The sequence below is a fragment of the Papaver somniferum genome, chromosome 7, assembly GCF_003573695.1.
Source record: "Papaver somniferum cultivar HN1 chromosome 7, ASM357369v1, whole genome shotgun sequence".
Lineage (NCBI taxonomy): Eukaryota > Viridiplantae > Streptophyta > Magnoliopsida > Ranunculales > Papaveraceae > Papaver > Papaver somniferum.
The window spans coordinates 191,991,220-192,063,308 of NC_039364.1; the positions used below are offsets into that span (position 1 = coordinate 191,991,220).

General features: G+C 37.3%; 6 protein-coding genes and 1 pseudogene across 9 annotated transcripts; 5 read left to right on the forward strand and 2 right to left on the reverse strand.

Annotated features, from left to right (window-relative positions):
• Positions 1-1,504: 1,504 nt before the first annotated feature.
• Positions 1,505-2,572, forward strand: LOC113295736. Its single transcript, XM_026544059.1, has one exon. It carries the CDS (start codon positions 1,505-1,507, stop codon positions 2,570-2,572), a length of 1,068 nt encoding a protein of 355 aa, XP_026399844.1.
• Positions 2,573-5,394: 2,822 nt separating this feature from the next.
• Positions 5,395-6,027, forward strand: LOC113295737. The gene has a single exon (XM_026544060.1). The coding sequence runs from the start codon at positions 5,395-5,397 to the stop codon at positions 6,025-6,027; it is 633 nt and encodes a 210-aa protein (XP_026399845.1).
• Positions 6,028-14,375: 8,348 nt separating this feature from the next.
• Positions 14,376-16,123, forward strand: LOC113293241 (annotated as a pseudogene).
• Positions 16,124-17,913: 1,790 nt separating this feature from the next.
• Positions 17,914-23,466, forward strand: LOC113299261 (rust resistance kinase Lr10-like). 3 transcript variants are annotated; one of them, XM_026548249.1, is made up of 4 exons: positions 17,914-18,373; positions 18,620-18,829; positions 21,123-21,973; positions 22,088-23,466. In XM_026548249.1, the coding sequence occupies exons 3-4, from the start codon at positions 21,895-21,897 to the stop codon at positions 23,323-23,325; spliced, it is 1,317 nt and encodes a 438-aa protein (XP_026404034.1). In that variant the 5' UTR covers positions 17,914-18,373; positions 18,620-18,829; positions 21,123-21,894; the 3' UTR covers positions 23,326-23,466. The 3 variants fall into 3 exon arrangements, with proteins under 3 accessions (XP_026404034.1, XP_026404037.1, XP_026404036.1); XM_026548252.1 differs by having other exon boundaries at positions 21,123-21,402; XM_026548251.1 differs by lacking the exons at positions 17,914-18,373; positions 18,620-18,829 and adding an exon at positions 20,154-20,393.
• A 1,835-nt stretch (positions 23,467-25,301) lies between these two features.
• On the forward strand, positions 25,302-26,920 carry LOC113293242. Its single transcript, XM_026541941.1, has 3 exons — positions 25,302-25,475; positions 25,583-26,080; positions 26,198-26,920. The coding sequence occupies exons 1-3, from the start codon at positions 25,379-25,381 to the stop codon at positions 26,725-26,727; spliced, it is 1,125 nt and encodes a 374-aa protein (XP_026397726.1). The 5' UTR covers positions 25,302-25,378; the 3' UTR covers positions 26,728-26,920.
• A 302-nt stretch (positions 26,921-27,222) lies between these two features.
• On the reverse strand, positions 27,223-30,585 carry LOC113299262. Its single transcript, XM_026548253.1, has 3 exons — positions 29,950-30,585; positions 29,732-29,829; positions 27,223-27,673 (listed from the first exon to the last, which is right to left on the reverse strand). The coding sequence occupies exons 1-3, from the start codon at positions 30,338-30,340 to the stop codon at positions 27,620-27,622; spliced, it is 543 nt and encodes a 180-aa protein (XP_026404038.1). The 5' UTR covers positions 30,341-30,585; the 3' UTR covers positions 27,223-27,619.
• A 3,711-nt stretch (positions 30,586-34,296) lies between these two features.
• Positions 34,297-38,603, reverse strand: LOC113299263 (adagio protein 1-like). Of its 2 annotated transcripts, XR_003334754.1 has the most exons (4): positions 38,031-38,603; positions 35,967-37,593; positions 35,718-35,825; positions 34,297-35,231 (listed from the first exon to the last, which is right to left on the reverse strand). XR_003334754.1 is itself a non-coding variant. In XM_026548254.1 (3 exons), the coding sequence occupies exons 1-2, from the start codon at positions 38,255-38,257 to the stop codon at positions 35,982-35,984; spliced, it is 1,839 nt and encodes a 612-aa protein (XP_026404039.1). In that variant the 5' UTR covers positions 38,258-38,603; the 3' UTR covers positions 35,444-35,825; positions 35,967-35,981. The 2 variants fall into 2 exon arrangements, 1 of the variants encoding a protein (XP_026404039.1); XM_026548254.1 differs by lacking the exon at positions 34,297-35,231 and having other exon boundaries at positions 35,444-35,825.
• Between the last annotated feature and the right edge of the window lie 33,486 nt (positions 38,604-72,089).

Sequence of the window (72,089 nt, forward strand, 5' to 3'; positions counted from 1 at the left end):
TGATTTCAGACCTATCAGTTTGTCTAATTGCATTTATAAAGCTATTTCAAAAAATTTAACTAATAGGCTTAAGCCACTCGTGGACTCTATTATTTCTCCTTATCAGTCGGCTTTCATAGTAGGTCGACAAATTTATGATAACATTATAATCAGTCAGGAGATTCTTCATTCTTTTAAAAAAAGAAAGAAAAAAGTTAAGAATGGATATATGGCTATTAAACTGGATCTTTCTAAGGCTTTCGATAGATTGGAATGGACTTTTATTGTTTCATTTTTTAAGTGTCTGGGTTTTTTCTGAAGATTGGTGTCAAATGATTTATCAGTGCATAAGTACTGTCTCTTACTCAGTACTGGTGAATGGCTCTCCAGGTAAGTGGTTTTTCCCTTCTCGTGGTATTAGACAGGGTGATTGCCTTTCTCCGTATATATTTATTATATGAATGGAGGTTTTATCGCAACTTCTCATAAAAGCTGAGCATGATAATCTTATTCAGGGTTTTAAATTTTTGAATGCTATGCCTACTATTTCGCATCTTTTCTTTGCCGATGATTGCATGCTTTTTTCTAAGGCTTCCTTAACTTATGCTAGGAATCTTATGAAAGTTATAGATGTCTTTGCAAAAGCTTCAGGGAAAGCCATAAACTATGATAAGTCGGGTTTCGTTACTAGTTCCAAAACTCATCAGAAACATATTAAACTTCTGGCTAAAACCTTAAAGATCAAATTTTTGAGTAATTCAGAGCAATATCTTGGTACACCCCTATTTATTAACAGAAATAAAAGTAAATCTTTTCAATTTGTTATTGAAAATTTCAACTCTAGGTTAAGCTCTTGTAAAAGAACCAATCTGAATATTGCTGGTAGAACTGTAGTTAAAAACATGTTCTATCGAGTCTTGTTGTGTATCAGATGTCTTGTTTTCCCTTACCTAAGAAGATTACTTCGAAGATTGATTCTATCCAAAGAAGATTTTGGTGGTCTAAAAAAGACCCTAGACATGCTGCTTACTTTCGTTCTTGGGGGGATATTGGTAAGTCTAAAAATTGTGGTGGTCTGGGTATAAGGAATACTTATGCCACTAACAGGGTTTTCATAAGTAAGTTAGGTTGGAGATTATTTCAAAATCCGGAACATCTTGTTTCGATATTCTTGAAAGATAAATATTTTCCTAATCAGAATCTTCTTGAAATTGATAAAGCTGCAGACTCTTCTTCTTGGATTTGGAAAGGTATAGTAAAGAGCTTAGTTTTTATTAAAGTAAACATAGTTAGGAAAATTAATGATGGTGCTTCTACTAATATCTAGCTTGATAATTGGATACCTTATGCTACTTATCCACCTGTTTCTAATAATATAAATTATAAAGATTATGGTTATGTGAAAGATCTTATTGATGTGAACAACAACTGTTGGAATCTTAATTTGTTAAATAGTTTATTTTCTCCAGAGGATGTTATTAGAATTAGAGCTATTAAGATTAATTTGCATTAGAGTGATAAAGTTATGTGGGCTCATACACATAATGGTATGTTTACTATCAAATCGGCGTATAAGGCTTATATGAATGAAAGTTGTACTAGGGAAGAAGTTTCTTTCTGGCGCAAGGTTTGGTCTTTGGAGTGTCTTACCAAAATTAAGTTCTTTATGTGGAAAATATTTTCTCATATGCTTCCTGTTAATTCCCTACTTAGTGTTTATAATCCTTCTATTGATGATATATGCCCTCTTTGCAAGAATGAAGTTGAAATTGAGTTACATTTACTAGTCCAGTGTCCGATTGCTTCATATGTTTGGTTTGGTATGTCCTTTCAGCATTTAATTTCGCCTGATCTGCAAGGGATAGATGATTATTTTCTTATGTGGTTTGAAAACGGTTTGGGTGACTCTCCTTATAATGTTAACTGGCCAAGTATTGCTTCTATTATAATGTGGTGTATCTGGAAGTTGCGTTGTGATGTGGTTTTCAGAAAGATTGCTATTGATCTAAATAAAGTTATACTAGATGTGAAAAGAATGATAAACTCATATATTAAACCTTTCATTCCTGTGAGAGATAGTAACATACATAAAAAGATCTGCAGAACTGAGGTGGAACATTTTATGTTTATTGATGGCTCTTACAAGGATTTTAATATGGGTGTTGGTATTTTCTGGTGTGATTTGGCAGGAACAATAAAAGGTTCTCGTGTTGACTTTGGGCTGATTCCAGATGCGGTTGGAGCTGAATCAAATGCACTTTTTTTGGGTATCTCTTGGGCTTTAGAGATGAATCTGTCTAGAGTCATTTTTCTTAGCGACTGTCTTCAAATGGTGGATTTTGTGAATGGAGACTGTTCAAAAGTGGGCTGGTGGAGCAGTGATGTTCTAAAGGATTGTAGGAGTTTGTTGTCTAGTAATAGTAGTTTTAAACTTATGTATATTAATCGTGTCAAAAACAATCTAGCTGATAAGCTTGCTCGTCGAGCCAGAAAGTACTGTATTAAGAATAATTGGGTTTCTTTTCCTCCTTTTTTGGATGGTCTTGTAAGGAAGGAGCCCCTAGTTGATGTCTGTACTTCACTTTTAAGTTAATCCCAGGTGGTTTTTCTCAGCAAAAAAAAAGTATAGGTTTGAAATTAGCTTATTTTTATTTGGAGTAAAGCACTGCAGCTCAGTCATTTCCCATTTGACAGATGTTGCTCTTTCTAAGTGACAGTTTATTTTTGCCTTATTCATCTTTGGTTGATAAAGATGGGTTAATCCTCATCTCTCCTAAGTGAAGATTATTGATTACTTGATCATATTAGGATATTGTGCAGAATTATGTTTTCTTTTACCTTTTTTTTTTTGGGCGGGGGAGCTAAATCCGCGGTTGATCCGCATCCGGCTCGTATCACCGTTTATCCGTGGATGTCAAATCCGCGGATGATTGGGCCGGACACGGTTGGATTTTCCAAATCCGCAACTTTGATGGATCGGACGCGGGTGACCCCTAATCCGCATCCGTCCGTTGCACACCCTAGTCCTACCCAACGAATCACAACTAAACTGGGTCTATAGATACGTTATGGGCTTATACACGTTTACATTCTTATAGGTCGAGTATAACTAAAAAAAGTCCATTAATGAAACCCTAGATCGTATATAAGTAGACTAGGGAATGACCCGTACCAAAATGGCACGGGCTGTTTCACAGAATAATCGGCTGAGGTTGGTATAATTTGGTAGGTGGGGTGCCTACTTTGGTTTTAATATCATGTTTTTTTTACTGAATTATTATGACGTCGCCTATTGTTTTGTCCTTTTTATGCATATAAGTTGCATATTCTAATTTTTCTAAGTTATGTATCCAGTGAAATTTATAAATCTACAATATGAGGATCTATCTTCTTTTTACAAAAAAAAAAAAAAAGAAAAAGAATTGCTCCTAAAACACTATAAAATGTTACCACGATAAGAAGAAACATGGCTCTTTGAGCCCATGACTTAGACTCTTTGGTGCTACCCTTAATCTACTATTGTGACCCAAAATTCACTGTCTAACAAAAAAAAGGAAAAAAAATAGAACATCGGACACCAAACATCGATCTTTACCGCTTGTATAGGATATATCTTTTCTTAAGCTCTTGTTCCTCATTCCTCCAATATTGGAAGTAAGGGTTTATGGAAATTAAAAAGGATAGCTAGCCGAAACTCCTAAAAATTCAAAGCATGCTGGACCACGACGGCAGGTTAGATAGACGATGTAGTTCACAACCATATTGAACTCTGAAACTTAAATTTTGGTAGTGATAAAAGCGGTACGGGAAAATTAAGTTGTTCCCACATGGACATATCCTACCAATCAAAACAGACATTCATAAACGACTAAAAATTTAGAGGCATATATAATGCCAACAGTAAATTATATATTTTAAAAACCCAACATACCACATTTTGTAGCCTTTTCAGGCATCATACTGGTTGTAATTGAGAATCAAATGAAACCACAAATCGAACTCAAGTTACATAAGATTTGATTGAGAAAACTTGTATGGATGTTTAACACTTACTTCCTTACATGTTCAGGTACGAATATGTTGAGTAATTTCTTTGACACCATAGTTGTGGTCGCTGAAGAAACTCACCATTTGGTTGGAAAGATAGGCTTCATCTTAATTGAAATATGATCTTACATCTTTCCTAGAAAACATCTGATGGTATACTTTACACATCAAGTACAGACTTCATTTACCTTAAACAACACCACCTTGCCTCAAAAATGAGTAGGATTTGGTAAGTTTTTTTAAATACAAAGATTGATTCTAGTAGATTCTCTCCGTAAAGTCGAATAGAAATCCTTCCCTAGAGTACTTGGGATAAAAACACAAACATGATAACAAAATGGTTTCTAACAACAAAGTACCATAGAATGGTACAAATTGGAATGTGCACGGTCCACCCTTTTTTAACACTAATCTTATGGTCCATTTTTGTTGACCTCATCCCAATTAAACTGAGCATATCTACTACATCCATAAGGCAAGTTCCTGGAAACTACAACACTTAGACAGGTATAATGAAGTAAGTTTGGTCGACATTCTGTCATCTAGAAGGAATGCCATCAAATGGATTTATAACCATTTTGATTTTTGATCTTCTTCATGGGAGAGTAAGAGTTTTTTGTTTAACATTAATGGAGAGCTTCTCCAATGGAATGTGTGTGGGGAAAAAAGTCTTCATCCACGTAGGATATAAATCCATATTTCCTAAAATCTTTCTCCAACCCTAACCTCTTCAACAAACATGGAGATGACATGGCATATTTTTTTGTAGACATCCTCTAGCTCGACCTGTTGTTTCAGAGGTTCACCAAGAGGATTTGTATCAATCCTAATCAGCATTTTTATTATTAAAAATAATTATTAATCAAAAAATAGGTTAACGATATATATCGTTTCTCCTTCCAGAACGAAGTTGTTCTTCCCCTTTTCATTATTTCTCCCTTGTTTTTTCAAGCAAAGCCAGAATACCATCTCGTACGTATTGGGTATTAATCGGGTATCTATGCTTTCCTCTTTTTATCAATAACTCTTCTTTTACAGATTAATTGAATCTCCATGATGATATCCAGATCAATATTATAGCTTGTTACAGTATTTTATTTCTTTGAAAAATTAGAGTTAATGTAATGGTATAAGACCATTCAACTGTCTACCAATCTACGTTGTTACCGATTTTGCCTCAAAGTTTAGAGAGAAAGTTATGCCGATTTGATTTGTATTTTTGATGTTTCTTTCTAACAGTAGAATAATAAGTCCATGATATCACTTACTTTAACGTTGATATGTAATATGATTACATTTGATTTCAAGTTGTATAATATTTATTGATCTTTGAGCATATACAACATTTTTTTAGGTTGAATATCCGTGATGGCATCAGCAAAACATCCATATGACAGTGATAGTTCGTCTTCTGGTAATGAATCAGATGGGGATGATTCATTATCTGTTTTTCGGAGCTTTAGAAAGAAACAACGGTTTGGCGACAACTTAGACAGTACTACTGAAATGAAGAAATCAACTGGAATTATCACCTCCATTGTTCCAGCCATGGTTGCAACTACGATGATAAACGTGAAGGGGCCTCATGGTGGATCAGTTTTGGTTAGAAGATACATCGAACGTGATAGAAATGTTCATCATAATTTAATTATCAAAGATTATTTCAGTCGTGGGGAGTCGAAATATCCACCAAGTTATTTTCGTCGTCGCTATCGGATGGACATTGATCTATTCAAGCGTATTTTACGTGGAATTCATTACCATGACGACTACTTTACACAAAGGGTTGATGCCGCTAAGAAGTATGGTTTGAGTCCTCTGCAAAAGATGATGGCCTCAGTGAAAATGCTTGCATATGGTTGCCCAGCTGATTCTGTTGATGAATATATTCAGATTGGTGAAAGTACTGCAATTGAATGCCTGAAACGCTTTTGTGATGCTATAATTGGTGTTTTTGAGGAACAATACTTAAGAAAACCAAATGAAGCTGACATCAAATAGTTGCTTAAAGAAGGAGAAGAACGTGGTTTTCCCGGAATGCTCGACAGTCTTGATTGTATGCACTGGCCTTGGAGGAATTTCCCTGTGGCATGGCATGGTACACACACAAATGGTTTTAAAAAGGTTCCAACTTTAATTTTAGAGGCAGTGGAATCTCAAAGTCTTTGGATATGGCATGCATTCTTTGGCATGGCTGGTTCAAATAATGATCTTTCTATTTTGGACAGATCACCTTTATTTGATGACATAGTTAATGGTGTTGCCCCACCATGTAACTTTGTTGTTCAAGATCATCAATACGATATGGGATATTATCTTTCTGATGGAATTTATCCTCAGTATGCAACTCTAATCCAAACTCTTTCCAGTCCGACTAGGCCTAAAGAGAGGTTTTTTCAAGAACGTCAAGAAGTTGTACAAAAAGATGTGGAACGAGCATTTGGAGTACTGCAAGCAAGGTGGCATATGTCAAGGGGCCGACACGTATGTGGAATGTAAAAGATATTGGGAAGATCATGAAGACTTGTATCATTTTGCATAATATGATCATTGAGCATGAGCGTCAACAAGGAGTAGACCCTGAAAGTTGGAGGCCTCTTCCAGACGAAAATGTTGAACCTGTTGTTCCACATCATGACTATACATTTTTAGTCGATAACATGATTAATCGAATAAGGCGGGTTCGAGACAAGGAAGTGCACAACGAGCTGAAGATCGATCTCATTAACCACTTATGGGATCAATTTGGAGATTCAGGAAATTAACTGTGGGGTTCCTTTATTTGCAGCATAGGAGTTGCTGGTGTTTTATTTGTTTTTGGAATAAAGATGTTGGTTACATCCTAGACTAGAGTTATTATTGAGAGTCCCTTATTAAGTATTGTTATTGCAGTTTTCCCTTTATTTCATTTATGGATAATCAGTTTTTTTCAGATGATTGTAATTTTTTTTTACAATTTTATGCAGAAGTCGTGATTTCTTATATGATTCGTTTTTTTACTGTCAGCATTTGCCGCAGGGTTGGTAGTTTTATTTGCAGGACTGAAAGATTGTTTGAAGGACTGAAATTATAAGTAACCCCGTTAATTGTTTGCAAGTGTCTAGATTTGTTGCAGGCAAAGAATTTACGGTTGCTCTGACACCTCATAATATGCAGGAGGATGTGAAATTCGCTTTTGTCTTATGGGATTTTTTCCCATGGGAAAATGTCTTTGGCATAGATATGGCATAGGAAAGAAAGGTAATTCTCGGTTTTCTTGTGCAGTGTTAAGCACCTAACTACAACTTGCTACTTTTGAACTTATAATCCTTCTTAGCCTTGAAATGCGTGAGAATAGTCAGTACACCACCACACTACAGCTTGCTAGAGTTCAGGTAACAGCCTTGAATGGAAACAACATTTGTGGTTTATTTTCCTTGAAGTGTCATGTAGCTAGATAGAAGGTCAATTAGACAAGTTGCAGATAACATAAACTATCATTTATACAATCTCACCAAGTGTGCATATATAGAAAATAAAAAACAACATTGAAAGCATTGATTAATGAAACTCAATTTTATTAAAGATCAGCTAGAAAACATTATGTTTCGACACCAGATGGACTGTTCAGGATCACCACAATAGTGACCTTACTGCAGGTACTAAACCATAGAATGCTAGGCTAAGACTCAATCAATCAAAGAAAACAACTTACTAAAGGAAATCTAACCTAAGACTTACTCAATTTAAGGAAACAACTAACTAAACAAGAAATAAACTAACACCTGCATACTAAAATTTAAATCATCAACCAGTCATCCCCAAGAGACCTTCCTCTTCCCATACCTTTATAATTTTCGCCTGCATTTGTTCATAAACCTTCCGTATGGCGGGTTGAAGAGGAGCAAGATCAGTTGTCATAATGTGCTCGCATTCCTTTCGCTTCCCTAGTTATTTGTTTCTGCCTTTGAGGTTCTTCTTTTAATTGTTGATCCTTTTCTTTCAGTTCCAATTCCTTTTTCATCAATAGCTCCATCAGTTCATGGTATTTTTTATCCTTTTCTTTCTTTAATTCCAGTTCTTGTTGAGTAAGCAAGTATTGATTTTCAATTGTAGACTGGAAACTACTCAGTGTGCCTGCAATATTCTTCTGCTCGTGTGCTTTTTGAAGTTTAGTTTTGCTAGTGATTTTACCCGGTGGACGAGCAACTCCTTGTTCGGCATCAATGTTCTCAGTATCCACATCTGTGACACCATCGGGAAGTGAAGAAGTAAGTGATGTCTGCGCTAAACTATCAGCAAGACCTTCACCTGCAGTCTTCTTTTCTTTCTTTGAAGTTCCAGTATTAGTGAGTTGAAGTGAACACCACTTGGGATTTTCTTTCAGAATTTCCCAACAGTGTTCAAATTTGAATGTTGATCCATCCCTAGTCTCCTTGTAAAGTTTCAGTGCATCTCGTTTCTGCAAATGCAGATGCAACAACAATCGATTAAAATATATTATCATCGAATCCATAGACTGTGTAAGTTACAGTGCATCATATTAAATGGAAAATTATCTTCATACCAAGTTTTCAACGGAGAAACTTAAAGAGTTATGCCTAGCAAACACGTTGATAACATACGTTCCTCTTACATAATTTTAAACTGCAAATTATAAAAGAAAAATATAAAATAAGAAGAATGAATATCTTACCACATTCTCAATCGAGACTCCACTTTTTGGAGCTCTCTCTATAGATTCATATGCAGCATCAAACTTAGTTACAGCAGCTTGGATCAGACCCCAACGGCATGATAAGCCATTGCCTTTTCGAGACTCATCATAAGTTCCCATATTCTCCCTCTAAGCAACCAAAATACGATTCCACATTCTTTGACTTGTCTGATCCTTCCCTACAATCGAATCGACTGAGACGTAGAGATATGCCTTTGTCAGTGCGATGTCTTCAGCTGGCGTCCAAAGTCGACGAGGAAGATTGGAAGATTGGATTGGTTAAGGATTCTTTCCCTTTCCTTTCTTTTTTGTTACTGAAGTTCTTAACTATTGAGTTTGGAAAGGGGGAAATGGGGCATTCATATGACTTTGAAAGGAATACCCAACCCCATGTGGTTGTTCAACAGTCGATGAAAACGGACCACTGAATTGATTCATACCAAAAGGAGGGTATTGTATAGGAAATTGTGGTTGTTGGCTGGAATGATGATAGTGGGTTTGTGGGGTTACAAACACATTATCCGGATCAGGAGAAGTTGCAGGAACATGAACATTTTCATTTTCCTTGTTTGTTTGTTGACACTCGATTGACATAGGGTCTGACATACTTCACCAACAACTGCGCAAAACTTGAAATATTAGATTCATGCATAGTACAGACAAACCCCAGCATACAAACAACTAAAAATACAACCAAATATTAGATCATGATATAATCCCTGATATTAGATTTTAATGAGTTTCTCCTTAAGAGAACACAAAAATCAACCAGGAAAACAAACTAAAAACTAAAAAAATATTATGAAAAATTCAGATGTACAACTTTGTTACTTTGAATATGCAACAAAACTTTAATCAATATATAGGTTGATTACATCTCATCCAAGGAAAAAACTGGATGATAATTAAATCTACCGGATCTAAACAAAAACATATGATAATCAAAAACTGAAAGAACAGCAGAAAAACAAAAAATTGAATCTCACCAAACTTTTCTCTCTATCTTAATTTCTATGAAGCGATTGAATAAAGAAGAGAACAGATGAAATAGGGTTTGCATATTTTCATCTATTTATAGGCAAATCAAGATAACTCATGACCTAGTTTGTGGAGGGAATTCTGTTTACCAGATTTGTTATGCCGCCAAAATAATGGAGGGAGTTTTCCCGCGGCTGCGTAATGGATAATCTCTATGATTATCAAATAAAAAATTTCATTAAAAAAATCAATATTTACAGCTCGGCAAAGAAAGGTTCAGAATACAATAGGGTTGGAGAAAGATTTTTTTTCATTCCTTATATTTAGGGAAAATTGTTAAAATATAGGATAAAGGATGTCTACCCACGATGCCACATATGAAGATGACCACACTAATCAGAATGTTATCCATGCCTACATCACTCCAACTCAACCTCATCTCACACCTCCTTGGATGTTTACTGGAATATATGGACCTCCACAACCTGCACCAAGACATGTTTTTTGGCAAAGCTTTGATGACTTGATCTCTCCACCAACCATTCCTTGGCTCCTTATGGGAGACTTCAACGAAATTATTGACCAACAAGAAAAGAAAGGAGGCAGGCCTGTCACCAATGGTCGGGTTAGATTGTTCAATAATTTCATAAACTCTCATGGCCTTATTGATTTGGGATTTCAGGGAGACTCTTTAACCTGTACCAACAATCAAATGGATGGTAACTTCATCATGGAAAGGCTCGACAGAGGCCTTGCAACACAACTTTGGCTAAATAATCACCCTCAATCACTTCTCAGACATCTCCCAAGAATTGGATCAGACCATGCCCCACTTCTGCTCAATGAAAAAGAAATTGCAAGAAATTACACAAAACATTTCTGAGTTGAACACTTGTGGTTTCTTCATCCACAAATGAAGGACGTAGTGCTTACAACCTGGCAACAACAATTTTCTCAAGAGGAGGCCGCCTCTGTAGGACAGAAGCTTCTTACAAGAATGCAAGAAACTGCATTGGCTTTGCAAAAATGGCACAAACAAACTTTTGGGCATCTACCAGATCTCCTAAAAGAAGAGGAATTTCAAATACAACTGGCTCAGTCCAAATGTGTAAAAACAACAGGCACGGAACTATTTTTTTAGCTGCAACAGGAAAGAGAGACTAGGAATTCGCACCTCATGCTACTGCACTGCCATGACCAATATTGGAAATAAAGAACTAGAATTGATTGGTTGAACAATGGCGACATCAACACCAGATTTTTCCATACAAAAGCTACAATCAACAACAGAATCAATCATATTCACCAGCTACAGGATGCAAACCAAAGATGGGTGTACAACCAAAGACAAATAGTTATACTAATGATACATCACTACAAACAGCAATACGTGGCTGCACCATCTACGATAGACTTGGAACTGTTTGCCAAAGTTACACCTAGAATCTCACAATTTCACTGCAACCGGTTAATGAAGCCGCCAACCTTTGAGGAAATTCACAAAGCATTGCAAAGTATTGGTTCTGAGAAAGCTCCAGGGCCGGATGGTTTTACAAGTAAGTTTTTCAAGACATTTTGGGATACAACTCAACCTCAAATTTGTGACCTTGCAACCAATTTTTTTGAAAATGTGGAACTTGAAAACCCATTCAACCACACAAATATTACCCTCATACCAAAATCAGATAACCCAATTTCGGTTAATGATTATAGACCCATTGGCTTGTGCAATGTGGTCTATAAGATCATTTCCAAACTGCTGGTAGATAGGTTGAGACCAATTCTTCAATTTCTTGTCAGTCTGTACCAGAGTGCTTTTGTGCCTAATCGAGCAATTCATGATAACATAGCTATAGCCACTAAGATTTTTCATCACATCTGATCCTCACCTCCTACAAAAAACCCAAAAATTGCCATGAAACTGGACATCAAGAAAGCCTATGACAGCCTAGATTGGGGTTTTATCAAGCAGACGCTAAACTCACTAGGTTTTCCAGCCAAGTTTGTGGAATACATCATGCTGTGTATAACTTCAGTGACGTATGCTATCAACATCAATGGTAATCTACAGGGACACATCAAGCCAACAAGGGGACTCAGGCAGGGTGACCCACTGTCACCATACATATTCATCTTGTGCGCTGAGATCCTATCCACCAATTTGGCCACTCTGGAAAATGCGGGAAAACTGAAAGGGTTATATATTTCGTCAAACAGCCCGCCAATTCTTCATTTTATGTATGCAGATGACTTACTTATTTCTTGTTCAGCGAATCAGGAAACATGCGACAACTTGAACAAAGTGTTACACAGCTACTCTGCCTCAGCAGGACAGGCAATAAACTTACAGAAATCGGTCATTATACATCACCCAAACACCCCTCCAAGTGTTCAACATTGGCTGACTCAGATGTTCAACATTCCAACAACGGCAAATCCTCCTAAATACTTGGGAGTGGATTTTAAGATTGGACGAAACTCGTCACCAATTTTTTCTCAACTGCTTCAAAGATTGGAAAGGAAAGCGAAAGGGCGGATGGCAAAATGTCTCAACCAGGCGGGAAGATGGTTACTCATAAACTCAAGCCTAATTCCTACAGCCAATCACATTATCCAAACGCAGTTGCTGCCGGTCCATGTTCACCAAAAAATAGACAAGATTGCGAGGAATTTTTTTAGGGTCATGATAAGGCGACAAAGAAGTTGCATATGGTAGGCAAAGAGAAGCTTCACCTACCAATAAAACAGGGAGGTTTGGGAATCGGAAATGCCAGGAAACACAACTTTGCACTTTTGGGAAAGCGAGTCTGGCAAATTCATAAAAAACCAAACACAATTTGCAACACTCTCTATCGAAGCAAATACTTGGGCATGGAATCGATCTTGAGAAGACTGCAACCTCCACGGGCAAATGCCAGCCCGACATGGAAAAATATTACAAAAATATCCCATTTTGTGCAGGAAAATTTTGTTGTCCAGATTGGGGATGGAAATTTTACTACTATTAAAGAAAAGTGGATACCACTGCATGAAAGTATACCAAACTTGGGACATATGGGCGACAATCTAGTAAGTTCTCTGATGGTACCACACTCTTTCAATTGGAATACTGAATTGTTGGATAATATTTTCCCCACTAGCATCAGTAGTGCAATACGAGCCATTCATATTCCAAATCCACCTTCTCCGGATAAACCAATTTGGCCTCATGCCAAAAAGGGGCAGTACACGGTTAAAAGCGGTTATGCGATGCTTCTCAAAAATACAACCGCAACAACCAACCAACCTCCACAGATGAGTGCAACCAACATGGAGAAAAAGTACAACACTCTTTGGAAAGCAGACTGCCCCCAAAAAATCAGACTTTTCCTCTGGAAAGTCAGCCACAATGGTCTACCAACGTTTGATGCTCTGCATTATAGACACATAACCACCTCCAACATGTGTCCTATCTGCAACCAACATCCAGAACGGTGCAACACTGCCTTTTTGACTGCCCACGAGCGAGGGAGACTTGGCAAATGATGTGTAGGCATGTAAACAGCTTGGCCAGCCAATACAATGTTTACAACAGCATTGCACTACCACCTCACTCGTGGCCAACAATCATTGCTCAGCAATAACATTGCGCTAGAAGCCAATCTGGGAACCAAGGGTTAGGTGGAAGAACAACAATACCAGCTCTGATACAACAACCTGTCAACTTTGAGTCTTTTCTGGAAATGCACACAAGGAAGGAGGATTTCACGTTGGCTTGTTATACAATGTGGAATATTTGGTTAGCAAGAAATGCTAAGGTCTACAACAACATAGTGCAAACACCGAAACAAATATTTCATATAGCCTTACTCCTCAGCCATGAATACAAATGAGCAGTCCAACACAATATTTGCAACCAACACGCTACACAATAACAACAACGGAAAAGGTCGGCAACGATTTGGGTTCAATAGAAGGCCCCCCAGAACCAATGGCTCAAAATCAACACTGATGTAGCGTCCAAAATGAACAATCAAGGAGAACCAGAGATGGCTGGAGCGGATTGGATCTGCAGAAATGAACATGGTACAGTGATTATGGCTATGGCAACACCACTTGGAAAAACGACAACAATCGTGGAAGAGACATGGGAATTACTACTAGTTGTGAGGATGGCGGCCCTCAAAGAATGGAACACCATCCAATTCGAAACGGACTCAACGGCGCTGTTAACACTTGTCTCGAAGGACCCCTATGAGGCACCTTGGATCATACGAACTTTGTTATAAGAAATACAACAACATCTCCGTTTACTACAGGCTTATGTGATAACACACACATATAGGGAAGCGAATCAAGCGGCGGATGGACTTGCAGACTTTGCAGGAAAAATATAATTACAACACGGGATTGGAATCAGTAACAGAACACCAACCCACATATAGGAACACACTCTCCCTGATTTCCTTAATGTAATTGTTATGAATGACTCGGTGGGGACTCGTTACCCAAGATAAATTCCTGTTTATTAATAATGAAACTTCTTCTTTTCAAGAAGAAAAAGAAAGAAAAGACTTGGCTAGGATAACCGACCACCGTTGGATTTAAGGTGTAAGATGAAACCTGGGAGGGTGAGGGAAAATCCTAGCCGCCACTTAGAAAAACGGATATATCTCAGCCGTTCCATGACACACCAAACCCTCCTGTCATATGAGCATTGATTGAAATAGGGTTTCGATTCTTCTCCTCCAACACGAAGGTATAACCTATTATCTTCCGGCCATTACAGCAGAGCCGAAAATCATCAGAATCATCAGCGAAATTGAAGACCATCTTGTCTAGTGAAACCATGGATATACCAGATGGAGTGAAAATCAATGTGAAAGCAAAGATGATCGAGGTTGAAGGACCAAGAGGAAAGTTGATCAGAAACTTTAAGCATCTGAACTTAGATTTTCAGCTTATCAAGAATGATGAAACTGGGAAGAAACAGCTTAAAGTTGATGCTTGGTTTGGATCCAGAAAGACTTCTGCTTCAATTAGAACTGCACTTTCTCATGTTAACAATCTTATTACTGGTGTTACTAAAGGGTACCGTTACAAGATGAGATTCGTGTATGCCCATTTTCCCATCAACGCTTCAATCACCAACTGAAACAAGGGTATTGAGATCCGTAACTTTCTTGGAGAGAAAAAGGTATAATCTCTTCTTCTTCTTTTTTTCTTTTCTTTTTTTTTTGTTATATTTTCTATCAATATGTTTAGTTCGAACTTGATCGTTATGGATGAAATGATCTGTGCTGTGATTTTGATTTTTAGGGTTTTTGATTTTTTGGCTGTGTTTCTGATTTAGGGTTTTGCTAGAATCTTATGTTGGTATTAGATTCGCAATATCCTTATATGGTTGGTAGGTGTATGTGATTTGTTGGAGTGTTTTTGTATTTTGTTATTCATATGGTTGAATTGTTTTTGATATCATGATATTGGTTGTAGAAGTCGGATGAAATTTATAGGTGTTTCATGAAAGCGTATCTTAGGTAATATGTAGTTCACAGGTAGCTTCTGTTTTCATGGGACCAGCTAAACTAACATATATCTACCAATCTTATGTCATTATTGTTAGGTCATAGGCTTATAAGCAATTGTTTAGTTGATTTTGTTTCTTGAAATTTTGTCGAATATGTATGAATGGAGCATGAATGCTGCACTGAGTTCTTGCTGGGTCTTCCCCTTTGTGAATTAGATTGATTTCTGAGATATCCAAGTGTCATTGTACTTGAGAAAAAACTGTTTGTATCTGGTTTGCTTGTTTTTAAGAAATGCAAGTATAACTTCTGATGGTTTTCACTGTTTGTTGGCACTTTTAATTATGAACCACTGGAATTTTAATAGTCAAGTATTTCAGTTTTGCTAATTAGATTATTGTTTGTTTTTCGTCTTTCAGGTGCGGAAGGTTGATATGCTTGATGGAGTTAGTATTGTCAGGTCAGAGAAGGTCAAGGATGAGCTTGTGTTGGATGGTAATGATGTTGAGCTCGTCTCCAGGTCTTGTGCCTTGATCAACCAGGTATATTCTTAGACTTTTTCTCTTTGAATGTAATTTGTGAATCATGTTGATGCTGAATGTCATGGTTATTGGTTTTTGTTGACAGAAATGCCATGTGAAGAACAAGGATATCAGGAAGTTTTTGGATGGTATCTATGTCAGCGAGAAAGGGACTGTTGAGGTTGAAGAATAGATTTGTGTTACAGCGCTATTGGTTTTGTCTTCAGAAGGTTTTCCTCCCTCCAATACGTCATACTTAGTTTGTTACTTAAACTAGTATAAGTTGACATCCATTTTAAAGATTGTTATTTCTTTTTGAGGTTAAAATTTTTGCGGTACTGATAGTAGTAGCTTAATGTATGGCTGGGCAATTATCAGAGAATTCCTCCAACTTAATTATGTTTTGGATGAGTAAATCAAAACTTTTTCTGGTTGTGCTAAGTCTGATATTTCTGATGTATGTTTGTTTCATGATTTGTCAAAATTCTGGCATTTGGTAGGTAACCCAGTTGCATCATTTTTTTTCTCGGTGGATAAAAATCTTGTCTGCAGTGTGTACCATGAGGCTTTATAATCTAATGAATCTTATCGCTAGTTGTGAAACCCTCTAGTGTCTTGTTAGCTCTCAGTGGATAAAAAATCTTGTCTGCAGTGTGTACCATGAGGCTTGATAATCTAATGAATCTTGTCACTAGTTGTGAAACCCATTAGTGTCTTGTTAGCTGTTTTCCCGAATATCATTTCTTTGTAGGATCATAGTTTGGCATTCTATCAGTATCACCCTTCTGTTCTAAACTTAGCTGTTAATTTTATTGGGTGTAGTAAAATCAAGAGACCATCTGTCTTTTTTTTTTTTTGAACAAAAGAACATATATATTACTTTTTATTGACATGGGTATGTGTCATTTAGAAGATGTAAATGGGGCATGACACATGTACTTTCCATCTGCAATTAGCCTGTTTGTTTATTGACATGGGTATCAGAAAAGCTTTCTAATGTTATGCAAAATAAACTCTTGGTGGAGCATTATTTTTTGCACCATCCTGAAATGATTTGGTGGAGCATTATTTTTTGCACCATCCTGAAATGAGATGTCTCTCTTGTAAGTTGTAACTGTCTATATATTTCTCTATGTTAGTGTTTAGTGTTAAGTATGTGTCTGGTACCAATTTCGTTCTTGTTCACATCACATTTCATTAGCTTTATCCAAGTTCTATGTGTTGGTGTTAAATATGTGTCCGGTACTTCTTGTTCACATTTCGTTAGCTTTATCCAAGTTCTGTTTCCTCTGGGTTTATTATTTCATGAAATAATCTACTCAAAACAAGAAGAAGTAAGAAAATGATGGGTGCGTAGGAATGAAATACCTGCATCTCAAATTCATTGTATACTCCCATCTCTACCAATTAAATGTGTTGTTTTTGTTAAAGATGGAGGAGTGTCTGGGTCTGGGACCTGGGTGTCTCTATTCCTGCTTTTGTTCAGGTATGATATACCTATTTGGAAGATAAGATGATTTTGTAATATCTCCAATGCCAAGAGGTTCATGTGCTTCTTGGACCAGGCATTGATTCTTCATGTTTAAGCCGACACATTTTATCTCACTGGTAACCCTAGGGCTAGGGAATTTGGTGAAACATTGGGTGAATGATTGGATCGCTACTGCATTAACTGCAAAGTAACCTTCATCATTTCAATGCATTCCCCTGCACGCAAAAATCGAATTTGACAGCTTGTACTCGTCCATTGTATTTTTTTGTTCGGGAGATATAGAAGAATGAAGATTAATGCTCCAAATCTAACATGGGGTCTCTAAAATGACTAACTAAAGCGTTTTAATCCAAATTTCTAAATCCCTCGTTCTGTCATCGTTTGAAGACAAATTTTGTAAAAAGAACAATGGACATTGCTGTGCCATGGGTCTTTCCTAGACCAGGATTTAGTAAGCTAAATTGTGAGTGATGGAGCCTCAAACTTTCAAGCGTGCTTTGCGAAACATATCTATCTACAAGAATGATAACAACGTCACTGCCAAGGAGATTGGCATCAACAGAATCGAGACTCTTGCTGTTCAACTATGCAAGAATGAGACAGAGATACCATGGGTGATGAGAGGACTGATCTAGGATATTGAAGAACTAAAGCAAAGTTTTGATGATGTTGTAATAGCTCAGAGATATAGAGAGTCTAATTCTGTTGCAGACTACCTAGCAAAATCTAGTGCAGCAAAAGAGATGGAAGGAGTGTGGATAACACATCCACCTAATGACATCTCTCGTCTGTTGGGGGAAGATTATTTGGGTAGAGCTGCTGTGAGAAAGCTTAGGTTGAGTAGTTGGTTTTTCTTTTATCCGTGCAGTAAAAAAAAAAAAAAAGACAAATCCGAAAAATGAAGAAATTGTTTCAACGCAAACTTATCCTTCAATCAATAACCGTGTTCATTCTACTATGTTTTCATTTGTTTTGTAGCTTTCCGGTCTTGGGTGACACCCGAATATTATTTTGATATTAGATTCCCCCGAGCTCTCAGATGCTCTCTATCCACAAGTTTCCCTACCTTTGGTGATTTGATTTGGAAGTAGTTGTAAACGCAACTCAAACTTTTTGCCATTTTCTCCGAAATTGGAAACCGCTCGTTATCAATCAGGTATGAAACACTAATTTCTTGAATTATCTTTTGTTTTCTGCAATAAAATTAGTTTTACAGTTTCATCAGTTCGTATTTTTATCATTCTCCTTGCTATTATCATTTTTAATGTGCCGCTGTACTCACAACATGGGGGTTGTAGTTCGATTCTACCGACGAAGTCAATGTGGTCGGTTTGACAATGAATTTGGTTCCATATTGTTTGTTGATACACCTTAAGTCAATTGAATTTTGATGCTTTGGTAGGTACCCGAAGGAGCTGGACCTTCTTAAGATCTTCCTGAAGAAAGGCACAAGTCCTTCAAGTAGTGATTCTCGGACGGCGATCATCTTCTTCAGAAATCAGGAGAGGAAGAAGACTTATAGCCAACAAAAATATGGAGCAGTTACCAATGTTCCATGGGCTTCCACAGATTCTGTGGTTAAGTTTTAAGACTTGAGCTTCTCTGTTTAAAGGTTGGTAACTCATGCCTTTTATAATCTTAATTTAAATTTTAAAGCATTAGTTAGTACTGATGAATTCGATTTACATGCACATTTTGGTTAACTGCGCGCATATGTTCCTGTCAGTAAGCTGTAGTTCATCTAATAGAAATGAGGAAGGATCAAATCAGTTGATTAAACCAAAGCCAAATGCTGGCATATTCAGTTACCACTATTTGTAGGGAAAGCGTATTAGAATTAAGTGAGCATGCTGAGTGAATTCAAAAATAAATTTACCTCCAGAGTCAGATTTTCGAGTGAATAAATGAGTCATATTGAAATGCTTAAAACCTAACCTTTTGTCATGTGTTGACTCCTGTGTACCCCTTGAGAGTCTGAATGTGTTGATAGTCGACGAGTGGGTAAGATTTATGTATGTAACCTACCCACAAGTACACATCATGTCATTAGCTATTTAGATGTATAAAGAAATTTTGGGTTGTTGATTGATAGACCAATCAAGTTTGTGTAACATGGACACACTTGAACAGAAAAAATAAATGAAAGAGAAAAGGAAGTAAGGAACAGGGATGTGTGTGTGTGTGTGTGTCATTAGTTAGTTAAGCTGTATTTCAAACCTGGACTGTCTATTTCGTAAATTCAAGATTACCCTTGAACCTAACTACGGCCTACGGGATTGATATATGCTACTGTTGAAGTAATGTACAAAAGTTACCGTGGAAACCATATAATGAGTACACAGAAAAGTTAGCTTTTTGTTGTTCTAGTACGGATAAGAGGTAAAATGAGAAACAAAAAGGAAAACAATGTGTTTATATGGAAGGATTGATTTTGAGATATTCTGCTGAGCCATTTTGCTAAACATGGAATCGTCGAAATGAAGGTTGGACAAATACTTGTGCAGTACCAGTTCCCGTATACCTTGGTGGTCTGTGCAGACTGCAGACATCCATCCAAAAGCTTTGAGATCAAGTCTTGGTGCCTGAATCTTCACAAATACTTGTGCAATCGATTGTGAAAGAAATGATGGATACGAATGTTATATGAAATTTGGGGTTGCACCTATGTAGGTAGAGTCTCTGATCGAGCAGCTGCTTCCACAGCTAAGTGCTATAGCCTATAGCTATGCTTTGGTCGGTTTAGCTTACCGAATAGGCTTCACATAGAACGGCATAAGCTAAAAGCCAAAAAAGGTGTACAGAAGCACTTGGAATGTTGTTAAAGGCTAGTTTATGGACATTGTTTAAATCAGTGTAACACGGCAACCAAAAAAAAGTAGAAAATGAGGATAACGGATGTTAGGGTCAGGTTTAGGTTCTGAATTCATCTTAGTAAAAATAAAATGGCTACATTTATGCTTATACTGGCTTGAAGAAAAAGGAGGCATCTTTCTTGTTTTTAATTAGTATTTCATTTCTTCTTTCAATTTTCAAGCTTTATAGAAGTAAGTTGCAGCGGTATTTTAACTAGCTTCATTTCGCTCTGAATGGATAAGGTTGAAACTCAAGTCACTGGTGAATCATCATTTTGTCCGACTTAACAAAGAACCCATGTAAGGGCTTTTTGAAAGATGCTGGTGTGTAAGTGAAAGAGATCGATGAGCTGTTTGACAGATGCATGTGCCCATAAATGAGTATTTTGTATGGTTAAGAGTTCTCCTGTTGTAGTTGTGATATGTATGTTGCTGAGTTCTATGCATCTAATGAATGCAGGAGTTCTTATCTAAACCATCTATTAGCATGCACTTTCAGAAGTCTGATATCTTTTCATTTCAGATCCAACTACAATATGATAGTATGAGATAAAAAGGGCTAGTTGACAGAATAAATTAGCTTGTCATAATTCTCTTGTCTGTGAACTTGATTCGGATTTGATTGAATGTTATATGGCATCTTCACTATGAAAATCCTGCATTTGTAATTTTGAAAAAATATGCATGCTATAGTTTTTATAAGTGAACTTCTCATGTCCTGTAAAATTATCTCTGGCCAAAGCTAGGTACAATCAGATTCTCAGAATACATACAGCGTAAGAAGGAAGCAAGCAACATTGACATACATGCTGCCAAAACCCCGTCCCCATATCTGCTGGCAGTTCTTTTTTACTTTTGTCCGCGTCTTGCAGCAATTAAGTGTTTACACCTGCTTATATACACACCATCAAGAGTCCTGCAATTTTAAGCGCCCAGTTTTTGGTTGTACACCTACAGAGTGCACTATTCTAATGTTTGTTTGTTCTTCATATTTTTTTTCATTTATAGATTTTTGGAATCTTTAATTCTTACATTTGAAAGCATGGATTTCAGGTTGATAGAGCTGCACCAACTAAACAAGCTTGAATGTGGTTCAAGTCTTGATGTTCAGTGCAGCAACAATATATAAAATCTAGACATGGCTACAAATATAAAAATCAGATTTACAGCTCAAGAATTCACGTGTCCACCAAAATTTACTCTAGCGAATTGGGTTTCGGCGACTTTGAAGAACTATGTTAGTTTCCAAGTGAGATTAAATTGTCGGTGAAGGGGATCAAAGAACATAAGAGGAGAGACATGAAGAAGCATCGAAGGAAAAACCTTCCTCAAGGTAAGATCATTTTCGGTACTTCTGGACCACAACATTGAATTTGCAAGTGAACTTCAACCTGCTGAGGACTTTAAAGTCAAAGATTTTGATTAATTCTAAGGAGTAAATCAACATTAAAAGAGACAATGAAAAGCTTGGATCGTTCATAGTGGACCAACCCTATATGTGTCCCAAACAAGGCGGGGATCATCTAGCTTCACACCTACAAACTGTACTATCAATTGAACCAGAACAAAGCCACCATCAACTTCGTTATGGAATTTCTGTGACATGATAAATGCATTGCTTCAGGATCATCGAAATCGATAAATGAAGGACAGTCTCGTTAAAAAGATAGGAACAAATTGTGTAAATGCGTTTGACGTGGTAGATTTCTATCCATATAGGAACCATTACAACTAATTGTTAAATACTTTCAGCTCTCTAGCTCAAACTTGAACTAGCTTCTATTATTTGCTGTATTTTTTCTTCGCCTCATCTGTTCAAGATAGAATGTCGCTGCTTCCGCCGAAACCTGTATTGCCACGACCTCCGCCAATCCCGCACGTCCCATTGTCGACTCCTTTGTCGCGTAATACTTACCACTACCACCTTTATTGTTGCTCTGTCAGAGATAATTTCCATTTCTCCTCAGTTGCTCATGATTATTAATAACTGCAGTTCAAAATCTTCTTTCTTTTTGCAGGTTCAGCTCTAATTGCGGGTGCAGTACTCCTGGGTATTGTTGTTATCTTGGTTGTTTATCGTGCTATAAAGAAGGAAAGCGCTGCGGAGAAGGATTTAAAGGCTTCAAAGGGTAGTGAAGTCACTGTAACTGAGCCACCATACCAACTCTGGCAGGTTGGTTCAGAAACAATGGAGAAATTTATACTTAATATGGCTAGTGAAAAACCCATTAGATTTACTACTCAAGAACTTCATAGTGTTACTAATAATTATGCAACAAGGTTGGGTTCAGGAGGTTTTGGGGTAGTCTACCGAGGACAGTTACCTAATGGAATCAAAATTGCAGTGAAGGTTCTGAATAAAAGTGAAGACAAGAACGTTGAAGAGCAGTTCATGGCAGAAGTAGGAACTATTGGTAGAACTTACCATATTAATCTAGTTAGATTGTATGGGTTCTGCTCTGATCACCAAACAAGTGCACTCATCTATGAGTACATGGAAAATGGCTCACTCGACAGATTCTTATTTAATAAAGAAGCACTGAAATTCAAATGGGAAAAACTCCTAGACATTGCAAGAGGCACAGCAAAAGGACTTGCTTACCTGCATGAAGATTGTCATCAAAGGATAATTCATTATGATATAAAGCCTGGTAATGTTCTTCTTGACCAATATTTTTTACCCAAAGTTGCAGATTTTGGACTTGCCAAGCTTTGCAATAGAGAAAGTACTCATGTATCCTTCACTGGGTACAGAGGAACACCGGGTTATTCAGCTCCGGAGTTTCTTTTACATAATTATCCAATTACACATAAATGTGATGTTTATAGCTTTGGGATGTTGTTGTTTGAGATGGTGACGAGGCAGAGAAACTTCCAAAGGCGTCCAGTTTCAGAAATAATAGACTGGTTTCCGAAGAAAGCTTGGGAAGAGTACGAGAAGGGTCGACTGACAGACTTAATATTCCAGATTGGAATTGAAGAACAAGATAAAGTGAAGGCAGAACGAATGTTCATGACTGCATTCTGGTGCGTTCAAGATTCTCCTGATTCAAGACCTTTGATGAGTACTGTAGTGAAGATGTTGGAAGGTGGAGTTGAAATTCTCCCCCCATCAAATCCATTTCGATACCTATTTGCATCAAGTCCTACAGATGTGGTCATTGATTCATACACCACAAGAAGTGATTCATCTTGGTACAAGGATTCAGCACCAATTATGAAGAAACAGGACATACAGATGACAAGTTCAAGATGAAGCCATGATCTCTTTTTATTGTTATGTAAATGAGACTTTGAGTTTTTAACTATTAGTTACTAGACAGTAAGTGATCCATTCCTATACGTTTGTTTTCTTGTAATACACTCTCATAATAAAGAAAGCACAAGTCCATAAGCACCCAAATTTGTGTTGCTATAGAGTAGAATACACAAAATTAGGGGATGAAGAGGTGAGGACTAATAGTAACGCCAACAGCATGGGATGTCTTAATGGGAGTGGAGGTATCTTCTTCCTCGCATGCAAGATAATTCTGGTGTAAGATGTCTCTGCTAGCTATATGATGGGCTATTTTTTCTTTCAGATTTCATGTCACAAATTATTTCGTGTTTCTTTTGACTTGCTGCGGGACAAGCTGTAGAAGGTATTGCGAGACGACCAGGGGCAGAGGGTAAAATACGAAGTACTTTATTGCTGAGTCTGGCTTGTATGGAAGCTTTACATCAAACCCAATTTAATTAGCAGCTGAGAGAACTGCAGGCTTGTAGATAAACACTGCGACGATGCTATCGTTACAGTTATAGCCGTATCCATCATTCCAGGGACCAAAAGCTTTACAAAAATAAAACTTAAGCTGCAGTACCAACAAGCACTTGCAGCAAAAATGAATCTTAAACATTGCCATCTACAAACCCACCAGAGTCGAGGAGATAACTTAGCTACAACATGGCTTTTGTTACCTGGACAAGACTTTTGTTAACTTGTATACCGGCGCAAAAGTTAAGTTTTGATTAAAATAAATTATTACATTGAAACTTGTTTTTGATCTTATTGCATTGCAAACTAATTTTTCACCCAGATAGATTAGTTCAGTAGCAGGACTAGTGAGTAGTGACAGCAAAGTTCAGTGAAAAGCTCAAATACAGTAGCAGATGGTTCGTCGGTGGGTTCAAGTCACAGTGATAGTAACTTTTCCATATATTTTACTAGAGATACATATCTGTGCTGTAGTAGACAACGTATCTTCTCCATCTATCAAGATGGTTACCCTTAATTATATAGCTTTCCATAATTCATAATATGGACAACTGTGCTGCATGCCGTTGTTCTTGCATATTCAGAGTGTCGCTGAATTCATTCATTACTAATTTTAGCTAGTAGTATAAGGAGACATGAGCCGAATATGTCGTAAAGCGTTCTTTATCCCAAAGCGATGAGAATCAAAATAGAGTATTAAGAAAAAGATCAAATTATGATGGTGGAAGTCAACAATAGGAATGGAAAGGGGACCCACTCAAGAATGTGGAATGTACATGCCAGGATCTTGAATTCCGGAGATAATCGCGCTGGTTTGAGTGTGCATTTGAACCGCATCAAAAAATGACTTGCTTTTGAAGGAGGAAAAAGAAGTGTTTTGAGTAGTCCCCATTTGGGCAGCATTATCAGATAGCTAGGCCTGGCAAGGATTAAATGACAGATAAAATAAAGTTAAAGTTTCCTCTCTTGACCTTATAATTTTGAGCATTGGTGAGTCAGTGAACGACTCAAGAGAGCTTCTTACTGGCCCTAAGATTGGAGGATGATGTGAAGACATGATCTTACAGCCGGCATTAAAAAAAGAAAGTAACCTGCAATTGCGAGGAGTGGTTTAAAGACGCTAACTTATTTTATTCGGATACTTTGTAAGATGAAATAACTCGACAGTGCTTCTTTATATGCACGCAGTAACCACTAACCTGCAATGGAGCAATAGTAATTAACATTACTCTTATTACTTGCACTGATCAAGAATCGTATGAGGAGGATAAATTGAATAATGAATCTTATCTGTAGTTATAAGTAATATCCGTTGGCAGTTGATACTAGCTAACTGATGACTAATACTCTTATCACCGCTAATGTGTGCTTCCATTCTGCTTCCTAAATATCTCTCTATCTTATAATTTGCTTCCCGTCTGTCTGCCTGTCTCTCTCCCTCTCTCTTCAACTGCAGTATATAAATGCACGCATTTGCACACAAACATACACTATCAAACTGATCTGCCTAGCTTATTTTGATTGTTGTCTTCTACTTGCAATTCATTAGAGAGATATGGGGATTGCCTTGATCTCCCTTGTGCTTCTCGTCTCTTCTTTTGCAGTTTTCTTCACTACTACTCCTGTTTCTGCAAATGATAAACCTTTGGATGGTAATCAAGCAGTCACTGTTATTGAGCTCATCATTTCATTTATCTTTATGTTCTTTATGCTATACTATAATGAGTCATTGATATATTTTCCATGTACCCTTTTACAGAGCTTTTCAGAAATGGTGATTTCGAAGAAGGGCCAGAGCCATCAAAACTTAATGGAACCGTCATTAAGGGGACGTACTCGCTTCCCAAATGGAGGATCAATGGTTTAGTCGAGTATGTCCACGGTGGTCCACAACCTGGTGGAATGTATTTTCCTGTTTCACGCGGTGTTCACGCTGTTAGGCTCGGTAATGATGCCTCAATCACCCAAGCAATAGTAGTCAAACCAGGTTCTTTGTATGCCCTGACATTCGGAGCTACAAGAACTTGTGCCCAAGATGAAGTTATGACTGTCTCCGTGCCTCCGTTCTCGGGAGATCTTCCTCTCCAAACAATGTACAACAGCGACGGAGGTGATACTTATGCTTGGGCATTCAAGCCTACGACTAAGATCGTTAAGGTGACATTTACTAACAAAGGTACTCAAGAAGATCCTTCATGTGGTCCTCTACTGGATGCAATTGGAATTAAGGAGCTTATCATTCCCTCTGCCGCCAAAGGTAATCTATTTCATTTTACTCTATTCAGTGACCATCTGCCTGATTCTCTATTGAGGTTCTTGTTATGGCTTTACATTATGTTTTAACTAATGAATATATGTACATGGTTTCAAACAGATAATTTGGTTGTTAATGGCGACTTTGAAGAGGGTCCTCATCTATTTAGAAACTCCGCAAACGGCATTCTCCTGCCTCCCAAACAAGTAGACAGAGAGTCGCCACTTGTTGGATGGATAATTGAATCTCTTAAAGCCGTCAAGTACATCGACTCAAAACACTTCACTGTTCCCTCTGGGAAAGCTGCAATTGAGTTGGTTGCAGGTAGAGAAAGTGCTATTGCTCAAGTCATAGACACAGTTCCTAATAAATTTTACACGCTCACTTTCCTAGTCGGAGATGCGGAAAATAACTGCCATGGGTCTATGATGGTCGAAGCTTTCGTCGGAAAAGAGACGGTTAAAGTCCGTTTTAACTCTACTGGCAAAGGTGGCTCGGTGACTGGTGGCGTCGTATTCAGGGCAAGTGAATCCTCTACAAGAATTACCTTCTACAGTTCCTTTTACCACTCAAAGCAGGTGGGCAGTGACTTGGGAACTCTTTGTGGTCCTGTTATAGATCGTGTTGTTGTTTCTCCTCGGGATGACTAGATGTTGTTATCAACATCATTTCGATTGCGTAATCGGACCAGGTTTTGTAGTTTATGTAGTAGGTTTTTTCCTACAAAACCTGAACTTTTTTCTCTTATAGTTTGCTTGAATATTTGATACTTCTTATCTTTTAAATGTATTTTGTTCTATTTTATGTATTAAAGTTTGATTGTAATAAAAAAAAGAAGTTCAACGAAGCCAGAAAATTTGTTCAAGATGAGTAATGCGGTGAAAATGTTGGAAGGTGGAGTTGAAATTCTCCCCCGTCCAATCCATTTCTATACTTATAATATATATCCTACAGGTAATACACTGACTCATATTGGTGCAAGAATTCAAAACCAGATATGAAGATATGAGATGCAACAAGAATCAAAGTCGAGATAAAGCCATGATTTCTTATTCTTCCTTAAATGAGATACTATTCTGATTGATTTATCTTCAACTATGTCTAGTAGACAATGGAATATAGAAACATGATTTGCACATTCTGCATCAAGAAAAGAGAGCCTCAAGCATTTCATGTATGTTTCATTTCTTTCCTAGTAGTAATATACCAGTTCTCTCTCACAATAAATTAGTAAAGCAGCCAAATTTGTCCTGCTATAAACTACATACATACACTCAAGAACAGGAAAAAAAATGCTTAAGCACAAAACAGCCCTTGTGAATGATGCTTACAGCCTATTAAATACAACAAACAAAATTAGATGCTGCAGCACAAGAGGTGGCAGATAATAATAATAACAACAACATGGAAGGTTTGAATAAAGATCTTTTCTTCATTCCATGCATGAGATTTTCTATCAATGCTGCTTTTAGACATCGCTACTACATATATAGTGAAGTTTTAGAATTCCTTGCAAGATCCAGCATACCTGCCTTGAGCATATTAAACATTTTGTTCTTTGGACATAAGTTCTTTAGTTTTTTGGTCTCCTTTACCCTGAAATCCCAGAAATTCAAACAAGTGAGAAGGCTTCCGCAACAATCATCAAGCTCCAATTACCAAACAATGTAGACAGAGATAAAACGATTTAAAAGGACAATTATATATGTACCAAAATGGCAGCTAAGAACCATAATATAGATCCTGCAAATTTAACAAAGCAAACAGTATTTCTACTTCAAACGTATGTAAACATTACTATAATACCTGCCTGTCAACCTACTGCACATTTCAAGGGAACACAAAAGCATCACAACAAAATCCTGTGTTACAACAATACGCCTAAAAAAAAAATCAGCCGCATCGATACGTGTTTACACGGATACGCGTACTAATACTCCAATACTTCAAGATACAACTCAGTTAGAAAACTTTGACTAAATATTAGATATTTTACTAGATTCTATGAGAAGTTTTAACTATAGTGACAAAATATTAGTTCCAAATCTGTCCACTGATCTTGCTCTAGACTTTCTTCCTTCTTATCCAGGCTTTTTCTCTCTCCAGTGAACTTAATCATACATATTATATTTTGATCATGCAAACACATGTATGTATTTTGTTAAGTTTCTGTCTTATATATAATATATTTATGTTAAACTACTGATCAATATTGAGTATGCCGTATCGCCGTATTTTAATTTTTCAAGTTGGTGTATCATTGGTATCTTGTATCCGATACCGTATCCGTATCGTTGCAACACAGATAAAATCTAAAGTTACAGTACAAGATAAACAAGCACTCAAAGAAGACAAAAAAACAAAAGGAACTTAAGCATTGCTATCCGGATAATCAAAGCCCAGGAGCTAGGTTGGTGATGCATACACATGCATTAAATATTAAGCAGAGTGTTGTGTCAAGGTGCTGCTGCTCGTCCTGGTGGCGGTAGGCATGTGGCTAAGGCGATGGTAGTGGAAGTGGTAACAAGGCAAAATAGATGACAACATGACATGGTGGTGGTGATGGTGCTTATATTATAGGGTTGATGTCGAGGCAGTAGTATAAATGAGTGAGGAAGTTGCAATATTGGTCTGCTGAGGCTGAACAGAACATGTTATTATACCTATTCAATTTTAGCTTATTGTGTATCGTTAAATGCAACCACTACTAAACAAGCTTAAAACACGTCCACACATCTAGGGGAATCTTCAATAAAAACAGAAAATATAGGGAAATCTGCTCGTAAATTCTTTTTCCACTCTAACATGTTCAGTGGCAGGACTGCTGGAAAATTGAAGATTACGTAGCAACTTGAAACTATCATGCAACCAAGATGAATTGCAAGATCACAATTTCTCTCAAACAAAAACGAGTGTAAAGTTTGTGCAGTGCAAATTTGTGAAATTTGTGACAAGTTGATCCCAAGGACCAACTATTTAAGTCTTAATTACCTATGTGTGCAAGCAGACAACAAAACCGCAGACTGAGAACCATAATATGTGTCAACATTGTACACTGGCTAATAGTACCAACTCTTGCACAAGTGTATTTTGTTTATTTGGTCTTTAGATTGTTGATGCCGAATTTCATTATCTTATCCTCTAGCAACTAATTTCTATCGAATGTTTAATAGAGAATGGATTTTCTTTCCTCTGCAATGATATTACTTCTAACTGTCCATATCTAATGCATTCACACATAATCTAAACAGGTGGAAGGAATAAAAGATAGCACCCTACTGTAAGCTTTCAGTTCCAAAAGCGGTAACATTCAAGCATCAGGACTCAGGAGAGATGTTGAACACTACATAAATATATTTCCATATTTTTTTGCTCGGTTAATCAATAATTTCATTAATGGAAAAATCCATCTCCATAACATAACACAACCAACAGCAACTTAAAAAACTTCACTTCAATCCACAACACCGAATTATGTTTATCAGAACCTAAAAAAGGTAAAAATACTTTGAATTCACATCACTCAATGACTTAGCTATAAAGATAACTCTCAACACCTTGAGATCAAACAAATTACAACTACTTCCACACAAAACCTAAAAACACAAACAATCAGATCAAAATAACCCCAAAATATGAAATCAAATCTCTTACCATTCCTTGGCTTTCATAGTAATCATCCAGAGCCCATTGATACTTAGAATGATTCAACCCAAACCAATGAGCTAAATACTCATCCAAACTTGAATGTGCTGCAACAAGGAAAATAAAAACAAACTAAATGAAACATAAAAATACAGCAAAAGAACAAATTTTTTTATAGATATCCCAAATTGGAAAGGAAAAAATATGAAAATTTCACACAAGATTACCATCTTGTACTTTAGCAACAGCATTCCAAAAGAACCCAAACATAGAACCATCACCACCAGATGAAGATTTAACACTGTCAAACTGTTTGGGAGGAGGCAAAACTGGTGGAGGTACAATTTTAGCAGTATGGGTAGGAACCTTAAGGGTTTCAGATTTAGTTTCAAATGTTTGTTTTGGAGTCATTGGTGATTGCACTTTAGTAGGAGAATCATCATCATGAGATTTGAAGGGTTTTGAAGTATCAGATGAAAGTCTAGTTAGAGATATGGGTTTGGTTGATTTAGTTTCAGATGATGGCTGTTTTGGTGTTGCTGGTGGTGTTATAAATACAGTGTATCTACCAGCTTTACCAATCAATGGTGGAGGTGTTGATTCTTTGTTCATCACCATTTTTTTCTTTTGAACAAAAATAGAAAGAGATCTTTGATGGAAAATGTTTCAAGAAGGCTTTCAGTTGGATAATTCTTCCATTAAAGTAGTTGAAGATGAAGATGAGTAAAAAGAGAGAACTTTTCTTTTCTTGTTTAGAGGAGAGAGATGGAGAGAGAAAAGAGTTTAAAGCTAGTTTCTTCACTTACACAGTCTCAGTCTCACACTGTTTGGTGTGAAAAAGCATCCCATTCTTTTCAGATCTTTGTCTTCTCTTTTTTCTTTCTTTTTTTAATTTTAAAAAGAAAATATAAATGGGTTTAAATTCTAAACCTAATTTAAGGGATTCTCTGTAGTAAAGCCCCTCTTTGGATGGAGGAGAGTTAGGGTTGGCCCTGGTAAAACTGGCGGGTCATCAGTAAAATGGACACTCAAAGGATATAAAAAATTGCATTAGTTGGTGCTTCTGCTAGTACAACGGCTATTTGGGTTGTTCACCAGCTGGTTTTTTCAATTTTTTAAACCAGGAAAGGCTAGGAAACTGAGCTCAAGGTTATCGGCGCCTGGTCTGTTTCGATATTTAAGTAATAATCTAAGATTTTCTTATAGAAAAATGAAAAATCAAATTAAAATAATAGTGTATGAATTTACACTACATATATAAAGATTTATTACAACGTGTAATAGCACAATATAAAAATTTACATCGTACATATATATGAATTTACAATGTATTGGTATCTCTGCCGTAATTACGAATCTTTCGAATAAGAAAGAAATGAAAGTCTTTTGTAAACTTGAGTTCTCTTTCTTCACAGAACCAAAAAGACAATTCTTAATCCAACAATAGAGTATATCTATTTTTTTCTAAACTTTGTTCCGCAATTGTTATTTCAGCAAATTTTTGGAGGTATTTTTTCGACAGGAAACCTGAAGTTTACTTTATTCGGGGTTTTTCGGATAGATTTTTTTTTCCAGGTGTAGTTATTAGTATCATCTATGTTTTCGCTGATAGAAATAGTCTTTTCAATGTGGTTACAATATGGTATGCACTAATATAGGAACCGCAGAAAAATAGACAACCAATTTTATGAGCGAGGAAAAAGACAACGATAAAATTACATAAAATGTGAACACAAAGTGGAAAAATTAAATTTGTGGAATACTTGTGATTACAGTTCCAGATATTGCACTACAACTCAAGCGTTATTTAGTACAAAATCATTATTCATTTGTATTTGTAGTTATTCTCTGTATATGGGATATTGATCATTTTGTTCGATATTTCCTACTTACACCCTAAATTTTCATATTTTTCACCCCTCGTAACATGGATTCACGAAAATATTATCATGGTTAGGGTCTAAAAGCTTTGTTATCACTAACATCATCATAAATTACTTAACTTGTTTTTCATTTTTCACTGGGACGTTAAATGTGGACAAGTTTCTACGCGTATATTCGGGAGCCAGAGACCGCTCAATTCGAGCAAACTTCACTTACCAAACTTCACTTTAAATCGAGCTCAATCCCCTCCTGATACGAGAAATGAGTTAGGTTCAACCCGCTGCCTCCATCTCTCCCTTACCAATCTTATCCAAGCCCTTATCAAAGACATTACTGCTTCGGTCAAGGGGTTTTTCTTTCAAGTTGTTTTTGTTATGAGGATCTTAATGGAAATACTCTTACAATTTCAAATTGTCAATATTAAAATACTAGCATTGTCCGGATAACCATTGTCAAGCGCCACCTTACTCCTTTTTACCGGTATGTGTTGGAGCTTGGGAGGTGTGCTCCTCGGGATATTCCCCAGTGGAGACAAATTTTGTATCGACCATCTCTAGGAAATTTAATCAGTCTTTCGTAATTTTTGGTCTAGGGATTTTGTAAGTTTTTAGATTTATCGTCTTCGAAACTCCGAATTGTTAAACCCCCGAAACCAGTTTGTGCTAAAATTTGTAGCTAATTTTCTATGGGCACGTAACCAAAGATGCAGCGTCACAGCTGAGGAATCAAAACCTCGTTCATGTCATTTTGCAATGTTGTTTCGGTTGAGATCAACCAAACTATTTTCAAGACAAACACGATACATACATGACAAAACTAAGTTTTAAGTCCCAACCAATGACCACAGAGTCAAAACTTATGATGCGGATAGGAAATACCTAGAATTACCTGTTTTGGGGTAACTTTTCTGTGAAGAAGGAAGAGATAATGTTGTGAAAGAATTTCAGCTGTGGACAGAAAAGTAGATACAGAATTTATCATCTCCAACCTAAAAGTCTTAAAACATGTGATATATGGGTTCATAACTTCACAACTAGAGCTGGAAAACCAAGCCAAAATCCGCGGGTTGGCCCGTCCCGTCCCGTGAAACCCACACCCGTCCCGGATGGTAACTAAACAAGACGGGCGCGGGTTGTATAATTAGTGGCTTGTGAAGAAACGGGTTAACCCGGCCCGTACTGTGAAACCCGCGGCTGGCCCGTAAACCAGTAATTTCATTCCCATACTGTGAAAGAGCAACAGATCCAGGCTCCAGCCTCTTCTTCGACAGCAGCAATCAATCACTACCTCCCCCATCCATTGTTCTTCTTCCCACTGAGTTCCTCATATCAACACCACTAATTTGATTCTCTGAAATCTCGTTCTTGAACTGAGCTGCAGTATCAACAGCACCACCAATCGAATCTCCTTCTGCAACCGATTAAACCCATTTCATGTTCACAGCATCGACAACTCCTTCAATTCCTTGACAATGACTATGAACCCATCTTGATTCTTCCCTGAACTCTTGATTCAAACCCACAATTCCTATGGATTATTCTTCTCTGAATTTCATATCTCAGAAACAATCGTAACAGATAAAATTACCTCAGACCCATCTTTCAATTTCACATACACATGAACCCATCACTGAACATCAACATAACTCTAACTACAAATACATGCAGCTCCACTCCATCCCAAACTCAAGCCTTAGTTCCATTAGTACCAACAAAACTCGATAATTGAAACAACTCGATTCGAAAACTAAAATTAAATCAACTTAGAGGCTTACCCAAGCATTAGCGTCCTCTGAATTGCTATTTCCCTAATTCATCTCCATTGAACCCTAGAATTATCATCTCAAATCTTGAAATCGATCACCACCATAAATTTCTTCACTTGAAACTTGACTTCATCAGCAATTCTAACCTAATTCATTCAACCTACTCAATACGCATCCATAATAAGAAACTGCACCATCTAAAACAACCCTTCCTCCCGATCTGTGATTAACTCAAAAATAGCAGAAACCCTAGTCTTCAAATTCGTAATCCTACTAACACCAAAACATCAATTAAATGAGAACCCCTTTGTTCTTCATCTATCATCACTCGATTACTATCGATTTCATTCAGTTCCCAACTCCAATCTAAAAACCCTAATTATCTAAAAACCCTAATTAACTGAGTAACATCATCAGCTTCTTCCTTCCCGAACTCGATAAACATCAACGCCACCACCAACCGTCAATCCTTAACATAACCCCTACGATGGTCAATTTCAGAACCTAGATTTCTCTCAAACTCGCAGAGAAGAAGAAGAAGAAGGAGGAGCAATCGTTTCTCGATTTTGAGAATTTATGGATTTCTTTATTTCTAGTTAACCCGTGAGCACCCGTGAACCCGCAAGCTTTACCCGGAACGGGCACGGATCGGATAAATGACCACCCGTGAAGAATTTCAACCCGCAAGCTTAGTCTTGTATTAACCCGTAACCCGCGGGTTGGTCACAAGCCAGCCCCGTCCCGCCCGTTTGCCAGCTCTATTCACAACTAACTAGTGTCTTCAATACAGGTTTTGCTTCTTGACTAATGAGTCCAAGAATTTACTCAAAATGACAGGGTATTCCAGAATTTCAAGTACAAGTAACGTCACAATTAGTTACCCTAAATGAATTCCCTGTGAACTTCCAAGACAAAAGACTTGCACTACATCCAAAAATGCCACCCCAAAATTTTGACTTACCTGACATCTCATATCTCACTTGTTCCAACTTTCAACTAGTAATTACTACCATTGTACACTTTACACCAACTTGCAAGACCAACATAAAAAAGTACCTACCTAAGAGATAAGAAATGACTTTCTGCAAAATAGGAATAAAATTGCAACCACATTGCCTAGAATCTAGATGCAAATAATTTGGATCATACATATAACCTTAAGACGTTGAAGTCTGATTGGAATCTAATTTGCAGTCACAAGGAGGAGCTGCATGCTCATACTATCGTCCCATGGTGAAAATTGAGGCTGCAAAAAGCCTACCATATTCGGGTTCACCTTGGAAACACAAAACTCATTCCAGAAAGCACATGCGGAAACAGCAGTGTCCGCAACATTAGACCCAGCTTCTCAATATTGCAATTTCTGCCACATTACACCCAGCTTCTTGAACATCGACAAAAAACAATGACCAACATTAAACAGAAAAACCCAGCTTGCCACCACATACATGATAGACGATAGTTCAGGGCGACTAAGATTTTTTAAAAATCATTTACCACTTCAAAGTTCACACCAGAAATTTGCTCATGTTTTCGAGTGAAAAAGATTTAAGTAATTGTGTATAACCTATCAAAACTAGAATCTCTGGATCAAAATTCAGATCTAACTGCAGCAGCTCTAAACCAAGCAACCCACCACCGAAGCTGAATAATAACACACAAGTAGCAAGCCTGGTCTTCTGGTCTCTTTCCTCCTGCATAGAATATGTTCCTACGCTTTCATATAAGAACTAACTTAATCTTGACCTTCACTCGGCCTTCACACAAAGTTAGCTATGGGATTCAGCTGTTTAAAGAAAAGAGTCAACTAGATCAAGCACACCTCAACCACCAATCTGTCCACGTACTCCTAGCCATGACCTAAAACCATGGCAGAGAAAGAGACATAAAAAAGGTTAAGAATCATCAGTGCCTCCAATTTTTACCTATCTGACTTGTATCACTCTCTTCACCTCGAAGCAAGTTCAACGATCTTATTTTACCTTAACAAGCAAATAACATCAAAAAAAGAAATTTACATAGTAACCACTACAGAAACTCTACTTGTGGAGATTTGTATTATTAGCATGAGATGTTAGAATATTTGACTTAAGATTAAGTATCACACACATGAATAACTAGGCAGCCAGATAGAGGGATAGATAGAGAGAGGGAGAAGAGAGAACTAGCAAAGCGCACGATACACACAGAGTACAGTGTAGAACAAGTACTGTATATACAGGCACCTTCCATTTTTTCTCCAGACATACAATACAACTGAATAACTGACAGTAAAAAAGAAAAGACTTCACAAACATTAACCGGCACAATGAAACCTTACTTGCTTCTCTAAAAGTATTAACTGACCTGCTGTTTAGTGCATAATAATAGAAACTACTTTTTTGGTTTTCCCTCACGAGTCACAAATATACACTCAGATTCCCCCAACTACCAGATTATAGTCCAGCCGCAAACCTGTAACAGAAAACTTTCATCAAAATGAGCCAGCAAAAGACTTGTTTCACAGTTGAATGATGATCTTTTGCATGGATCTCTAATATTTTATCCAAATAGGATTCAAAAGCTTCGGCAATAACAATTATGCCAGTAACTTACCGCTATACTTCTGAATCACATGAAGGAGCTAGCCAAAGATAGCTCGTGTAGATCACTAAGCATCCACTCTTCTCCAGTTTGCCCTCCAAGGACAATCGCCCTTGTTCCTCCAACAACACATGTACTATGGCCCCAAGCAAATCTAGGAGGTCTCCCAGGTACGTTCAGAACCCTCCAGGTTGGCTTCTCATCGCTTGGGTCCAGGAGGTATAGCTGGGATGCAGAATGAAGACCAGCAACAGACCCACCAAATATCAATATTCTACCACCGGGGAGGCTGACTGCAACATGATCAAGCCGAGGAGGAGGAGCTATACCTGCTGGATTTCCAGCCCCTGGCATCCCACTGCCAGTTACACATCTCCAACATGGTTCATCTTCACTAAGATCCATTGTGAACACGTCACTTGAGCGCAGTCGAAGGGGTCCACTCTTGGCCAGGCCACCAAACATCAATATCTTACGTCCACCATAGACAGAAAGCGTGTGACCCAATCTTGAAGGAGGGGTCCATGCTACAGGTATCTCCCTCCACACTGGCCTCTCCATGATTGAGAAATCCAGCAAGAAGGTGTCACTGAGAAGCACACCGGAATCAGCACAACCACCCGAAACAACCAGCTTAGTGCCATCCAGGGTGCACGAGCTGTGCCATGATCTTGCAAGGGGTGGAGTTAATCCGGAGATTTCACGCCACGAAGGATCTTTTGCATCCAAGTCCAACACAAAAACATCATTTAGTAAGCCCTGTCTTCCACAGCCTCCGAAGACAACCAAAGATGACTCATTCAAGCAAGAAAGTGTGTGGCCCCACCTGCCGGGAGGCGGGGAATTAACTTTGACATGTCTCCATTCCGGTTGACTAGCATTCAAGTCCAGTACAAATGTATCATTCATTGGTTGCATGTTTACCCCTTCCCCGCCAAAAAGAACAACTCTATTCCCGACGGCACAAGCACTAAAATTGCAACGTGAGGGCTCGACAGCACCTCCAACAGTCAATTTTCTCCATGCTGCCGCTTCCAGGGTAGTTAATTCCCTAGCCAGTCGACCCCACCCTAGCCTTTTTGCTCCCGGCACTGCTTCTAGTACACGAGTTGTTTCACTACCCCATGCATTTTGGCAAACCATTCTCCATAGGTCTTCGTTTTTTGTTATTTGATAGAGCCGTTTACATACAGAACCGACAGATGCAATATCTCTAGGTGTCAGCTTTGAGAGTATTTTGTGAGACAAGACCTCATCACTCAACTGCAACATACCACGAAGCTCACAACAAATATTATTATGTCCATATGGACCTGGCCTATACGAGGAAAGATCGGAGCGGAAACGATCATTTGATCTCACTGACTCCTTCATAGAATAACCAGGCAGCGGGCCCAAATCAAGATTCGTTTCTGTGAAGAACTGGATGCCAATGACATGAGTGATTATTTCATCATCCCCGTATATGGGAGTCAGCCTTAATCTATTCATGAGTGGAGAACCATCTTTCCTAAAATTTAACAAGTCCCCGTGGAACTCAACCCCATCCTCGAGGCATCTCCTTATTTCTGTGACGACAGTGGAATCCACCAAAGGATGCCTCCTTTTCGCAAAGGGCCCCCTGCACTGCAAGAAACGGCTGAACAAAAGCTCAATGTCAGTACCAGAATACCAGGAATTCGAGCATAACCAAACTCCCATCTTTCCCTAAAGCTTATCTTGTGTCATACTTCCAAATATATATTCTATACTTTTGGCTCAGGTCTCTAAATAACAACAACAACAACAACAACGGTCTCTATATTGACCAAAAAAAAAATCCTATCAAATGATTCACTAGAGTACTAGCAATAGTCAAAGTTAATTAATCTATGTAAAACATGGATTCCAAGTTCATTAATTTCCCAACAGCGCCAATTTCTACAAATCCCTAGTTTCGTCCCCAACAAAATGTTATGCAGAATCAGACCAAACATTTACTCATAAAACTAGACACTAATACGAGAACTGCGAAACCCTAGAAAACAATTCAATAAAATAAGACAGATGAATAAAAATGAATAGGTAAGGACTTACCAATTTCGGCCCAGAACTTCTTCAGCTCGATAACCAGTAACCATTTCAAAACCGGCATTAACATAAATAATAGGATGATCAGGTTCTAATGAATCAGTAACAACAAGACCACAGGGTGAAGATTGAAGTAAACTACCGATTGTAAATGAAAGTGGACCTCCATCGTTTAATAAAAACCCAACTTCTTCATCTCCACTTATACCTTCTGAATCACTATCCCACTCCATCAATCAATTTATTATAGAAAAATTCAAACCCTTTGATTAAAACAACAAATTACTTCAACCCATGGATTCAATTTCAAAGATCTGCAAGGAATTTCTAATCAATATCGAAATTAGGGTTAGGTGAAATGAAATTTAGGGTTTTTTCTGGTTAGAGATGATGATGGTTGTTTTTCTGTGTGAGAGAGAGAAGAGGAAACGAGTGGATGGAGAAAGAGGAAACGACTCGATAAATGGCACCACAAAATGAGAATTCGATTTTTCTAGACAAACAATAGAAAATGGGTTTAGTTAGTTCTTTTTTTTTTAAGGTGTAGTGGTGTTTTGAGAAGGAGAGATTAGTATCTTTGTGCGACTGACTGGGCAGGAAAAATATCTGGGATAGGGTGATCTTAACATACACGTACCGGGTTTTCCTTTACCCTTTCGACAATTTCCACCACAGTTGCAGCTTAAACACATTTCATCTTCCCACTTGAGGCCAAGCGATATGAAAATACAGGTCAGGTTCGGTTCAATTCATTCCATGGAAGAAGGGATATTTTGTTATTAAGCTAGACAATGAAGATGATCGAAAACGAGTAAGCTATGATGGTCCGTGGAAGATTAAATCTGAAACTGGGTTCCAACAGTTTAAAATTCATCCATGGACGCCTATGTTTGATCCAGGGAAGGATAAGATTACTAGAGCTGCAGTTTGGGTTCGTTTCACGACTTTGCCAATGGAGTTTTGGGATGAAGAGACGATTTTTCGAATGGCAAGAGGGCTTGGAAAGCCGGTTTCTGTTGATCCATGAACTCTGCGTCATGAATATGGTTACTTTGCTGCTGCTTTGATTGACATAGATTTCTCTCAACCTTTAGGAAGGATTTTGATTGATGGTGAAGAGAATGAAGAAATTTTTGTTCAAGATTATGAAATTTTAAACAGGCCAAGTTTTTGTGATTATTGCAAATCTATTGGCCATAAGAAATCTGATTGTAGAACAAAAAAGTATGATGATTTGAAAGACAAGGCTGATTAAGAAACTGATCCTGAGATCAAAAAATCAATTGAAGCTGATATGGATGATCTTAAGAATTTCTGGCAAAAAGAAAGAATTCCTAAAAATACTGGTAAGAAGAACATGCCAGAAGATCCACCGCTACAACCAATTCTGGAGAAAGATCAAACAAACAAACCTGGAGATGATCCAAGAACAATGAAGAATCTATCAATCCTTGATATGGCTACTGGAAAACATACAATTTTCCCCGAGAATAGTGCTAGTAATGGTGAAAAATTGGGTGAAGAAGGTAACAAATCAGAGATGCACAATGATGGTGCGTCATTGTCCGTGCCACACAATGATGGTGCGTCATTGTCCGTGCCACACAATGATGGTGCGTCATTATCTGAGGTTCGCAATGATGGTGTTGTCCATTCTGTGCAGCACAATGATGGTGTTGTTCATTCTGTGCAGCGCAATGATGGTGCCAACGATGATGGTGTGGCCCAGCCTGGGATGCGCAATGATGGTGCGGAATCAGTTTTGCGCAATGATGGTGCAGAATCAGTTTTGCGCAATGATGGTGCAGAACTTGCGGAAACTGTGCAAGATAATTTGCGCAAGGAGGATGATGCTACTCTGGAGATGCAAGAGATGGAAGCTTATAAGATTTATGAGGCCATGAAAGAGGCAGCACGGCAACGTGAGGTTGATGCTGAAGTTGCTAGAATTCAACAAGAGATGGCTAAGACAAGGCTAGAGAATTTGAGAAAGAAGGTTTTAGAATTGCAACAGGCCGCAACTCAACCAAGTTTGGTTAATGTCATTGAAAGTGAACCTGTAGATACTATGGTAGCAGCTTGTTCTCCAGCTGCTAGTCCAACTCCTATGGATGATCATGATGATGCTAGTTTTAGTGATGCCACTAAAACTTCAAGAAGATCTACTCCGGCTAAATCTTTAGAGAACTTAACGCTTTCTAATAGATTTGAAACTGGGATCGAAGAAACTGATGAGGTAGTTATTGAAACTGATGATGAAGTTGCAGATATGGTGGATAAGGTATCAACAAATACTTCCAAGGTAGTTGAAGATGATGCAAGAAATTTGGAATTACTTGCTAAAAAAGAACTGGATGAGCGTGAGAAGAAGGAATTGGCTAACAAGAAGAAAAAACCAAAAGTTACTAAAAAGAAGACTATTACTGTGGCAAATGTTAGTCAAGTTCAAACACGAGGAGGTAGATCTTCCAGACAGGGTTCGGCAAGCCCTTCGAAGAACAGAGTTAATTAATGCGTGTCTTTTATTGGAATGCTCAAGGCTTGGCTAAAGATGGTGTAAGGGCCAAGTTGAGTGAGCTTTACCGCTTGCACAATCCTGATGTAATATGTATTGCGGAGCCACAGGTTCGTTGCACTACACGTTTTGTTAGGAATTTAAATTTGCTTGATTTTTGTGAAGATGTTATTACTAATGAGGTGAATGGTGAGAGAGGTAACATTTGGGTCTTTTGGAGGAATTCTCTGGCAAGGCCGAATGTTCTATCCTCTTCAAAACAAGCTATCACTTTGGATTTTTCTGGTGATTATATCACGGCTGTGCATGCTTCTTCTGGCGCGGTGGCAAGGAGATCTCTTTGGCGTCAACTGGGGTTAGGATTTATTTCTATTCTGTGGTTGGTGTTGGGTGATTTTAATTGTGTTTTTCATTTGGATGAAAAGAAGGGTGGAAGGCCGATTAAAGAAATTTATATGAATGAATTTCGAAGTTGGATCTATGACAATGGTTTGGTGGAAGCAGATGCTATTGGGAAGAAATATACTTGGTCTAATTGTCGGAGTGGCATACATAGAATCGTTTCTAAACATGATAGGGCTGTTATTAATGATGCTTGGTATGATAAGTATGCTAATTGGAGGTGCAAAGCTATGCCAAGAATTTGCTCTGATCATTCCCCTCTTTTTGGTTTTGCTTTTGACAGTCCAAGGAAAACTAGGGCTCCTTTTAGAATTCAGAAAGTGTGGCTTTCTCATCCATCTTTTTTGGATTTTGTAAAGGAAAATTGGAGTGCTAGGCTGGATGGTGCGCCTCCTTTTGTTTTCACGTCTAAGTTGAAGAGACTGAAGGATGCATTGAAGATTTGGAATAGAACTGTGTTTGGGGATGTTCAGTTTCGCTTAAAACAAGCGGAATTGAATCTTGATAAGGAGAATGATATTCTGGATCAAAATGTTAGGTGTGAGTTGCAATTTTTGAAGGTTGTCGATGCTAGGAAAGTTGTTGATGAGGTGCGAACTGAATTGGCAGTTATGCTTAAGCAAAAATCGAGAACTAGTTGGTTGGAAGATGGTGATCAAAATACTCGATTTTTCCACAACACCATACGTATGAGGAGAAGCCAAAATACAATCTCTGAATTGAAGATTTCTACTAACTCTACTTTGTTTTTGCATGATGAAATAAAAGATTACATTGTTGATCACTACCGTGCAAAATTCAATAGTGGAGGTGTGCATATTGATCCAAAGTTGTTTGAATATGAGCATGAAAGCATTTCGGCTGCTGAAAGTGCTTCTATGGATGCTATTCCATCTTTGGATGAAGTTAAGGAAGCTGTTTTCGATTTGGGCGCAGACTCTGCACCTGGCCCTGATGGATTTACAAGTTCTTTCTTTAGAGTCTGTTGGAACATTATTTCTAGAGATCTTTTTAATGCTATTGCAAACTGTTGGGCGATGCGGAAAATTCCTAATGGAATTAACTCTAGTTTTATTGTTCTAATCCCAAAAAATAACAAATCTGATGTTATTAAGGACTATAGGCCAATTGGTTTAAGCAACTTTTTCTTCAAAATCATTACAAAGATTATGGCTACCAGACTTGGTACAGTGCTGAATAAATTGATTTCTGAGGAGCAAGTGGCGTTTATGAAGGGAAGAAACATTCATGAAAACATAGCTTTGGCGTCGGAACTGATCAATGAGATTAGTGTGGAAAGGAAGCATGGTAATGTTGGCCTCAAACTGGATATAGCCCAAGCTTTTGACACGGTTAGTTAGGAATTTGTTGTTGAGGTTTTTCGTCAATATGGTTTTTCTGATGCATGGTGTTCGTGGCTGCTTAATATTCTTAACTCTGCTCGGATTTCTATTATGATTAATGGTAGCCCTGAAGGCTTTTTCAGTATCACTAGAGGTATGCGTCAAGGTGATCCTCTTTCACCTTTGATTTTTGTTCTTATTGAAGATGTTTTGAGCCGCAATCTCTCTAAGTTGTTTGCAGCAAGAAGTATGCACCATATGGTGAGCAAGAAAGGTGTTGCGCCAACTCATTTACTCTTTGCGGATGATATTCTTATTTTCTGTAAGGGTAATCTTCACAGTTTGCAACATTTGAAGGAGATGCTTGGTATGTACCAACTTGCTTCTGGGCAATACGTTAGTTATGCTAAAAGCAAGTTCTATTATGGTGGTGACAAACATTCTCGTGTTGTTGCTATTGCAAACTTTATGGGCATGGAAAGGGCGATATTCCCAGATAAATATTTGGGAATCCAATTAAAACCTGGTATTGTGCGTCATATTCATGTTCGGAATGTAATGGAGAAGATTATGGATAAACTGGCAGGTTGGAAAGGTAAGCTCTTGTCTTTTCAGGCTCGGCTAGTTTTGATTAAATCAGTGATTTCTAGTTATTTGCTTCATTCCATGGTTGTGTATAAGTGGCCATGCACAGCTATCAAATCAGTTGAGAGAGCCATTCGAAATTTCTTGTGGTCTGGAGATTCTGAGAAGCGTAAATACTTTACGGTTCTTTATGATGATTTATGCCGTCCTAGGCGTGAAGGTGGTCTTGGTCTTAAGAAATTGATTGATGTTAATAGGGCCATGCTTATGAAGTTGTGGGTTTCGATTCATGACTCTGATAAGACTTGGGCCAGATTTTTGAAGGCGAAGTATTTCAAGATAGATGGCAACTTGATTGATTATAAGTTGGGTTCTTCGGTTTTTCCAGGATTCAGATTGGTGTATAATTTTGTGCAAAGGCATACGCGCTCAATTATAGGCAATGGTGCTAATACTTCCTTATTTTTTGATAATTGGTGTGTTGAGTTTTCAATTGCGCAAAGACTTGGCATCACTAAAAAGGGTCCTAATGATTTTAAGGCCAAAGTTAGTGATATTATTGTTGATGGTTCTTGGGTTATTCCTCCAAAGACTAAGGAATTGATGTTACGGTGCAATATTGATGTTGATAATTTGCCTCTTATTGGTGGAGGAGATGATTACAAAATTTGGGACTTAGACAGCAAGGGCGTGTTCTCTGTCAAGTCGGCTAAGGCTGCCATCAGGGCACCTGCAGAAGTTTCGCCAACTGCAGCTCTTTTCACAAGAAGTGTTGTGCATCATACCTTAAGTGTTCAGTACTGGAAGTTATTTAATAAACAATGTTGCGCTACTGATGATAACATCATGAAGAAGACAGGTAGGGAGATGCCTTCTATGTGCTGCTTGTGCAGGGAGGATTGCGAAGATGTCAGCCATATTACTTGGCATTGCAAAATTGCAAAGAAGATTTGGAATTGGGCGGCTGATATTTTTAAACTGAAATCGAATGAAGATCTTGTGGCCTCTTAAAAGGTTGCAAAAGGACGTAGTAGGATGATAAAGGATCTGTGGCTTGTTGCAAATCTTGCAATAGTTACGGAATTATGGAAGCTGCGCAATAAGGCTTATTATGAGAACATGCGAGTTCGATGGCTTGAATTTAAGGGGCGGGTTCATCAGGTAATTCGTGATAACTCAATTAGAATGAAGGGCCACATGTATAACACCTTAGATGATTTGTGAATTTTGAATTTCTTTAGAGTGAAGCATAGATCTTGCAAGCACTCTGTTCCAACTGAAGTTACTTGGACGCCGCCTAATCCAGGTGAGCTTATGATCTGTTGTGATGGTGCATCACTTGGAAACCCGGGCCAAGCTGGTTCTGGTGTAGTTTTTCGTGATTCTAACTCGGCCGTTTGGGGATTTTTATGCGTTGGACTGGGCTGACAGTCCAATTACTATGCTGAAGTTTGTGCGGTTATCTATGGCGCAGTTGTTGCTCAAAGGTGGAATGCCAAAAATCTATGCGTCAGATCGGATTCGATGAGTTGCATTTTAGCTCTCCATAAAGGGGAGTTGCCGTGGCAGCTAATGCAGAATTGGAGAATGGCGAAGAGTTTTTACAACAATATTAGTTATGTTCATAGCTACAGAGAAGCTAATTTTTCAGCTGATGCCTTGGCCAAACAAGCCTGTTTGTTGGCTGAGGAAAATTATGAGTTTTATGAGGGTAGGCCAGGTTTTATTCATTCTGTTGAATGGCCTGGAGAGGTTTATTTTCGTTTCAAATAGGTCTTATTGGCGTGCAGCCTTTTGGCTTAGCGCTAATATAGCCTAGTCCCTGTACAGTTTCGCTTTCTTTTCTATTTTTTGTTGACCGAGTAAAAAAAAAGGATATGAGAATAAAGGTGCATCTCATTGCGAAGGAGGGGTATCGCTTAGCTTGCATTGGTTTTTTAAATCCGATATTTTGGATATATAGGAAAATTTAGGAAATCCCTTAAATTTCAATGTATAAACTAAAAGAATTGGATACGAGTTTCGTCCAAAATAGTTTTTCAATTCCTCGGAGGGTGGATCAGATCTAATCAATTTTTTTTATGTAGCGAAGCGAAATTGTCGCTTAAAGCCAAACGAAGGACTATACTAGTTGAATTTCGTTATATTAAGCTATAGTATAGTGAAGCGAAATCATCGACCATAGTGTTGGCCTAAAGTCCTTGGCAAATAAAGCTCCTACGTCAAACGGTAATGGAACCCTAGCTTTATATTGGTCGAAATAGACCTTCTGGGAAGCAAGAGAATTGGTGAGGATTTTATTGTGTTGAGAAGAAAACACGCAACCTAATTATTGTTTATGTAATAACACGGTTATCTAAGAAAACATGGTCATCTAAGGATTTATAATTTGCAGTAGTTATTGATTTTGCAGTAAATTGTAGTCTATCTTTGTATATGCATTAGATGAACATGATCATCTAAGGTGGTTGGTGCTGCAACGCTAGTCATGGGCTGGGAGTTAAGCGTGTTGGTTTGCTGATCATACGCAATTCAAATGTAAAAAGATATGTAAGAAAGTTTTATGTTGTCATCGAACTCATCGTATTAGTAAGAGAAGTAACTACGGAGTCATATGAAGTGTCTAACCCAGCAAAAATACAATGATGAAATTTAGTATCAGTAACAGTAGTATCCGCGGAGGCAAGACAATCAATAATATCACGAGCACGACCGATATATGCTCGTATAGACAAATAATCTTTATTTTAAGACACGTAACTCACATTTAAGATGAAGAATGTGAGCATCATATTCAAAAGCGTACAGAGATTCGAGAGATGTTCAAACTTCCTTAGAAGTAAAAAGACGGTTAAAATGACGAAGAATAAGGGGTGTAAGGTAAGAGAATAACCAACTAATAAGGATTTTATCTTGTTTCGTCCAAGAAACAAATTATGGATCGGGAGATTTATCAACAAGAGTTGGTGAGGGACGAGGGTTTTGACTGGTGACGTAACTATCTAAATCATAGCCTTGGAGATACTGTAAAAATTGTGCACGCCATAATGAGTAATTTGTGTCATCAAGCTTGATGGTGATGATGTGATGAGGTTGTGAGAATTGGTAAGAAAACATTATTGATGAAACAAAGGTATTAAAAGATGAAATAGAAGTAGAAGATGACTCGGAAGAAAAAGTGGTAGACATGTATAAAAGAGGAACCAAACTAGTATAATACCGAGATAAAGCTATACAGAACTTGGAATTCAAAAAAGAATAATTGTCAATACTTTTATTTAATCATGGACAATTTTGTATACCGAGATACCTAGTTATATACATCAACAATGTGTGGACAATATGAAACTTAAACTTAATATATAAGAATTACATGATATAACCTATTTTAAACAAAGAAGGAGCGAGTATAAGCGTGCACTCCAAGTCACATTGTACATGCAGATAATGTTGGGTTAACAAACACAGTTATCTAAGAAAACACATTCATCTAAGGACCTATAATTTGCAGTAGTTGTTGATTTCATAGTAAATTGTAGTTCATCTTATCTTAGTAATATTTTTTGGGAATCATTCACATCAGATGTTTCAGTATCATTATCATCAGTCATTAGTTTTCCTATCAAATTTGACCATGCATTTACAGCTTCACTCAGATTCTTTAAGAACCAATGGCTCCTCTAGCTGGATTGACCAGATTCTTCCTAATGTTTGGAGCGACACTACTTTGGGTGTTGGTATTGGATTCCATGCTATCACATGTTAAGTGTCTTCTATTAGAGTCTATATGGTTGATATGATAAAGGTGACGATAATATTTATATTACCTTATATATAATGCAGAGTCAAGGGTGGTTAAGAATAAGCTACTTTGTTTCCTAAAATATAGCTGAGAATTAACAGAAATGGGAAAGATATTGATTTTGATAGTAGTCAGCTGTATATATTCGGAAGAATAATGTAATTCGCTGAAATCACTGAATGATTTTGAGGGAAGTTTGGATTTTTGAATTTTCTGGACCGGCACAGTTTGATGAATCGGTTGACTCAAGTAGTTTCTCATGGGATCAAAAAATTGTCTAGGAACTTGGCTATGATCGAAAAAATGTAACATACTTTTAGATAACACGGTATTGGTTCGAAACACTGCTCGGAGAGACAATACTGTCATTGGAAGAACTAATGGATTTGACAATCTGTAATGAGGAAGATTCAAAAGTTGTTTACAGAGATCCAAAACTTGATAGAGCTCATCTATTATCGATCAAGAGGACCTGCAAGAAATTAGAATTCCGCTAAATATAACACAAAAATGAAATATAATATTTAAGAGATAAAAAAATAAGAAAGGCTTATATCAAAGAGTATAAACTGAGACTTCTCCATACTAAAAATAAAATAGAACTCAATAAGTTTTAAAACACTTTTGAAGCTTTAGAAAGTGATGAATTAGGAAGTTTTTTTAGCATGAAAACAAGTATATTTCAAGAAGATATGTCAAGGAACTATGCATGTTTAGCGATTCTCGAGAAACATAGGAGAATCAGAAATTTTCTAAGAACTGAAAGCAAGTTACTCCTAGTTACTCAGTTCTTCGTTATCGCTGCACCTACAACCAATCTGGTATACACACGTGAATACCAAGATAGAGTCCACTATCTTGAGTCGATTCACCTGCCACGAAGACTTCCGCTCTCAACTCGTTTGGATCGTAACACGAAACTACAACTGACTAAATGTGTTCCAGTAACCAACTCACTTATCAATCTCCCAATTCACAATTTGGATCAGAGATAAAGTAAAGTAAAGAATATTTTTTTATTCAATATAAACTCTTTTGATTAAAGATCAAACCAAGACAATAATTATTTAAATAATCTATCTCAATGAACAAGATCTATCCAAGCAACTCTATGAGGAGAAACAACTAGATATGTTGTCTGACCTTTATAATAAGTCTTAACTCTATCAAGATAAACTGCTTGTTTGGATCCCAGATAATCAAGTGTGCAATAAGAATCACAAAGATCATATATAAAGCAAAAAAAAAAAAAAAATCTTAAATAACTTGATTCCTACTGATAATCGACATACGTAAAATGGAGTCTGTCAAAGTTGATTGATCAGAATTTATATTTGCATATCTTGAATCACTAGATTTGTAATAGTCAATCCTCGAACAAACTTGATTGTCCTTATATTAGAAGATAGAGACCCTCAAATAAATAAGTTTGATATATTAAGGATAACCATACCATTAGTTAATCAAATCAATTAATCTAAAACTAAAAGAACAATACGATTAAGTTTCCCACCAATGGTACTACCAAAAGCTTCTTGATCCCAAAGAAAACTTTAAACAAAGGAAATGCAAGAGATTCACCTAGTTAGATTACTCTCCTCTACCAACGAGTTCTATACCTCCCAAACCTGGCAATGGTGAGAGATAAATATGAGTATTAAATATATTCTATTTAATCAATATAAATTTCTTCTGGTCAAAGATCAAACTAAGACAATGATTATAGAAATAATTTATCTCAGTGAACAAGATCTATCCAAGCAACTTTACAAGGAGAAACTATTAGACAGTTGTTTGATCTTTCAACGACTCTAATGTCCATCAAAATAAATTGCTTGGTTGGATCCTAGAGAATCAATTATGCACGAAGTATCACAAAGATCAGAAACCAAAACAAAAAAGTCTTCAATCTTTAATCTTCAAAGTAACCGATGAACAAATAACTTGATTCCTACTGATAATCAATCACATACCGAATGGAACCTGTTAACGTTGGATGATCACCAGTTCTATCTAAAAATCTCGACTCACTAGATTTGTAATAATCGATCCTCAAGCAAATTTGAGTGGCCTTATATCAGAAGAGAATGACCATCGCTATCAAGGATAATCAAGTTTAATCTACCAAAAACAACTATATCGTTCGTCAATCAAATCAATAATAGAAAACTAAAATAACAATACGATTTAGTTTCCCACCACTGGTACTACTAAAAGCTTCTTGATCCCAAAGAAGACTTTAAATGAAGGCAACACAAGAGATTTCACCTAATTAGATTACTCTTACTTGTCAACGAGTAGGCTTCTTACACAAACGGTTAGGGAGTGTGTCAAGGAATAAGTTTGTAACAATAAAAGCTCCACTGTTTGTAGTGTTATGACCAAGACTTCTTTGAAAGACAAAAAATTACCAAATCCGAAAATCGTTAAAATATGCAATAAAAGTATATTTTCGGTTTTGAAAAATTCCAACTGTATTTCAACCACTATACAGAAGTCAATCTTCGTTAATAACTAATATTAGCTAGTATAAATACATATACTTTACCAATATAGCAACAATAGATAGGCAAACCTCTGGGATATGGTAAGCATAAATTCTCGAATACCTAAAAAGATATTTGAGTTTCGGTTTTGAGATCTCACTTAAGAATCAAGGAAAATACTTGAACATTAAGTAATAAGATTTTAGCACATGTTGAAATCACTGTGTCGGTATTATGTGAACCTTCCATGTTCAATCCGCGTACATATCAATGTTTGTACAAACCAGAAGATCACAAAACATATCGAAAATGTAATTACACATTAAACTTCAATAGGATTGGTCTTATACCTGATATTGGCCCTGAGATCGGTCATTTTCACAGGGGTTTTCCAAGGATCGTTCCTGAATTCACTTTTGACTATGAAATAAAAAAAATTGCGAGTCTTCCTCAGATTATGTTTATGATATTACTTTGTATATAATCCCAAGGGTTGAATTCATTTTGGAAGTTCAAACACACTACATAATAACAAGTTACCAATTAGTGTTATGTCGATTCATGAAGTTCATAAATCAACTATACTTCATAACTTTATATACTCAAGTTATACGAAACAGCGATTCCTCTCAGAAGCACGACCGGAGCAACGATAACAACCATCATTAAAAAACACATCATATGTAGATTTGGGACACCAAAGCACATTGTGACAAACAACGGTACTCCTTTTTCAAACAAAAATGTCAGAGAATTACTCCAAAAATATGGTATTAAGAAGATATTCTCCATCTCATACTTTCCATAAGAAAATGGGCAAGCTGAAAGCACCAACAAGACGGTAATTTGAATCTTGAGTCGCACTGTGTATGATCATCCAAGAGCATGGCATGAGAAATTGCATGTGGCATTATGGGCATATCCCCTTCTCTGAGGAGCTTCACTGGCACCTCGTCATACTCTCCAGTCAAAATCCCGTCAGCCAAGATCGCAACGGCAAACGGAATTCATTGGGATGAATCCGAGATACTCAATTCTCGGATAACAAAAATTGATATTCTTGAATCCAAACGAGACAAGGTAGAAAAGTGTGCAAAGATTTATCGCCAAAGGGTTTCCAGAGCACATGACAAGGCAGTAACGCGACGAGTGTTCCAGGTAGGAGATCTAGTTCTTAAGGCAGCTGAGCACATTCAACAAGACACGTCTGCCTTAAAATTTGCGCCGAAGCGAGAGGGACCTTATGTGATCTCAAAGGCAATGACTAGTGGGTACTATAAAATCTTCAACATGAACGGAGGAACTATGGGGACTGTAATCAACGACAAGTGGCTCAAGGAATACTACGCCTAACAGGCCAGGTTCAATTTTCAAACCATGAAGGCAATAAATGCAATGTAGTTACCCCTCCTTCGCAATATAAAAAGATTCATTACATCAGCTCCAACTACCCAAATTGAATTGTTATTTGAACTACTACTTATTCAAAAAAAATATAAAAAAAAAAAACTTATACCCACATTTCTACAACAATCTCTATGGTCTAGAACAGATCCCTAAGTAATGGATAATTGTGGTCCCAGCCTCTCCCGGTGCCTCTCAGAGCGAGCCTTCAGATTTTACCACATTTATTTAATCTTAGTTGATTCTTCCTTTATGGCCTCCTCCTCTGCTAAAGAAGCTTTTGAAGAAGATATCAAATTCGCGCTAGCTGTTGCATAACCTACCTTGACATTCCCAAAACGCTGGTGGATCCAGTTTATATTAAAATGGAGACCCTCGCAAGCATTCAACATCTTTTCCCATTCTTGGAGCTTTAGGTCGGTGACATCATGTAGAGATGTACTGTCCATTTTAGCAATGATGGATAACTTTTCACCAACTCTGTTGTAGGAACTGAAAAGGCGGGGTATTGATGGTTGTCGTAAGTGCAATCAAATTAATAATCTTATTTCCACACAATTAACTGGTAATATAATGAAAGTAAGGATCTTTCCCACGAAGAGCAGTGAGTTTTAGTTATCGAAGTGTCACAACGGGGTGGGTGGGGGGGGGGGGGGGGGGGGGGGGGTGTTTTAGATTTTAAACAAAATAAATAATCAAAGCAAATAAAGTGAATTGTAATCAATAAAGAGAGATATGATAGAGGAATCCTTCTTCGTTAATAAACCGTCAGTGAGTATTGTAGTTGCCTACTAGTCGTTAATCATAGATTATCACCAACCGTGGAATAACATCTAGCTCAGTGTTGTTCCCTAAATTCCTTTTATCAGTGAGTACGGAAGCTCTCCGATACCAGATTCTATTTGTCTAAAACACCTAGTAATAGCTCACTCAAGGTGTAATTTGGTCGAATGCTTTATATTTTGTGAATTTGTAGGTTGATCCTAGTAGTTAGACTCTTATCTCAAGGTCCACTTTCTGGTGTTGTTTATACACACAATTACTCCACAGAATCCCTCTGTAAGGTCTCGTGTTCTCTACTTGTGTAAAGGTTATTCGACGATTACGTATATCCTAACTCAATACTAGCAATGGATAAAATCAACAAATCAATTTAGTTGGCCACCTAAACAATCTATCAATCAATCATAAATATTCATTATAGTATAAACAAACGATAATCATATGAAGAACTTCAAAGTAGATTATATAATAACTCAAATCTTGTTTACAACTTAGAATTCATCCTCAATCAATGGGTGTTTAGCTACTCATGGATGCAGAAGCATCCATGATATACATATAAGAAAAGTTTAGAGATATCGTTACGATTGAAGAACCACTCTGAAACCCTAGCTTTTAATCCGTGTATTGTTTCTTCTCCCAAAACCTTGCAATTTCGTGACCTCTTGATGATGTTTCATTCATGACCTAATACCTCTTTATATAGGTTTATATTTCTTGGCCTTCAAGTATTTAGTTCGGTTCAAGAACCCGACCCGAAAATACGAAATTAGGACCTTAACCGTGAGTTTTGGCCTTCCATGGTATGCCTACCCGTATGCATACTTGAAAAATCAGTTAAAATCCAGGGAATAAGTATGCATACCCGTACGCATACTGAAAATTCGTTCCAAGGTATGCATACCCGTATGCATACTTGCTTGTCTTCGGTATTCGATAAAAAGCTTGTTTTGCCCACAACTTCTTCGTCCGAACTCGGAATGAACTCATTCTTTTTGCGTTATTTTCCTATTTCAATTATCTTAAAGATGGTGGTGAGAAATCCTGAATTTGCATGAATTAATCTCGGTCTTTGGTCCATCTCTTGATTTTGAGCGTTTTGCTCCTTTTCGTCGCACTTCTTCCACTTCTCTTGGACTTGGGCACTTGGATACTTGGAATACTTATATTCTTATATCTTTCCAACACTTTGTAACTCCTTTTTGGATGATTCACCTAATAAAGACAAATAATAGAAAACAAGAGTAATAATACGAAAATATGCAAGAATAATAGCTAAAACAAGTATGCAATGGACATTAAAATCATATGAATTATGCACTTATCAAATTCACCCACACTTAGCTTTTGCTAGTCCTCGAGCAAACTAAATAAAACTAATCCTAAATACAAGAACTCCATGTCATTGAGAAAACGGTTACACTTAGCTAATGTAACATGCCTTTAAACTCCTAGGTGTCCCTAGTGGACGAGTTATAGTCTCGTGAGGGTTTACGAGAGGTATACCCACAAAACCTACTCCAATTTCTCACCTTGGAAGAACTACTAAGGACGAACACAAAGTAGCAGCTAATAATTATCCTGCATAAGTTCTTTAGCTGCAAACATCCCACATACATTCCAATTATCACACATAAGCAATTACTTAAGTGTGACATTCAACCTGATAGCAAAACTCTACTAAGATAGTCATTGTACTTGTTGCAACGTTTGTCACAACACTCGCATACTGAAATACATGGATAGATAAGAAAATGGAAATAAAAAAGTGAAGTGTGCAAATGTTGACTAAAGTGAAAGATGTTACCCACAATACTTGTATGAATGTCGTCAAAGGATTCTTATTTATAGCGTAATAGTTGAGAAAAGCAATCATTTAACTCGACCACATGATTAGGTACTCTAAGCGCATGTTCCTTTTCAACAAGTATGTGATAGTTGCCTTGGATCCTGCATTCCACGCTTGTTTAGGCGACGAAGACATGGACAATGTTTCACACATACTGCTATCCAAGTGTCGAGAACCTCATCAGTAGTTTTTCTGACTTGCTATATAATAATGATAGGTTTTTTTCATGGACTACATGATTAGTCCGCAATTCCGGACCTATCATTTATTAATGTCGATAAATGAAGAGGATCCTTATATATATGTTTCTTTTTTTTCTTTTTTTTTCTTCGGCTCACTCTTTATGAGTGTAAGACAATTGTCTATGGGGCTTTTATATACTCAACTAATGATTACCTTGCTACAACATCCACGGCAAGATCAGGATCCCACCAAATCACTTTAGAGAAACATATAATGGCAGAAAATAAAAATAAAATGATTCAGTAATGATTAATTGCGAGGATGAATCTTTCAAACGACTACCATGTTATATCTAGCATTTGAGTTTCGCATTCAATTACGAACATGTTTGGATGATAAAAATATTTTCACCTCCAATCACGAATCTGATAATGATGTTGATATTGATCGAACTGCTATCTTTCTCTCCACGTGAACAGTGTTGGGGGGGGGGGGTACCTGCAAGAAACCCTCTGATGCTTAAGTTAGCTAGAGTTTTCCACAGGAGTTTTAGTAGAGAAGATTTCATACCTTTTAGGGTTGTAAACCCGTCTATATATATCTTGTAAATTTGGGTCTTACTCTAATTTCGAGGTAAGCATAAATCGTCTTAACTTTCCCTGCATGCCTCCTGGCATAAATTGTATTCAATTTCCCTGCATGCCTCCTGGCATAAATTGTATTAATTTTCTCTGCATGCCTCCTGGAATATTCCAGAACATTCCCAGTATGAATTGGCCATCAAATATTCTGGACTCTTCCGGAATATTTCTCTAGGTTATGAAACTAGACAAGCTAAAATGGGTGTAAGAGACCAAGACCAAGAAATAGTGTAATTGGCTTAGCCCACGAAGTGGGCGGAAACATCGTAAAGCCAACATAATTGGGGCTGATTAATCCTTCAAGTTAGTAGCTCGGCTTGGCTGGCGACTCAGTTGGCTGAGCCAACTCGGCTAGGCTCGGTGGGTGCGAATATCTTTCAAAGTAACTGAGGTGGGCGGAAATAACTCGGTACTACGAAGACAAGTTAAGCTGCGAAGCACTAGAGCATTATTACTGTGGCCGGAAGGAGGTGGTCGGACGGCAGGGCCTCCGGGCATGGCCGCCGGCAACCTGCTGCTGCAACCGTCGCCGGAGAAGGTAACTGTGACGATGTCAAATGACGTCACGTTGATGCAGTTAACGGCGTCATGACGGAGTTACAAGAGGCGTTCCAGATTGTGTAGTTTGCTGACGGCGTTATGACGTGCTGCTGACGCACTTCTGACGACATCATACAATGGACTGCTGACTGTATTCTCTGTTGATGTGGAATTCAACCTACTGACGTGGCATGCTGACATGGCGTGTCGACGGTATTTTTTGTCGACGTGTTACCTTCTTGCTTACGTGACACGCTGACGTGGTACCTTACTGCTGACGTAGCACACTGACATGACAGTGGTGATGGGGATCTTCACTTGCTTGATTTGGACCTATGCACATGGGATTCTATGTAAGGTGTTTGTGAGGCCTAGTTAGCCATACTTGGATAATAAGAGGAGCATATTAAGCCAAAGTAAGCCCATTCTTAATGTGAAACATTAGGGTACAAGCATCGCCCCCTCTTAATCCGTAACTTGTTATGGGTTAAGAAGTTCGGGTTCCCTAATTCTGTCCGCGACTGAATTTCACATTGTTATGGAGTGTTACATAACTCTCCCCCAAGCGCGTTATGGAGTGTTATTGATGGACACATTTATGTGTGTCTAATATGATCTCAATTGTATGTATTGTTAGTGCTTGATACAGATTTTAGATAACCAAAATGAATGATTAAATGAAACCTAGTTATATCTGCAAGCGCACAAGTCAATAGTAATATAGATAGCAAATGCGGTTCGTTCCCATAGGGAGTGTGAAATACTCTACCAACTAATACCAAAAATTAAATAATCAACAAGATAACGTTTTAAGGATTTTAGAAATTCGGAACAAAATGAAATGATAAATAATTTAAAGATAAACAAAACGAGTGTGGGTTATTAGGATTTTCGGTTTCCACCAATTAATTATGCAAAATCTACTAATCTTTAAAAGTATATTCCATGCTTTTATTTTCAAATATTGTTTCTCCGCTATAGTTTTCTTCGCTTCATGGGTAGTGATTCTAAAGCATTACCTATCAATCCTTGCATACCACGTCTAGGGATTTAACCGAAGCACGCAATATCAATTCAAAAGCATAAATAATCTAGAAAATCACATCAACAATAGAATACCAAGCCAAATGAAGAAAAACTACTAATCAATCAACTCATTATTAAGCATATAAATGTAGAGTTTTTCATAACAAAATTGGGTTCTACCTAAACCCTAACATGAATCTAGCTAGACATGGCTTTCTCAAAAGCCATAAACATTTTCAAATCAAACTCTAGCAAATCAAAATCAAAAGGGAGAAAATGAAACTCCAAACCCTAGACAGCCTTTGCTGCTGCCGTCAGCTCCCAGCCGCAGCCTCCTTCTCTATCTCTGGCCGTCGGCCTCCTTTCTCCCCCTTTTCACTTTCTGTTCATTTCCTTCATATATGTGGTGCCTCCGAACGTAAGATCTAAAAACATCTGCCAAGGCCCAGTACATTCGGGTCCACTGCCAGCTCCGATTGCCAGATGTGAAAATTACAGGGAGACCCATTCTCCCAGATTTTTCCACTGTCAAACCCACGGACAGAAAAGTTCAGGCGCGCACCCATTTTCCCGTCAAAAATTCGTAGCAGACCCATAATTTATGAAATTCTGCTTCTCAGTTTTTAAAAGGCCAAACTACCCTTTTCTTCGAGCGACGAACAGAGAGAAGCGAGAAGAAAACAATGGTGAACTCCGATTCTTCTTTTTTAACATTTGGATTTTTCCCTTTGTCAAATCTTTTCCCAAATCCTTTTCTGAATAATCTTCTCAATAAAACTAGGGTTTCTGTTTCAAAATCTGCGGTTTAAATCTGGGGATTTTGGGTTTCTGTTGTCTTTGATTATTCGAGAAGTAAAAAGAAATTAAAATTGAAGTTGAAAAGGGTAAGAAGTGTGTTGCAGTATTTCGATATCAACTGAATTGGAAATTTTCATACCTTATTTGTCTCCATGTTTTTGATCTCAATCGGAAATTTATGATTAGATTTGAATTAAAGATGTTATGCATAATGTCTTATGCATAACATCAGTTTTGTTTAGATGCATAAAACATTATGCATTATTTTGTTTTAGCTGCATAATGTCTTATGCATTACTTTTTCACTTTTCTGGTTATGCATCAGTTTTGTTTAGATGCATAAGACATTATGCATTATTTTGTTTTAGCTGCATAATGTCTTATGCATTACTTTTTCACTTTTCTGGTTATGCATCAGTTTTGTTTAGATGCATAATACATTATGCATTATTTTTGTTTTAGCTGCATAATGTCTTATGCATTACTTTTTTTCACTTTTCTGGTTATGCATCAGTTTTGTTTAGATGCATAAGACATTATGCATTATTTTGTTTTAGCTGCATAATGTCTTATGCATTACTTTTTCACTTTTCTGGTTATGCATCAGTTTTTTTTAGATGCATAATACATTATGCATTATTTTTGTTTTAGCTGCATAATGTCTTATGCATTACTTTTTTTCACTTTTCTGGTTATGCATCAGTTTTTTTTAGATGCATAAGACATTATGCATTATTTTGTTTTAGCTGCATAATGTCTTATGCATTACTTTTCTCACTTTTCTGGTTATGCATCAGTTTTTTTTAGATGCATAAGACATTACGCATTATTTTGTTTTAGCTGCATAATGTCTTATGCATTACTTTTCTCACTTTTCTGGTTATGTATCAGTTTTTTTTTTAGATGCATAAGACATTATGTATTATTTTGTTTTAGCTGCATATTGTCTTATGCATTACTTTTTTCACTTTTCTGATTTATGGATTTTTATGCACGTGCATAATGTCTTCTGCATCATTTTGTTTAGTGCATAAGACATTATGCCATTATTATTTCTGCATAAAACATTATGCATTATTTTTGTTTTAGATGCATAATGTCTTATGCATTACTTTTTTCATTTTTCTGGTTATGCATCAGTTTTGTTTAGATGCATAAGACATTATGCATTATTTCGTTTTAGCTGCATAATGTCTTATGCATTACTTTTTTTCACTTTTCTGGTTATGCATCAGTTTTTTTAGATGCATAAGACATTATGCATTATTTTGTTTTAGCTGCATAATTTCTTATGCATTACTTTTCTCACTTTTTCTGGTTATGCATCAGTTTCTTTAGATGCATAAGACATTATGCATTATTTTGTTTTAGCTGCATATTGTCTTATGCATTACTTTTTTCACTTTTCTGATTTATGGATTTTTATGCACGTGCATAATGTCTTCTGCATCATTTTGTTTAGTGCATAAGACAATATAAGGGAAAATTTAGCTGCATAACTTTTTTTTTTCTGTTTCTTCTACTTGATTTTTTCTTCTTCGTCTGTTTCATCCATTTTTGTTGAAATGTATTCTAGGGTTTAGTCAACAATGATTTACTTCTTTGAATCATCGATTTTAAACGATTTATTTCTTTAAATGATGGAGAAAAAATCTTTGCAGATCCGTTGCAGAGATTAATGGAGGAATATGGAAAGAAACCGGCGGAGAAGAAAAAAAATTATGCCCAAAAACGATGAAGGGTAATAGAGTCTTTCAGTACGTTTTAAATATTTTTAAATAATTATGGGTGCGACTGTATCGGAAATTAATTGTGGGCCTGGCGGTAAGAATTTTTTTTTCTTTGGGCCTGCGCCTAAGTTCCCCTTGCCAGATCCAAACACATAACCACAACCAACTTCTTAAGCTTGTGACTCACGTCACCACTCGTTGTACAAGCACCGGCAAGCCCTCTCGGATCAAATCTGCCAACATACTTCTCACCCAACACCACGAATATTCATTGCTCAGCAGCAAAACCCAACTTCGCTGAGTCCATCTTCACTTACATCTCAAGACTGCTCAACTGCAAACCAGCAGCACCTTTCCAAACTCCAGTCGACACACATCTCCAGCACTCTAACCCTATTAGCACCTTCCTCCACCAGTTCGACCAATTTCCATACATGCCAAGAACCCTCGATTTCAGTCCATATACACTGTTCTTCTTCCCTACCGGATCAGACTCGCTCCATTTCCAGCTTCTTTCGCTGACTACAACCAGCTCAAGCTTTTACTCTCACAGGAACTTCAGTGGAACTAAATTTCAGTACACACAACTCGAGCTCAACTGCCAAACTTTTCCATAAAATCCAGCAACAACCATGGCACCAATTCTGTCCGTTGACTGCACATGACTAACCCCAGCAATACTTTTTAGCATCTCTGCCAATCACCGCAAACACAACTTATCATCTTTGGAACTGTCGACAACAGCTCAACAACGAGCCAAACTCAGGCCATCACCAGCGACTGCCTTCATCTTGGTTATCTCCCCTATCACTTTTGTAGAAAGCTGGTGCCATTACAACAATTTTCTCCACTTTTGACCTCAAACGCAATTTCAATACCTTGGGTCTTCTAACTCTCGTCTAAAACAGCACCAGCAACTATCCTTCATCTTGGAACGTTCTCCACTACACATCCAAACCAACCGGACATACAGAACCTTTGTCCGTCTTCCCTACTGCGACATGAATGAGTCACAGTTACCAGTTCAACCACCTAACTTCAGCTCCTTCCAGACTTTGTAGCTTTTACATATCGAACCAAAAGCAGCAGACTCGAGCCAATATCCAACTTCCATTAATCCAGAGCACCATTTCTTGTTGCTGCCAATCATTCTCCATCTCGGCTTCAAATCAGCAGCTACGTACAACCCCACTCGGCACCAGTTCAGCCAACCCATAGCTCCTCCTTCATCCAAGACGAACTCCTGATTCCCTCATCTGCTGTGTGAGTATTTCTCGGTCAAGAACTTCAGCTTATACACATTAAAATCATCACCTTTTTAGTCGAACCCCAATGCAGATTCAACTCAACCAACGCCAATGCTTCACTTCACATCCGTGACGAGCATACAATCACCACGACCAGCACCACCAGATTCAACAGCTCGTTTCGTCTCAAGTCAGGCCACTGCTTCAACTCCTTGCTTCAGAACTCATCGTTCACTGACTGCAACCATCTCAGTTCAATCCATATAATGAACTCCCAACTTCAGTTCCATGCTCCTGCATCTTAACTTCTTTGCCAAGCACCTTAACTGGCGTCATTGTTGCTGTTAAGCCATCACCGAGAACCACCAGTCTTCATTCAAGTGCAATTAAGCCATGCACAACGATTCGACTCTCAACCAACAGCACTTGTTCTGATGCCATGAACGTTTCACCCATAAAATGTTGTTGAAATATAGCCACGTCATCTTGGGCAAACAAAAGACACTTTTCTAGCCCATTATACACTTATCTTCTGGCCATGAGCTGATGTAGGATGTAGCCGAGCAGGTGGCTTTTGTGGCCTTTTGTCGCAAATGCTATGTAACCTCCAACTTTAGCCGTTATTTTCTAGATTATCGGAATTCATCTTTACTTTTTACAAAAGTACTAAAACAGTGTTGTTAGCCAAAATATTTGACTCTTAACTAATATAAATATGGGTACAAAATGAAGCATTTATGTGTTTATCAGTGCTCGATTGTGTATTTATTATGGTCTTTTATGTCTTTGTAGGTGTTTTTGCGAAAATAAGTTTTTGCGGCGAAATTGGCTCGAAAAGTGGTATTTGCGCTCATGGGAGAAAATCATTAAAGACACTCCTCAGATGGATAAGGGGCACCAAATTGATAAGGGGTAACCCAATGTTATTTGCACCCCAGATTTGATATATACACCCCACTGTTATTCGCACCCCTGCTTTGGATAGGGGGCACTCACCTTGAACATTTGAAACGTGAATTTTCGCGGGAAAATACTTACAGCTTTCTGCATATTTGCTGGTTTGGATTTGGTCGAGTTTCTCGGAGATTTTGACATGGATTTAGATTGGTTACGAACTGTAATGACTATAAAGGATGGGCTTGTCACTTAGAATCGAAAAGAAAGGAAAATAGGGTTGATTCTCGTAAAACAGGGAGGTGGAGAAAGTCTCGGGGTTTGTTTCTGTTTTTAAGGAGAGTTACGTGCGAAGAAGGAGATATAGTCCATAGTATCGGTTATACAGAGGGTTGGAAAGATATTTGGCGATTCAGGGACGCGGAGAAAGGAAAGAAAACCAAGTTCGGAAGTTAACAGGGGATGAAAGTTTCCCGGGATATCATGGCTTATATTTGGCAGTTACGTGAGAAGTTGGAGAAGAAATATTACCCTACGGATCGAATCTATCTAGTTTAGGAAGTTTCAACAAGACAGAATCCGTGTGAGTGAAGAAAGTGACGGAGATTAAATCTCCGGTTACTTGCAGAAAAGGAAATATATTTCGATGGCTTATATATATAAATATGAGAGGTTCGAGTCTCGCAGGGGGTGTCGAGACTTTGGGGGATAGTTTATAGGGTTGCAGACAGCTTAAAAGCCGAACAGAGTAGAAAGAAAAATCACGGAGAAGAAGCTGCAGCGAGAGGAAGAAAACGACAGAAAACCGTCACCTTTGCTTTCAAATCTGTAACAATTTTCCAACAATTATTTCTGTTAGGGTTGTCCGTAACAGTCAGCTCTGTAACAGCGGGTTCTGTAACAATTATATCTGTTACAAACTTGATTTTTCTTCGATAAAACACCTATTTGATAGGTGTCCTAAACGCCTTGATTTAATATCAATTGATTATGCTTTCTTTGCTATTTTTCTTGTGAAATATGTATTTTACGTTCTTTTGAGTTTTATAGGTGCAATGGAGTCATTCAGAGTAAAAGAAGGAGAAAGGTTAATTTAGAGCAAAAAGGAGCAAAAAGATCGAGTCGCAGGCGAAGAATGAGCTGTCAGTTCCCCGCAATTGACAGTTGAGCAAAGAAGCAATTAGGAAGTCGGTTCCCTGCAACTGAGAAGCCATGTAAGAGCTAGTACCCCTTATCTATGACACCTGGGTGGAATTATCAACTTCCATTCCTACACAAACCTAGAATTCAGAGAAGCTTTATTTCTCTTTTATCATTAGTTTCACCTGAAACTAAGAAGGCATGGCCGCAAGGGAAATTCATAGGGGGAAGAGAGGTTCTGAGATCAGAGAAAAGAAGATGTTGCTGCTATGGATCGATGTAGATGGGTTTGTGGTGTTTGATGACTGAGATGATTCAGATGAAAGAGACCGAGACGTTGTTTTGTTGTTGATTTGAGAGATGGATGGGGTTTGGACCAAATCGATTAATGGAGGAGATTAATCTGAGAACTGAATTGAAGATTTATTCAACAGACAACAGAGAAGGAATTAATAACTCAACTGGAGATAAACAGATTTAGGGTCTGAAATTATAATTAGGGTTCTTGGGTGATGAAATGGGTTTTTGATGTTGGTGTTAAATTTGACAGGAGCAGAGTGGGTTTTGTCCAAAAAGATCATGCGAGATGAATAATCAGATAAAGGTGGTCTCTGAGTTGAGTTTATGGCAACTGAGACTTGTTTAGACTCTGAGAAGAGCAAGGAAGAAATTGATGAGGGTAAGATGTTGTTCATTACAGGGATGTGATGGTGGCAGTGTATGGCAGATGGGTGCTCATCAGAAGAATTAGGGTTCGTAACTGAATTGATTGATGCTGTGAAAGAATGGTGGATTAAAGAGGTGATTAAAGTTCTTGTTTGATCAGGAAAAGTGGGTCATCTCAGATTTGAAGCTTCCAGCGAGTAGAAAGGGTCTTTGGTTAGTTAATGTGCAACTGATGCTGAACTGAAGGGGCAGAATGAATGACAACTGCATCTTGAGTTTATGGGACTGGAGTTGCAAGAGGCATTGCAGGTTATAGAGTTGTTGACGTTGCTTTGAGTTGTGATGCAGAGAAGCTTCAGCAAGGGTCGGATAATGTTCAATTAGATGTATGTTAGGACCACGGTTGGGAAAGAGCAGCGGGTACAGGTGGTGTTTGAGTCCACAATGACCAGTATGTGTAGGGAGATGAAGTGCAGGTGCAGTAGAAAGAAGTTGCAGGTGCAGGAGTTGGTAATGACTTTGAGCCAGAGTTGTTGATGCTGCTGTTGTTGTGATCGATGACAGAGATGATGTTGCAGCTGTGCAAGGTTATAAGTCAGGTCCAGTTGCTATTAATGGATGTTGTTGTTGCTTCTTAATAATGAAAGCTACAGATTATTAGTAGGCTGCAAATGGAATGAAGTGAAACAGTGAACCTTAGATGTATGTTAGGATGAATTTGCAGGGTCACTTACTAGTAAGTCTGTGAGAAGAGGGTAAAGCTGGTTGTGTGCAGTGAGGCCATGGAAGATTGCGAAGTATCTGAAATGAGAATGACGTTGGTAGAATGAGCTGCAGACAGTGGTGAGCTGATACTGATCAATGATTGAAGCTAATGGGTAATCTTGAATATGGGTTTTAATCTCAATTCAGGGAAGACAGGTTAAGGATGTGCTGCAGACAGTGCTGGCAGCTTGGCTGTGTTGCAGAAGTTAGGATGTGCTGATGGTTAAGGGCATGTTGTTGGTGTTTGAAGCCAGGAATGGAGTTAGTTGAGTCTGATGCTAAACTAGAGCTGAGCGCTAGTCATGGTCCGAAAACTGCATAATGGATGTGGTGCAGGAATTAAATGTTGTTGTTACAGGGTACTATCTTGATGCAGAGAGCCTGAGATGTTAGTAAGGGAATGGCAGAATCATGGATGGCAGTGAAGCACAATGATGGCACAGAATCTAGCATGTGAAATGGCTCAAGCCTTTGCAATTGTGGCTTAAGCCAAGGTGACTCAGACCCTGACTCAGGTCTGACTAGACACAACATCTGATATCACTGAGTTGAGTCATCTGACTCGGTGCCTTTGACTGAGTTGACTCATTGACCGGTGACCGGTTTGACTTTGCCGGTCACCTGAGCTCTTTTCCGACGACTTCTCCGGCCAATTTCCGGCACATGTACCCGTTTTACGGCGACTATCTTTTGGGACATATTTTCACTTGGGTTTTTCTCACTTATGGGCTTGGTGGACTTCTTGGTGATGGGCTTTTGAAGATTTGACCTAAGAAGAACTACAAAAAGGAAAGTTTTCTACTTTCTTTGTATCACGTATTTTTCTACTGGGAGCTTTGGAAATAGCCGCAACTAGGGTTTGCTTTTGCATACTTTTTTCATATTCTTAATTTATTATTGATTATGATTATGATTATGATGAACTCAATTATTATGAGTAACTAAACTCAATTATTGGTTATGGGATAAAAGTTGATTTCTCAAGCATGTTATTTAAATCAATGAATTAGTTTTGTCTCAAAACTTTATTGTTTATGATTCATGGTTGATATTGTTTTATGATTTGAATGCTAGTTTGGTTGAGTCCGGAATCAATTAGATTAGTCTTCATCTCTTTTGCTAGATTAGGGTTATTATACGAAAAAGTGATAATTCCTGATTTCTAAGTAGCATAGTGCCATTATTACTTGTAGTGATACATCTCTTTAATTGCATATGAATCATAACCTTTGTTAAAATGAATTAGTGCTTTTACCCGTTTGTTTGCATTGATTAGTCTTATTTCATAGAACTTATTGCTCTTAGGGAGTTAAACTTAATTGTGCTTTTACACTTTAGGTTGCTTTCTAGGTAGATTTCACAATAGCATCTTTTAATGTTGTTTGTGATAAAATCGGATAATTAACGGGATATTCTTGCGATCAAGATATCCTAGGAATTTTAGTAAAAATGAGAGATTAAAATTTCAATTCTAGTCATTGATGAAAAATACATGTTTGTGAATGATACTATCCCGTGACCAATATCTTCTCCTTATTGATTATTCAAATTATTTTATTGCTTTCAATTACTTTTATTGCTTTACTAAAACAAAAATCCCCCATTGGTTACTAAGAAACTGAAATTTTATAACAACAAAAGCCTCTATGTGGGAACGAACTCTTTCTTACCACATACTATATTTATATTTAGTAGATGGAGAAAGTGAAATTATATTTGCTTGGCTGACAACCGGTCACTATTCAGCCATGCGTTATTATTTTGAGCGTATTTTTGATACGAGGAGCTAAACCCCAATACTGGGACGACGGAGGAAGCCATATTTCACAATTTCTTGGTAACTATAATTGATTCTCTATGACTTTTGCATTGATATAATTGATTTATGATTTTTATTAATTATTTGTGATTTTGTTGATGGTGTATGCTTAGACTTAGAGCTTTTGATGCACCGTGCTTGTGATTTACAATTAATATTTTACAAAATCTACTTTTGGCAAAGAAAAGAGTCAACAAAAAGAGCTAAAATTGTTATGAATCATATATGAACCAATTAAATGTGATTTATGGTGAAATCCAAAGTCCCAGTACTCTCGATATTGTGACAATATTTTGTATATATTTTCTAGTATTAGATATAAAATCAAATCTCAACGAGTCCGAGTGAACGACATCTTTCTTACCACTTTTCCTACAACATTTTAAAACTACATCTTTCTTACGCGGACTTGTTTATAGTTTTGTTTTTAGGTTTTATTTTTATTATTTTTGTTCTTTTTTACGCGTCTTGGTATTTCTTGTTTGCTTTCAGATTTGGAGCTGAGCTAAAGAAAAAGAGAAAAAGTGCTGAAAAGAAAAGTGAAGCCAAAGAAGGAAAGAAAAGAGAAATCCAAAAGGAGTGAAGAAGAAGATTTTGTATATAGTTATTTTATTTTATTTTTAGAAATTGTAAATAGAGTTTTATTTTTTGTAATCTTTTATTTTTGGACTTTTTGAACTTTATTTTTGGGACATTGGACATTACTATTTTTAAAACCCTAAGGAAGGGTTGAAATTAAATATAAATTGTTTGCAGGGAAGGACGACAGTAACGATACTGTCTCGGCCCCTCGGGTTCGTACACTGACATAGAAGTCGGTGGCCTGAGTCGACTTCAACGGTTCATCGTTCGTCTGGTACGGGAGGTAAGACTCTATCCACCCACGAATCCCCTGTCAGTGGGTTTTATTTTGTGTCACAACTCACACCCGTGCATAAAAGAATGTCGAACTGGGATTACAATAGCCAATACAACGAATATCCGACTGATTATCAAAATGGACATTACTTTGACCATAGTGTGAATAGTGGTTGGCAACATCAAACTTTTGAAAGTTATGGCTCATACCATGGTGAGCCTAATTACTATCCACACAAACACCGGTCATACGAGCAAGAAAATAAGGAATATTATAGTACTTTGGATAATATAATAAAAATGTTGAAAACTAGTCCTTATTATGATCCTTCTGAACCTGTTCTTCCTCTAGAAGAGTATCTCAAACAATTAACCGAGAATACAAATAGGTTTGTGTTAGAAATGACTAAACAAAATGCACCCATGAGTGAACCTTCTATACACGATACCATAAAGAAGTCATGTGAGTCGAGTCACGATACCATAAGGAAGTCATGTGAGTCGATTCAAAAGCTTTTGTTAGAGGCCCAGAACAAAACTGCTCGAAATAATCTTAATTTCCAATATAGTGTTTCCAATAGTACCCTTGAAAATGAGGATAATTATTTGCGTAATCAAGATGACGAGCTTAGAATTGGTAACACTACTTTTTTTAGATGAGGTTCGACCATTTTCATGTTATTATAATGATGATTATGATGAGGATAGTGTTGATGAAGAATCAGACACATATAGGCACAATGATCAGGAATTTATTACTCCAATTGAGCTTTACAATGATAATATTATTTCTATTTCAAATCCAAATAATTTTAATAATTATTCACCTATTCAAAAGGACGAGGATTTGACTAGAGATACCACCGTTTTAGACGATGTAGTATTCCCTTATGATTACGAAGCCGATGACAGTTTAGAGGAGTGGGTTTATCCTGAGAATATTGTTTTCGAGTCTAGTGATTTAGAAACATTAGTCTTAGATAAAGAAGATAGACTCGTGGAGAGTTCAAATATGAGTGAGGATGTATCACCTAAGTATAACCTAGAAGAAGCAATTGACCATTTCCAAGAATCCGAAGACCTAGAAATTAAGGAAATTGTCTCTAATATATCTAGAGACACCCAAAACTCTAAGTTTGGGGGTGATTATCATTCTCCATGTACTTCACCCTTTGACTCTTGTAGAGATTCCTCACTTGGGACTTGATATATGTGCCTCAACCATTGTGCCAGATTATCTTCATACACGTTTTCCTGAACCTAGTGATGTCCATAAGGAAGTTCAGTTATTAGAAACTCATCCTCTGGTTGATGTGGTTTATCCAGGCTATGATACCCAGATTGATTTTGTTTTCCCACCACAAACTTTTCTTCCAAATGTGGGAACGTATGATTTTCAAATATGTCAGTTATTCGGTTTTGAGACTAATCCTAAGTACTTTAGGAGATTAGAATCGACACATTTTCCTAAGATTGACCAACACTCTCATTGTGGTCAATTGTGTGAGTCAAAACTGATTGACTTTAAGGAACCGCAGTTATTTAGGTTATTATTATGTGCTTCTAAGTTTTTACTTGAGTTTTTCCAGACTTTAATACCTGAATCGGATCTTAGCTACGAGGAAATGAAGTCCATGAAAATATTTTATCTCGACCCAGTTATAGAACCTGAACCTCAGCTAGATGTAGTTGTCTTAAACAGGAAACTAGACAAGGGTATGCTTTATTTGTTTATTTTCTTGGCATGTTGCAGATTACTTTTACTTGTGATAGCTCTATTTGGTTTTGATGACCCACAGATATTCCGGCTATTACTTTATGATTTTATGAGGTGACTAATCCTTTCATAGTCTGGCTGAAGACTTTAAACTTAGCACTTCTTGGGAGGTAACCCATGCTCATGCAACACGGTAATATCTTTCCTTAACTCTTTTGCTTCAAATGGTAACAGTTTATCCTTGTTCATGCTTTTAATTTTATCTTTAGAACATTGAAGACAATGTTAGATTTAAGTTTGGAGGTATGGGATAAACTTTTTAGTTGTAATAATTAAACTCCAGAGCCTAGAAATTTATGACTATTAAGGATGGCACTAACCAATCTAAGTGGATGGAAGCATCTTGGTTGTAGGAGTTGAGGAACCAATCTGAGTGGATGAAAACATCTATATAGAGTCTATTCATAAAAGCACGGAGCTCAGTTGTTAGAAATAACATGGTAGTTTCGCCATATCTCGTTGAGTCTTTTTCACTTTTGTTTTTATTTTGTTTTCTTTTTAAAATATGTTTCTCTAAGTGATTAGGTGGGTCACAAGAATCAAGTTGTTACCACTGCTAGGGTGAAATAGAGTGATTGAGATACCAAAAAAAAAGTGAAAGAGAAAGAGAAATTGAGACCAGACCACCATACCAACCGGAATAAATTCAATAAAGTCGACCATTGGTACCCTTGTATATGCCAGTTGTGTTGACCTAGAGTTAGGATTATTGAAAATGCGGGGGTCTAACAACCACACCCCAACAATTCGTTTGGCAATCCGAGAGGACTTACTCCAATACATTTTCTATAGAATCAACTAGACAGTCAGACTCAATCTAGATTAAAGTATATCAAAGAGTTTAATATCTCTAACTCTTAATTCAATCTGCAATCAGCAAATAAAAATATGCGAGCCTGATTGAATATAAGAGGAGTTACTTGAACGGTACCAAAGACCAATGTTCAAGTGTCAATCAATGTAAATCAACATCCAACAGTTGTATATTATAATTGATTGATCTTAACGCACAACCTGTGATATTTCCATTATATAACAAAATATAATGCGGAAAAGAAATAACAGAGACACCAGAATTTTGTTAACGAGGAAACCGCAAGTGCAGAAAACCCCGGGACCTAGTCCATATTGAACACCACACTGTATTAAGCCGTTACAAACACTAGCCTACTACCAATTAACTTCGGACTGGACTGTAGTTGAACCCTAATCAATCTCACACTGATTCAAGGTACAGTTGCGCTCCTTACGTCTCTGATCCCAGCAGGATACCACACACTTGATTCCCTTAGCTGATCTCACCCACAACTAAGAGTTGCTACGACCCAAAGTCGAAGACTTGATAGACAAATATGTCTCACACAGAAAAGTCTATAGGATTGAATAAATCTGTCTCCTACAGAGATACCCAAGAGTTTTTTTGTTCCGTCTTTTGATAAATCAAGGTGAACAGGAACCAATTGATAAACCAGACTTATATTCCCGAAAAACAGCATAGTATTATCAATCACCTCATAATAAACTTAATCGACTAGCGAAACAAGTTACTGTGAAATCACAAACGATGAGACGAAGTTTGTTTGTGATTACTTTTCTATCTTGCCTATCAGAGATATAAAATCTCGAGCCAATTATTCCAATTGCACTCAACACGATAGAAACAACAAGATCAGATCACGTAACTACAAAGATAATAGTTGGGTCTGGCTTCACAATCCCAATGAAGTCTTCAAGTCGTTAACCTACAGGGTCTCGAGAAGAAACCTAAGCTTAAATGAGAATGGACTCTAGTTATGCAACTAGCAACAAACAGGAGGTGTGGGGATTACCTTTCCCAGTTGCTAGAGTTCTCATTTATATAGTTTTCAAATCAGGGTTTGCAATCTAAGTTACCTTGGTAACAAAGCATTCAATATTCACCGTTAGATGAAAAACCTGATTCAACCAAGCTAATATCTTTTAACCGTTAGATCGAACATAGCTTGTTACACACAAATGAAACGTACCCTCATTTAGGTTTATGTAGCCGTACCTAAACGTTTACACCATGTTGGTTCACAAATAGTTAACCGAGGTTCTCCATATGATTACTCTCATATCAACCTTATTCATCTTAATCATAACTAGTTCAAATGACTCAATTGAAACTTGTTAAAGAGTTTTTCAATTGTTTAGAAAACACAATTGAGATCAAATTGGTTTGATTCACTTGAATCAATCATGAACATTATAGCCACGGTTTGCAAAGATTGCATTCCTTATGATTTAAATGTTTAAGTTCGTGGACTTGACCGATTTGATAAAGTAACCAGCTTAAGTATGCGTACGGGTATGCGTACTTAAGCAACCGGATTTGAGTTTGTTAAGTTTACAAACTCAGCAGAAAATTTTTCGGTTCAAAAACTTCCGCCAGTATGCATACGGGTACGCATACTTAAGGTGACCGGTTTATGAGTTTTGCCAAAACCAAACTCAGCAGAAATTCTCGGTTCGAGAAATTCCACCAGTATGCGTACGGGTACGCATACTTAACCTGTTTCCTTCACCAATTTCGTATACACACATATGCACACTTTTGGCTCCCGATTTATGGACTTACTAGAATTTCACCCGTGCCATAACGGCACGGCCTCCATAGTAGTAAAAAAATTATGTCTAACCTTTGTCATTTTTTTTGTCGGATCTATATAAAATGACAATTATTCTCCTATGTTTTCCAATTGTTATGTTTTCTTTATGAGAATTTTTAGGTTGACCTAAATATTTGTATCGAAAAGATTATCGGGTGAAACATGTGGTGGGACCATTTAAAAACCTTTATTATCCCTACCGTCGCTGGGTTTTTCTCGGGTTATTTTTCGGAAAAAATTGTGGGAAGCTTGTACAATTTTTTCTTTTGTATTAATAACCATCTTATTTTCACATTAAGAAAATCAACCACAACTTCGATAATAATGTTATTTATGTCATAACGACATAGAATAAACATTCCCACTAACACACTAAGCACCCGCACTACCATCGCCGGAACCACCCATCACCACTACCTTTTCCACCACCAGCATTATCATCAACGGCTCCATGCACCACCACTCACAAAGACCACCCTGATCATCCGTAATGGTTATTAAGAAATTTATTATTTATTTAATGAAAATATATTTCATTTACAATGAGAGATTAGTAAAATATTTGTTATGTGAAGTTAATAATAAAATAAGGATGTAAACAATCACAACCATTGATATATCTTTTTCCTAAACAAAACTCAGCCCCTGTTTATCTTGCCTAACTTGTCCAAATGCAAAATTTTAGATTAATACGTAAAAGAAAAATTTTATAGTTTTTTTGATATGGTAAGCAAAGTAAAACACTTACAGTTTAGATATCAATAATTTTTTAGATGTCAAAAAGGGTTGGTGCCCAGCTTGTCGCTCGGCTATCAATCAACTCATTATAAACCTTTGCTCTATCTAGCATAGCCCTCTGAGGCATCTTTTGATACAAAATAATTTTTTCAATTATAACCGCGCTTTATCTTGGTTTGGTATCTAACTTTTAGAATGACCTTGGTTTCTTTATAGTCCTCAACCATTCATTTTCTTTCCTGTCACTACTCGACAAAAATCTGCCCTATAATATTTATTTTAATTTAAAAAAAAATAAAAAAAATAAATTTGGAAATCTAATATCAAAAAAAAAAAACACCAAAGTTAACTAAGAAATTTATATACTTTAGGACACATTTCTCATCCCACTACCACTACTTCTTCCAGCACCACCACCATTAACGTCATCACCCCACCAATCTCACGTGCAACACCCACCACCATTATCACCACCACTGATCCACCACCCCGCCCACCATCACAACCACTATTAATGTCCACTGATTTAATATAATATAAAATTATTATGTATTGTATTGATGAAAGTATTATTTTAAATTTAAAAAAATTAGAAAAAATAAAAGAAAAACAAATTTAAAAATTAATATCAAATAACAAATTAAACCAAGGGTAACTAAGTAATTTATCTACCTTAGGACACCTTTCTCATACCAATACCACCGCTTCTTCCACCACCGCCGCCATTAACGTCATCACTCAACCATTCTCACCAACACCCACCACTATTATCCCCACCGTTGATCCACCACTCCCGCCCACCATCATAACCACCATTAATGTCTACTGATTTAATATAAGATAAATTTATTATGTACTGTATTAATGGAAGTATATTTATTTGATTAATTAAACAAAAAATACTAATAGAATATTTATTATTGAATGTTAATTAAGCTGATCATTTTACAGCCATAGATTTAGCTTTCCCAAGAAGAAATCTGGACCACTCTTTAAAAAAATAATATATAAAAAAAATAACCAACGTTAACTAAGTAATTTATATACTTCAGGACCATCCCACTACCACTACTTCTTCCAGCACCACCAGTATTAACGTCATCACCCCACCAATCTCACGTGCAACACCCATCACCATTATCACCACCACTGATCCACCACCCTCCCACCATCACAACCACTATTAATGTCCACTGATTTAATATAATATAAAATTATTATGTATTGTACTAATGAAAGTATTATTTTAAATTTAAAAAAATTAGAAAAAATAAAAGAAAAATAAATTTTAAAATTAATATCAAATGAAAAAATTAACCAAGGGTAACTAAGTAATTTATCTACCTTAGGACACCTTTCCCACCACTGCCACCACTGCTTCTTCCACCACCGCCACCATTGACGTCATCACTCCACCATTCTCACCAACACACACCACCATTAT

Bases quoted from the DNA above. Each gene is read 5' to 3' on its own strand.
- LOC113295736 (XM_026544059.1), top strand. From the start codon at position 1,505: ATGTGGGCTCATACACATAATGGTATGTTTACTATCAAATCGGCGTAT.
- LOC113295737 (XM_026544060.1), top strand. From the start codon at position 5,395: ATGGCATCAGCAAAACATCCATATGACAGTGATAGTTCGTCTTCTGGT.
- LOC113299261 (XM_026548249.1), top strand. From the start codon at position 21,895: ATGTCGCTGCTTCCGCCGAAACCTGTATTGCCACGACCTCCGCCAATC. The intron at 21,974-22,087 runs GTAATACTTACC...TTCTTTTTGCAG, and splicing joins ATTGTCGACTCCTTTGTCGC to GTTCAGCTCTAATTGCGGGT.
- LOC113293242 (XM_026541941.1), top strand. From the start codon at position 25,379: ATGGGGATTGCCTTGATCTCCCTTGTGCTTCTCGTCTCTTCTTTTGCA. The intron at 25,476-25,582 runs GTAATCAAGCAG...ACCCTTTTACAG, and splicing joins AAATGATAAACCTTTGGATG to AGCTTTTCAGAAATGGTGAT. The intron at 26,081-26,197 runs GTAATCTATTTC...GGTTTCAAACAG, and splicing joins CATTCCCTCTGCCGCCAAAG to ATAATTTGGTTGTTAATGGC.
- LOC113299262 (XM_026548253.1), bottom strand. From the start codon at position 30,340: ATGGTGATGAACAAAGAATCAACACCTCCACCATTGATTGGTAAAGCT. The intron at 29,830-29,949 runs GTAATCTTGTGT...TCCTTGTTGCAG, and splicing joins TGTTGCTAAAGTACAAGATG to CACATTCAAGTTTGGATGAG. The intron at 27,674-29,731 runs GTAAGAGATTTG...CTGGGATTTCAG, and splicing joins ACTATGAAAGCCAAGGAATG to GGTAAAGGAGACCAAAAAAC.
- LOC113299263 (XM_026548254.1), bottom strand. From the start codon at position 38,257: ATGGAGTGGGATAGTGATTCAGAAGGTATAAGTGGAGATGAAGAAGTT. The intron at 37,594-38,030 runs GTAAGTCCTTAC...GCTTTTGTTCAG, and splicing joins GAAGTTCTGGGCCGAAATTG to CCGTTTCTTGCAGTGCAGGG.